The sequence below is a fragment of the Bufo gargarizans genome, chromosome 6 (assembly GCF_014858855.1).
Source record: "Bufo gargarizans isolate SCDJY-AF-19 chromosome 6, ASM1485885v1, whole genome shotgun sequence".
Taxonomy (NCBI): Eukaryota; Metazoa; Chordata; class Amphibia; order Anura; family Bufonidae; genus Bufo; species Bufo gargarizans.
In genome coordinates, this window is record NC_058085.1 from 31,731,050 (window position 1) to 31,803,138 (window position 72,089).

The following is a 72,089-nucleotide window of genomic DNA, read 5'->3' on the forward strand; positions in this document are numbered from 1 at the left end:
TCGTGTGCTCGACTGACCACTTCTTTTGCTTCATAATTACCTGTGCGTTGTCTCGTATTTTGAGGAGACACATTGTTGTGGAGGCACGCACCTGAAAGCCAATGGAAGGGCTTCCGTGTTTTTTTTTTGTGAGCTTCTGATTCGTGCCTCCGTTCTTCACACTGTAGGACATGTCCTATCTTTGGACGTATCTTGAAGATTGCGGACCCATTCAGGTGAATGGGTCCGCACTGCAATACTGAGTTCACACAGCCAGTGCCTGCTGTTTGTGGTCTGCTACACGGGCACGGTGACCCTATGGTCGTGTAAATGGACCCTTAATAGATTCACTTGACTGAGAGGAGAGGCAGTAATTACTCTGAACCGATTATATTAGCGAAAAGACATGCAGGTGATTCTCACACGAGCACCACTACTTCTTCAAAGAGGTGATAGCCAGAGGGCTGGGAGTGAGACCTCCTCCAGTCTGATATTAGTGAGCAATTCTGAGGACAGGTCATGAGTATACCAGCTCCGCACATCCCTTTAATGTAATGGTTCCTTAAAAAAATACAAATCATCCTGCAAAAGAGCAATCCCTGATGTCATCAGTGACTGTACACATACCTCCAGCTGCCCCGCTGTACACTACCTGTTTGGGGGAGGGGGGAGAATAGTGGGCTAAAGGACCTTTCATGATGTCATGACCATGTGATCATGTGTGGGAGGAGTCAGGTTCTGGTCTGTACTGCTGGAGGAGGTAAAGGACCTGAGATGAAGTCATGACCATGTGATCATGGGTGGGTGGAGTCAAGTGTCACATGACCAGGTGGTGCTCAGTGTGTTCTCTGCTCTGCTGGTTGTGATCGGTACTGGATGACCTGAAGTTTATGTGTTGCATCAGGATGGAATTACAGTGTGTATGTAGCAGAGCTGTGTCTGTGTGGTGTGTATGTAGCAGAGCTGTCTCTGTGTGATGTCTATGTAGCAGCGCTGTGTGGAAAATGCCACATAGCCCAGCCCTGTTACGTGCATGCAGCAGAGCTGTGTTATACATGATATAAGCAGGGGCGAAGCTAATGGGCTCTGGTCCAAGAGTTCCGTTTGGGGCCCCCCTTCCCTCAGTGCTTTGTTGCCAGGGGCAGGAAGCACAAGGCCTTCGTGCTGCCCGAGGCAAAAATTGAAACGGCACCCCCTTGAGCTAGAGGTGTAACTTGACCAGCATGCACTTTCGATAATACTGGTGTGTTCTTATGCGGCACAAGGGTCTTTGGGCCCCCTTGGGCTCCTGGGTCCGGTAGCGACTGCTACCTCTGCACCCCCCATAGCTACGCCCCTGGATATAAGCTATATCTTATCTGGTACTGATTTATCAGTTTGGGTTATTTTGGTTCTTAAGGAACCGACACCATTTTTTGCACATGTGGGTTTAACCCCTTAATGTAGTGTGACATAGCTATACATGATAAGCTTTAACGGGGTTAAGCTGCAGCGGGTTCACACACTGATCTCTTTTATACATGGCAGGTGCCAAATGTATACTACAGATGACAATTGCGGGCAATAACTGGGAATGGAGATGATTTTGATCCCAGTCATTTAACCCATCAGATACCACTGTTAATAGAAACCACAGCATCTGTGGTGGTTAGACAGAGGGAAGGGATTCCTTTGATTGGTTCCCAGTGGCAATATCGTGGGGCTCATATCTGTTGCTATGACAGCCTGGTGCCTTGTAAAGACTACCTAGCCTGTCATAGCAAACTGCTTGCAAAGCTGAGCCTGAGGCAGCCTGTGAAATCCCATAGACTGCAATAGTATTCTACTGTAGTCTATGGGACAAGCGATCACATGATCAAGTCCCCTAGAAAATTGAAAGCGAAACTGTACTTTGAACAAACGATTGATATGTTGTAGGGACAAGTTTAGATTGGTAGGGGTCTGAACGCTGAGACCCCCACCAATCCCTAGACCAAGGGGAGAGAAGAGCACGCATACGTTGCTCTCTCTCCTCACCTGAGAGGAAGTAAGAAGAACTTAATAGAAAGTCTATGGGCCCGTCTCTCCCCTCATTCTAGGAATTGGTAGGGGTCCCAGTGCTCAGACCTCCACTTATCTAAAATTTTGATATGTCCCTTTAAAGTTAATTTTTTTAAAATCAAAAAATATAAAAATTTTAAATCATCTGCATTTCCCAATTTTATGTCTACAAATAAACAATAACCTATAACATCGTTGCGTCCAACAATGTCTGAACTATTAAAATATAACATTTTATGCGGTGAATGCTGTAACAGGAAAAAAAAGCCAATTTCTTGTTCTTTGTCATTTTTCACCCACAAAAAATTTAAATGATATGCCAAAAATATGTACCCCAAGATGGTACCAATAAAAACTACAGCTTGCCCTGCAAAGGGCTGTAGAGTGAAAAATGAAAAAAGTTATGGCTATCAGAATATGACAATGCAAAGAAAAAGTATTTTTTTTGAAAGGTTTTTCTTTTCTATTAAGGAGACTTTCACATTAGCGGCAGGCTGTTCTGGCGGGTGAACAGCCTGTCGGATCTGTCCTGCAGCTAGTTCACGTGTGTCCCCGGACTGCCGCTCCGTCCCCACTAGCCTAAATCATAATACATATTTTTCACCCTATAAGACGCACCTGCCCATAAGACACACCTTTGTGAAGATGAAAATTATAAAAAATAAAAAACTAACCAAACCCCCAATGTTAATCAGACCTCAGATCAGAGCCCTAATCAGACTCCCATTGTTAATGAGATCCCCAACCAGACCTCAGATCAGATGTGATTGACCCCCTATCAGACCTCCAACCAAACCCCCAATGTTAATTAGACCTCAGCTCAGAGCCCCAATCAGACTCCCAATGTTATTAAGACCTCCAATCAGACCTTATCTGAGACCCCCAATGTGAATAAGAGTCCCCATTCATACCTCAGATCAGACCCCCAATGTGAATGACCCAAATTCTAACCTCAAAATAAACTCCCATGCCCAGAGGAGACAAAACAAAAAAATCAACTTACCTCTCCAGCTCTGGATGCCATCGCCATTCCTGAGATCCATCGATCTTCCTGCTGCGCTGTGACCCGACGTCGCACAGCGTGAAGTTACAGAGCATGCTTACATCCTCATGCTGTGTGCAGGTCACAGCACATCTTGCGGCCGAGAAAGACCAGGAAGCGCTGATTACAAAGCACAGGGAGCGCTACATTCACCAGTACATTCCTCCCGTACTAATAAGCGCATTCATAAAGGAAGCACTCGTTAGTATTCCCCCCACACACACCTATGTGCTTTATTTTTTTACATAACTTCTCTGCTACTAAAAGAGTTGGCAAAACGTCTGAATCCCAGACAGGTCAGGATGAAATTTCAGGACGAACCTAAAATGCACTTTAACCTTTACAGGTGAACTGAATGCACACATCCAACTGTTCAATGTTTCAGTACTTTTTGCACAATATGCTGTTCTCTAACTAGGAGCTGGACAGCAAAATTCACAACAGGTGTTTTGATCCATTAATCACCCAATACATTTCCTGGTTCAATTAGAATTGGTATTTGAACAGTCCTCCTCATCATGCTGTTCACAATTTGACATCATGAGACCAAGACAACACCTAACAATCGATCAACAGTACCTCACCATCGCAAGGCTTAAAGCAATATGTTCTCACAAGGAAGTGGCCACTGAGCTTACAGGTGTCAGAGTGTCATCATCAGGTTGCAACGGAGATACAGAGAGACTAGAAGAGACACAGAAAGACAGGTGTTCTTTGGCCACATCCCACACTGATGACCGCTTCATTGCGAACAATATCCTGTGGAACCGGATCTCATGTATGAGTGGAAAGGCACGCGTAGTGCGCGTGGGCCATCTCCCTTCTATCTTCCTGCTCGCCATAGACATAGCAGGGTGGTACCTATCCACAAGGAGCCTCCCACTGCTTTCTTCATATACAGCTCATGGGACAGAGTCTACACACTACAACCACACTAGTATTTGCAGTGGGAACACAATTGTAGCAATGAGATGGATAAGAAACTTCTTAGCCTGGCTCAGTGGTGTAATTGGTTAATATTATAGTTTTCAAACAAAAGAAAGTGTTCAAACAAATTCCATAGTCTATCAGCTCTCCTGCAACTCCATAATTTATAAAGCAACAGCTAAAGGGCTCATGCACATTCCACATTTAGCTGAACAGCACAGCTGGCCACTAATAGAACAGTCCTATCCTAGTCCTTATTGCGGACAATAATAGGACATGTTCTATTTTTTGGCGGAACAGCCATACGGACATATATGAAAATGGAATGCACACAGAACGGACATAGAAATAAATAAGTTTGTGTGCATGACACCAAGGATGAAGAAAGATAGACCCAAACACAAGGATAGAAGATGTAAAAGAAATGTTTATTCATAAGGGATAATAAGTTTGTTCATGTAAAATATGTGATGCACATGATGGCTCTATAGGTATGTTATCTGGATTCTGTTAGCTTTTTGGATGACATTTATTGGTAATCATATACATTTCTTAATCATTATTTTGTGCTCCTTATTGCTTTACCATTCTCTTGACTTTACTTTGCCTGTAACTGAAAGATAGGATAACGTCTATGTATGAGTTCAAAGATGTTTAGAAAGATGTAATCTGAAAATAAAAGATAAATTTGACAATCTAGACATAAAAATTGCCTATCCCCTGTGTATTTCTGATAGGAAAGAACATTTCATTTGTATTAAAACATAACTTTTTTTTAACACGAAAATGGGTTCTCCCCTATATGAATTCTCTGATGTGTAACAAGAGGTGATTTCTGAGCAAAACACTTTCCACATTCTGAGCATGAAAATGGCTTCTCCCCTGTGTGAAGTCTCTGATGTGTAACAAGAGTTGATTTCTGATTAAAACGTCTCCCACAGTCTAAACATGAAAAAGGCTTCTCCCCTGTGTGAGTTCTTTGATGGGTAACAAGGTAGTTTTCAGAAGCAAAATATTTCCCACATTCTGAACATGAAAATGGCTTCTCCCCTGTGTGAATTCTCTGATGTGTAACAAGAGTTGATTTATGAGTAAAACATTTCCCACATTCTGAACATGAAAACCTCTTCTCCCCAGTGTGAGTTCTCTGATGGGCAATTAAAGATGATCTAAAAGCAAAACATTTCCCACATTCTGAACATGAAAATGGCTTCTCCCCTGTGTGAATTCTCTGATGTGTAATAAGATCCGATTTCTGGAGAAAACATTTGCCACATTCTGAACACGAAAATGGCTTCTCCCCTTTGTGAATTTTCTGATGTTTAACAAGATCTGGTTTGTGTATAAAACACTTCCCACATTCTATACACAAAAAAGGCTGTTCATCAACATAAAATCTCAGATAATTTATAAGATCGTCTTTCTGTATAGAACATTTCCCAAAATCTGAACATGAAAATGATTTTAAATCTGTGCAACTTCTCGGATGTTTATAGAGATCAGATTTCAGCATAAAACATTTCCCATATTCCGAACATGAATATGGCTTCTCCCCTGTATGAGCTTGTTGATGTTCACGTCCTCGTTGATCTTTGTTTTGCTTAACTCTCTCTGATGAATCAAAAGATTGAATCCATTGAAAAAGATCAGAGGATAGATTGTTGCTATGTTCAGCTGAAGGTGTATATCGGACAATGGCATGCTCATTAAATGTGTCCTCTGTGATACCACAATCATTTGCTGTAAGAGTTGAAGATATAAGGTCTTCCTCTGAGCTTGTGGTACAGTCATCTGCCAAGAATGAAAAATAATTCATTGCATTATTTTTTAATAAAATAACCTTCAAAATCTAATTCCATTCTTGACTAACTAGAACAGTGGTGGCAAAACAGATCACTATCTGACAGTAGACCTCGAGTCAAGACCATCAGAAACCATCATATCATGAGGATGTTCTCTTGTAGGTTTTCACTTTTGTGCGGAAACCAGAATTTTCATAAGTTCATGTTTTGGTGTGTCTATTGTCTCTCTTTTCTAGTGAAATGCTTAGTGGAGAATCATAAAGGGACCTGTAAGTCAGTGCTAATAGATGGTGTCTGTCTCACCTACTCCCTTACAGCTGCATACACCAGCACAGAGCAGGACACAGGAGAAGAGTAGTATGTCATGTATGAAGAATTCATGGGTATGAGCTAGTGCTAATTAGCATTTTTATTTATGACAGTTTCTGATGTAATTGATAGTAAATATTTTGGGCCAGGATATCTTCATTGACCAGTAGGTAATATCTAGTGTTCAGTGGTGGACTTTTAAACCGTTTACTCTGCCCTGATATTGGCTCTGCTATTACAACCCTCTGAGTACTGTTGAATCAGAGTTCATAGAAGTTTGAACACTGTGGGTTGTCATATAGTGTTAGCAATTTTTTCGAATATTTTCTAAATGTGTGATTTTATTAAACTTGTGGATACTCTAAGCTGTAATTTGTTGGTGTGAGTTAAACTGTTATGTGGAGTCTAAGAAATCCCCTAATTTTCACTTTACTTTGACAAAAAGGGAAGGACTTTGCTGCAGGAAGATCTCCAGCTTGTGGCCACTAGAATAATCATGAATTGGCAGTAGTAATGCACATTGGTAGCCAAGTCTGCATTGGGCCAAGGGCCATCATCAGTGGATGCAACAGGCCAGAAGAAAAAAACAGGAACAAAATCAGAAACGTAGACAAGGGTCCAAGCCAGAAGAAATACAATGGGTAACAGGAAGACAATCAGAAGGAAAAGGCAGGAGTGTGGTCATGAACAACGCCATGGGACAACGCCTGGTGTCATTTTTCGGCCAAGGTTGCCTTGGCAACTTGATGCCGCTGAGAATTAGATAAATGGAAATGGGATTAGAGAAGCAGCGAGATAACCATCCAATTGCCTAGGAAATGGACAATGCTGCCTGTCAGTACACAGTGCTGTAACTGAAAAAGCAGAACAGGCTACAAAAGACTTTAGTCAATTGTATAGATCTACCTGAAGCAACAGACGGGAAGTCTATGAGTTAGCCAAAGAAGCGGGTAGATTATCCTCTTTTATCCTGATGGTCCTTGAGTAAACAGAGAGAAGACTTGATTTCTGTATTCTCCCTTTCGAACAGATATTGTAAGCTTACCTTCAAAGAACGGAGGATTTCACAAAATCAGAAGGCATTTTTTGTCCAATTTCAGGGCTAAAACCAAATAGCCAATAAAGCTTCTCTAGTCAAGATGATTAGAAAAGTAGTGAAAGAATACAACAATTTTGAAGAGTTACTATGTAAGGTAAGGGCTGGTACACTACATAGTCTAAGCTTACAAAAAAAATCTTGCAGTCTACCATACAAGTCATAAGACATAAAACTATACTAATAAAAATGTATCGCCTTATTTGGGATGACCCATAGAATAAGGTCATAATGTTTTAAGAACACTCTACATAAGGTGCACTCAGGAAGCGATAAACTCAACTTCCTATGGCCTCTCATAGACCATCAGAGGTTAATTGTAGGCCCGAGGTGGGACTGTTCTGGCAGTGACAGCAGCACACACTGATTGGATGAAGTAAATATTTCACAGGCGCGATTGGTTATGAGATAAATAAATGTCCAATCAGCACTCACATCAGATGGTTTACTTCAACCAATCAGCATGTATAATACAGCAGTGTACAGGGTTGCGTTAGTGGCAGGCCTGTCACAGTCATAATAAAGTTCCACCTAGTGTCACCTAAAATGTCTGCTAACAGTGCCAGTCAACCCTACATCTATCAGCCATAAAGCCCCTAAGAGTGCCAGGCAATGCAGATGCTTCTTCTCACTTCTACAAATAAAAACCTGGTTTATCTGTATGCTTTTTGCTTTAATCCTTTTTTTATCTTATTTCGGGCTGACATTTTGGGTCCTCGGACCCAAATACTTTGTTTCGAGTCCGACACTATAAAAATTGGACTAAAAATTAGATTTCAAAGATTAGAATCAAAACTGGCCCAATTGGCCTGCAAATTGGCATACAACATTGGAGTTTTCCAAGACTCATATTTTTACTTTCTCTCATTTATTTTAAAAATGTTCCCATGAAATATATATTCAAACCAACACGTGGGTCTGAATACTTTTGTAATTGCATGTAATTAAAAATGTAGCATATTCACTGAGTTATTCAATAAAATGTATCTGTATAGCGCCACCTGCTGTTTGTTTTTTCTTAGTTCTTTCACCCCTGAGCTGCAGCAGAAAAGACACTCCCCCTTGAGCTGTCAGCTTGATATAAATCTAGCAGAGCAATGGATGGGGAGATCTCTGGAGCCATGTGAGGTGCAGTGCTGGTTCTAGCTTTGTTAGAAAGAGGTTGTCATGTACTATATGATGGGATTTAAAGGGGTTCTCCAGGAATTAATAAAATGAAAATACTTCAATATTACTTTATTATGAACATATTCCCAAATACATTTCATTCGTTACAATGACTCTTTTTGTCTAGGCATCAATCATTAGGAGAAATAAAATGACCGCCATCTTATTAGCGCACACACAACCTGTCCTAATCACACATCAGGACAAGTGACTCCAGAACACTAAGCTAAAGAGCTGCTTCATCCTCCTCTCTGCTCGTCGGGGATTATGAACCTGAATACAGCTGATAAGATCTTCAGCTGAATCTCTGTAGGAATGGAGTTCACGAGGAGACATGAAGTACAGAGTGGATTGACAGGACTGACTGTGGTAATGTGGGGCTGTGGTAATGAAGACTGCACACAAGAGCTTCTGCTCATCAGCAATATCAACACCTCCTCTCTGTACTTCATGTCTTCTCATGAACTCCAGTCCTACAGAGATTCAGCTAAAGTTCTTATCAACTGTATTTAGGATCATAATCCCTGACAAGTAGAGCAGATAGGAGGATGAGGCAGCTCTTTAGCTCATTGCTGTGAAGTAACTTGTCCTTCTGTGTGATTAGGACGGGTTTTGTGTGAACTAATAGGACAGCAGCCACTTTATTTCCCCTGATGATTGTTCCCCGACAAAACGATCCATTATAACTAATGAAAGGTATTTAAGGATATATTTATAATAAAGTAATATTTTTTTATTGGGAGCATTTTTTTCCTTACATTGTACTAATTTTGAGCTACAATTCATTTTTTTAATTGGTCTTTATTACAAATATGGAACCCTTTTTACTGTACAGACCTGAGATGCTCCAATAGAGGGATCTGAATTTTCTCTCTGCTCCATCAGCTGACGAGATCCTTAACTCTGACCTTATAAAACACTCATTATAGCTCAGTTCTTATCTCACTGATAAGAATGTGGCTTAAATATGTATTTATGACCTCTTAGTAAATTAGTGATATGGGTTATTAGATGACCGGCACAAAGTGAAAGTAAAAAGTATGATTCACACAATTTCTTTTTTCTCTAGCCCAGAATGAGTAAAATGCAACCATAAAAAAAAAATGTGCCTCCAAATGTGTACATAGTCTTGAAGTATTTTCAGTAATTTAATTTTTTTTAATTTCTGGAGAACCTCTTTAAGCTTTTTAAGACAATGACAGCAATATAAAATACTGTCAGAGTGGCAGTAACATATAGCTGACGGTGTTAACAAACAGCCTGTTTAAAAACACTCTGTGTCATTGCATTTGCTATGCTTTTTAAAATTAAAAAGTTCTAAAAACTGTCTCTTATTGGGGGCAGATGCTTGCCATTGTTTGTACGCACGCAGTGTATGGGAAAAAGCAGTGGTGCCCAAAGATTCTCCTCTTTTTTGTAGCAGCAACTGTAGTACCGTGCAGAACGTCATAGACAAGGCAGAATATGTGCAGTCATTTAGTTGCAGTAGTTGCGGCAGCATTAATTTTCAGTACAGTATGGAACATGATGAACAGGCAGACAGCGGCAGTTGCCTCCTTGCGCCACCAAAAAACAACCACTGTGAAAATGGCAGAACTATTCATTATCATTGGCCAGATTTCTATGTATGGACATCCCCATGGATCCATGTGCCTGATTCATTTTGACAAAGATAATGTTTTGGACGTTTGCACAGTATAATTTTGCTCAAATCTGGAAAACGATGAGTCAGCTGGCAAATAGTATGAATGCCATAGAGAAGAATACAATTCAGGTGAACTGCTCCACATTTGGAGAATGACAAGACACATTTTATGAACAGCTGACCAGAAGTACTTCTGCTTGATGAATAAAATTTGGGTGAAGGCACGGAACTGCGCAACACTTGGAGAATGGACGGCTGGCCAGAGGGAGTAATGCCTGCTGAATTAGATTTTTAGTGAAGGTGTGGCAGCACGCCACATTTACAGAAAGACAAGGCAATTTTTATAGACAGCTTGCCAGAGGGACTAATGCTCGACTGCTGAATTACAATTTTGCGAAGAAATGCATGACATTTGCCACAGCTTAGTGGTACATTAGCAATTGCACCTCCAACAATTTGGAAAGGGGGGAGTTCAGCTTGCACACACGTTAACTGCTGGTCATGAGTAGTTTTCTCACAGCAAGTTCTCTGCAGATCTGACCATTATGGATGTCTCATGATGGAGCGGAGGACAAGGAACAGAAGGTGTCTGAGCAGGAGAAGCTAATGATGACAAGAACACTGTACTGCTTGGGGATGCACTTTGGCTGCCACCAAGAAGACCGGGAGAAGACTTCTTCTGGGAATGCTGGCCTTTTCTATTTTCCCACAGGATTCGGTAATGCCCCCTCATGTGCTGTAGTAGAGCCATGGTACCTGTGTTTGTGTTGGAATGTCTACGACTTATTTTCATCCAGCAGATCTTGCACAGAGCAGTGACTTTCGGTTTCGGCCTTGGAGAAAAAAAAAAAAAAACGCCATATGGGAGATACTGGCACACAGCTTACAGCAGCCGAGCTTGGCCTAGATCTTGGCCTACGTTTTGAGCTTGTCCCATAGTATAAGCGACAACACCAGTTCCCATGCTGACCACAATAAAACAGATCTGTCCTGGCTGTTTTTTTTTTTTTTGAGGTTTTGGCCGTACATGCCCAAAACCTGCTTCTTATTTCTATCATAACCACATCCCTCTTCCTCAAATGTAACCTTCTCCTCAGGACTCCGATCCGGCTAACTTTTCAGACTGTGATGTCATCCTGGCCTCTTTGGCCCCCTCACTATTCCCTTCTCTGTATATGCCTCGAGAGCCACTTTTACCATGGCTGCACTGCATTCTCTTCATACAGCCGAGGATAGGTCATCATTACAGGATAAGATTACAGCCCCTTTAACGCAACAGTAAAACTGATTTATTAATGCAACAGTATAATGCTGTTAATTTAACTGGTAAATTAATGCAACTGCATAGGGCTAGGGCTGCATTGCAAAATGCAGGTGTCATGCAACTATTTTAGAGCTGTGATTTGGTTGCAGGTATGTCGCAGGTGAGCCATGCCTCATGCACAACTTATATCGAAGTCAATGGGGCGAATTTCGCATGCATGTCTGGATTTTCTGTTACTGTCACATCACTAGGGCTGCAACGATTAATCAACGTTGTCAACGAATCTACTTATCGAATAATCAGCCGATTCGTTGCTATGCGGGCGGGAGCGGGCGGTCAGGCGCTATGCCTGCGGGTCCTTGAACTTTAGATCACTGCATCTTTATTACCTTACAATGAAGCTCCAGTAACAGTCAGAGCGGGCGGTGGCGTAAAGTCACTTATGTGACGCGCAAGCTCTGCCTGCTTTATTCATAAAGTAGGCGGAGCAGGCGCATCACGTGAGTGAGTTACATTACGCCGCCGCCCGCTCTGCCTGTTACTGGAGCTTCATTGTAAGGTAAAAGAAGATGCGCTGATTTAAAGTAAAAGTTACTGCCGGTTAAGGAATACTGCTGTGAGCGGAGGGGCCAGGGCTGTTATGGGGAGGGGGATCTGTGGATGACACTGTTATGGGGAGGGGGATCTGTGGATGACACTGTTATGGGGAGGGGGATCTGTGGATGACACTGTTATGGGGAGGGGGATCTGTGTATGGCACTGTTATGGAGGGGATCTGTATATGGCACTGTTATGGGGAGGGGGATCTGTGGATGACACTGCTATGGGGGAGATCTGTGGATGACACATATAGCATAAGATGCTATATAGTGTCATCTATAGATCCCCCCCATAGCATAGTCATCCACAGGTATCCCCCATAAGTGCCATCCACAGATCCCCTCCATAAGTGCCATCCACAGATCTGCTCCATAAGTGCCATCCACAGATCCCCTCCATAAGTGCCATCCACAGATCCCCTCCATAAGTGCCATCCACAGATCCCCCCCATAATAGTGCCATCCACAGATCCCTCCATAACAGTGCCATCCACAGATCCCCTCCATAACAGTGCCATCCACAGATCCCCCCCATAACAGTGCCATCCACAGATCCCCCATAATAGTGCCATCCACAGATCCCCCATAATAGTGCCATCCACAGATCCCCCATAATAGTGCCATCCACAGATCCCCCATAATAGTGCCATCCACAGATCCCCCATAATAGTGCCATCCACAGATCTCCCATAACAGTGCCATCCACAGATCCCCCATAACAGTGCCATTCACACAGAAATGAGGCCTATAACTTAAACATATGGCGATGTCCCTAGTAATACACTGAATCCTAAAGTGACTTTATCAAATGCGCCTGTGGCTTTATAATCATAAAAAACAGGTTTATATCACCTGTCACTCAAAATGTGTCCAAGGGGACGTCTCATGGTGAAGGGTGCCCGGCTGCAGCCATCTTGTTTGGGTGCCCAGCGCCGCCTTCTGAAGTGAAATCGCCACCCTCCCATTTATTAGATCCGCCTACCTCCGTTCATCGCCGCCTCTCTAACGTCCGTTCGCTTCAGCCAGATCCCCATACCTAGTGCGCACGCGCGGGATCTGGCTGAAGCGAGCGGACGTTAGAGAGGCGGCGATGAACTGAGGTAGGCGGATCTAATGAAAGGGAGGGCGGCGATTTCACTTCAGAAGGTGGCGCTGGGCACCTAAACCAGATGGCTGCAGCCGGGCACCCTTCACCATGAGATGTCCCCTTGGACACATTTTGAGTGACAGGTGATATAAACCAGTTTTTTATGATTATAGAGCCACAGGCGCATTTGATAAAGTCACTTTAGGATTCAGTGTATTACTAGGGACATCGCCATATGTTTAGGTTATAGGCCTCATTTCTGATGACAGAATCCCTTTAACTGGTATAATAACACAACAGTGTAATGCATTGAATTAAATTTCTATAGTAAAACAAAAATGGTATAATGCGTTGAATTTAACTAGTATATTAATGGAACAATATAATGTGTTGAACTTAACTGGTATATCAAAGCAGAGGTAAAATGTATATTCAATTTAACTAGTACGTTGAATTTACGTTGTGCATTAATGCAACAGTATAATGCATTGAATTAAACCAGTATAGTAACGCAAGAGTACAATGTCTTAAATTTAACTGGTATATTGATGCAACAGTATAATGCATTGAACTGGGATATTAATGCAGTAGTAGAATGCTTTGAATTGAACTAGTATATTAGCTGTCATGTCAGGTAGGGATCAGTGCAGCCTATAGTCCCAAAACATGCCACTGCCCCTACCTACTTAGACGATCTGCCCTAAATGGCGGCCCCCAACTGGATGACGGTCCCTACTCTGCTAAGTGCAGGACTCTAAACCAAAAAGAGGTAAAAAGACAGACTGACAAAGACAGAACCAGAAAATAAACATCACAACCGAAACATGTCAGAGCTGCTGCATAAAGTGAGGGACGTCTGTGCGCGCTTTCGGCGTTCTCACCCTGCTGCTGCTCGCCTGTCTGAGCTGAAGTGTAACTTCAGCCTTCCCGCTCATCGCCTCATATGAGACGTACCCACAAGATGGAACTCCACCTTGCACATGCTGGAGAGACTATGCAAGCAGCAGCATGCGATAGTGGAGTTTCAGCTGCAGCACAGGCGAGTTGCTCTGTGGAACAGCACCATTTTACCACCAACGAGTGGGCCTCCATGCGGGACTTGTGTGCCATGTTGCGCTGCTTTGAGTACTGCACCAACATGGCCAACGGTGATGATGCCATCATTACTATCCCACTTCTATGTCTTCTTGAAAAAACGCTTCAGGCGCTGATGGATTTTGAGGAAGAGGAGGAGCAACAGGGATCATTCTCATGGTTATCAGGCCAGTCGTCCAACATTGGTTAGATACCCAACTGTCCAGCTAGGGCACAGTTTTGGAGGAGGATCCCCGTTCACAGCAGAGTGGCACCCAAACCAGCTCATGGGAATCACTGGAGCGTGGCTGGGAGGATACAGAGGACACAGATGATACACCTCCCACCGAGGACAGCTTGTCATTGCCTCTGGGCAGCCTGGCACACATGAGCGAATACATGCTGCAGTGCCTGAGCAACGACCGCCAAGTTGCCCTCATTTTTACAAGTGCTGATTACTTGGTGGCCACCCTGCTGGATCCCCACTACAAGGACAACGTGCCATCCTTACTTCCATCACTGGAGCGTGAAGGAAGATGCGCAAGTTCAAGCGAACCCTGGTAGAGGCGCTACTGATGGCATTCCTACCTGACAGCACAGGCTGAGTGGAAGCATGAGACGGAGGAAGTAGCCAACGCAGCAGGGGCACAGTCAGCACCTCAGAAGGTAGGGATAGCATAGCCAAAATGTGGAAAAGCTGCACGCCACAATATCCAACACCACCATTTTTCATACGGACCATCATAGCAGGAGGCAGCGTTACAGCGACATGGTGGAACAGTATGTGTCCACACGTCTGCAGGTACTGACTGATGGGTCTGCCCCATTTAATTTATGGGTCTCTTTATGGGCACATGGCCTGAGCTTCCCCTTTAAGCCTTGGAGGTGCTGGCCTGCCCTGTGACAAGTGTATTGTCCGAACGTTTGTTTAGCACGGCATGGGGGGGGGAGGGGTGATCACGGACAGGCGCATCCGTCTGTCTACAGCCAACGTGGACAAGCTCACATTCATTAAAATGAACCAGGCATGGATCCCACAGGACTTGTCCATACCTTGGCCAGTGTAGAGGTATACTGGCCACACCCAGACATTGTTATACTCCAGCCCAGTTTGTGTGTTCTCTTTGCTATTTCCCAATGTTTTGGGGCCTCCTTAAAAAAATAAAAATAATATATATATATAACCCAACAAGCTGGTGACCTACTCTGCTCCCTCCACCAGCGCCGCCATGTCTGCCTCCTCCTCCACCTCCTGGCTCAAGATTATTATGTATTATATATTGGCAGAGAAGAGATATATACCTGACACCCCCCCAAAAAATTGCTAAAAAACTGAAAGAGTGTTGGCTTCTTCCTCCTCCTCCTCCTACATCGCCACGTCTACAGCCTCCTCAACTTCCTACTCCACTTGGACCTCCACCTCTTGGTTCAAGATTGTTATTTTTTATTTTTATGTATTTTATGTTATTGTAAGTCATTTCCCTATCCACATTTGTTTGCAGGGCAATTGTACGGCTCTTACATCCACTATGGAGCCTTTTGCAGCCCATTCTATGACTTTTTTTTAGCCAATTTAGTGCCCCAAAGTTCAGGTCCCTATTGACTTCAATGGGGTTCGTTTGAAATGAAGTTCGTCCGTACCCCTCGGACCCGGTCATCCACCGGTCTGCTCATTCCGTTTCAACATACAATAGTCGCCTGCCCTAGCACCAATTCAGATTGTATGTTGAGGGATCTTTCTGCTTTATTTAGTGGTTACTACTCACCTGGGAGGCTACCTGTAGGAATGTCCTCTATACTCTGCTCATCGCCCCTCACATATATCTCTGTAGCCTTAGTAATATTCAAATCTTCACCCTTTATCTTCTGTGAAAGAAATATCGTAAAAGTCATCAGACGGTTGGAGAAGTCGTGTGGAATGTTTTATGTGACCAGGAAAAATCTGTAATTAAATGGATTGTCTGGGTTCAGAGCTGAAACCGGACACAACACAATCTGCAATCATTCACCATGAATGAGTGGAGCAATGCTCCCCCTTGCCCTGTGCTTAATTCACGGAGGGCAAGGGAATTTTCTTGAGATCCGGTGACGTACTGAGCTCTCCATTGGCGGTCTTTAGCGCAGCTCTAGCCTGTAAAGAGTGCCCATTAGTGCCGGTGACGTCACTGGGCTCAATACTACGCAGAAGCCTCTGCCTAGCTGTGTCGAAATGTAAACAAACAGCCCCTGGCGTGCGCTATTCAGTGCAAGGCAAGGTGGAGCATTGGAGCGTACAAAGTTCCAATGCTTCATTCATTTATAGTGAATGAGTGCAGATTGGGTTATGTCCAGGTTCAGCTCTGAGCCCAGACAACCCCTTTAACATGACAACCAAAAATAACTGGACAAGAGTTATCTTGTATCTCCTGTATAAATTCAACCTGTTAGTTCCTTATTCCAACCTGCAGTCTCCATAACTAGAAAATTATGAGAAGATCCAGGCTACATGTAATGTCTATGGTCAGCTGTAATCCTGCCATCTCCACCTTTCTCATTATACAAGGATAAAACATATAATACTGAGATAAAACAAGATCTTCACAGCCTTCTACAGATCATAGGGGACATTTCATGAGACCTTATTTCCATCTACCTGATCATCCTGTGGGACATTGTGATGTTCTTCTGTACCATCCTTTGGAAGAAGAGGACTGGGACATCTCTCCGGTGTTCTTCTCTCTTCCTTAACTGTAGGAAAAGCATCCAGTGACTGAATTCATTCCTTACATACAGATAATGAGAGGACAGGTGTATTTAGTCATGTCTATTACCTGGTGGTGTGAGGGGCCAGTGATCCTCAATCTTGATCCCCTTATCTCCATCTACCTGATCATCCTGTAGAACATTGTGATGTTCTTCTGAACCATCCTGTGGAAGAAGAGGACTCGGACATCTCTCCGGTATTGTTCTCTCTTCCTTAACTGTAAGAAACACATCCAGTGACTGAATTCATTCCTTAGATACAGATAATGAGAGGACGTGTGTATTTAGTCTTGTCTATTACCTGGCGATGTGAGGGGCCGGTGATCCTCCATCATGACGTCCTTGTACTGATCTTTGTGTCCTTCTAAATACTCCCACTCCTCCATGGAGAAATAGATGGTGACATCCTGACACCTTATAGGAACCTGACAACACAATGATACAGTCATCACCCAGATCCCTTCATAGTGTTCCTGTATAATGTCCCAGCAATGTCACCTCTCCAGTCAGCAGCTCAATCATCTTGTTGGTGAGCTCTAGGATCTCCTCTCTATTGATTTCCTCATGTATCAGGGGGTGAGGTGGAGGCCCCATGATTGGGCTCAGGGTTCTTCTCCATCCTTCAGACACAGGGGCCTGACAGCGCTCACTAAAGGTCTTCTTCACTATTGTGTAGTCCTGGTTATGGAGAGACACAGTAATAAATATCACTCCATACATCTCCAGAGTCCCTCACCTCTCCAGTCATGTCCATCTGTTCGTAACCTAGATAAGATGAAGTAATGTGACATCATCAGAATCTCTCACCTCTCCAGTAAGCCGGAAGAGGATCTCTAGGGTGAGAGTTATTATACTCTCTGCCATCTTGTCTCTGTCCCTATCCATCGTTGACAGGTCAATCAGGAGAAGGATCTTATATAGAAGATCTCCACTGAGCGGATCCTATACTGTAGGAACCTGAATGGAAAGAAGATGAGATGATGTCAAATCCTACAAAATCCCATGTCAGAGGCCCTCAGGTACCAGTACAGTGGATTCCCTTCTATTTGTGTCTAATCTAATTTCTTCACTTTCTTAGAAAATGTAAGTTTAGGATAAAATAAAGAAGTTGGAGTTAAGTAATATGTCCTTTAAAGGATGTTGTACCTTTTCTGATTGTCTCGGAAGGATCTACCACACAAGTTCTTTTTCTCTCCTGGACTTCTTATTCTAAGGGTTCATGCACACGACAGTGGTTCAGGTCCACATCCGAGCCATATTTTTTGCGTGTCAGATGCGAACCCATTCACTTCAATGAATAGAACATGTCCTATTCTTCTAACAAATAATTAAGAAAGGCAAACAGTCTTTGTGTCATCATATCAGCATATATAAACATATATAGACATGTAAATTACATAAGTATGTGCGGAGCTCACGCACAGACTTAAATAACTGGAGTACTCCTAAGTATAGGACCATAATGGCTATATTGGGGCTGCAAGAAATGGTTACTTATACCGCTTGAATGTCCAGGACGTGATAAACGATAAAGAATATAATTTCATTTTAGGCACACAGAAAAGATTACCCATCTTTTATTGTATCCCCAAGATACATAAGGACTTGGCCAACCCTCCGGGACGGCCTATAGTCTCTGGCATAGGATCATTAACATCTAACCTGTCCCAATATCTGGACAGGTTTCTACAACCCTATGTCAGAGACACTCCCTCGTATCTTGGGGATACCTCTACAGTAGTGACACTGTTGGAAAATATGTACTGTCACCCAGATTGGATGCTTGCTACATTGGACGTAAGCTCTCTGTATACAAGCATCAATCACAATCAGGGTATACAGGCAGTGTCTAAAATCCTGAGTTATAAGGGGAACCTTGCAACTGAACAACTTCAATTTATACTGGACGGGATCAATTTTGTGCTAAACCACAATTATTTCCAATTTGGATCCAATTATTATCTACAGACTACAGGCACCGCCATGGGTACCAGGTTCGCTCCGAGTTATGCCAATTTATTCATGCCATCTTGGGAAAAAGACATCATTACCCCAAAGCTTGGAGCGGACCTGGTCCTATGGCGGCGCTACATTGATGATATTCTGTTAGTCTGGAAGGGATCCCATGCATCATTGTTGGAGTTCATTGAAAATATAAATACCAACAAGTTAAATTTGAGATTTATAGCTAACGTTGATCCAAACACAGTGGATTTTTTGGATTTGCACATTGAAAAGAAGAATGAAACTTTTGTCTGCAGCACGTACCAAAAAGATGTGGCCAAAAATAGCTTTATTCTAAATACAAGCTGTCACCTCCCCAGGTGGCTCTTGAATGTCCCTTTTAGCCAATTTAGGCGTTTGAGAAGGAATTGTACGGCAGAGGAACAATTTGAGGCAGAGGCACAGAATATGAAAGTACAATTTCTGGCAAAAGAGTATCCCATTAATTTGTTGGAGAACTCAATTCAAAGAGTAAGGCAACTAGACAGAGCCCTATTTTTTAAACCCAAAGAAGCATCTATTACCACACAAGAGAAAGATAGCACGGCCAAAATAATATTACCGTACAATAAAGATTATAAAATGGTGAGCAATATAGTCCACAATCATTGGCATCTATTAAAAGACGATAAAGTTTTAGGCCCCATACTTCCGGCACATCCGCCAATAGTCTACACTTGGGCCCCCAATTTGGGATTACAAGTTGCTCCCACCATAAGAAAATATCAAGTTAAATCAATGATAACTCCTTGGGATAACTTAAAAGGCTTCTATAGGTGTGGCTGCTGTCAGAATTGTAGACAGACACACTTTGACAAAAATACAAAACAAATAGTGTCAACATCCAATAACTTTAAATGGGAAATAAAAGATATTCTGTCATGTAACAGTAAGTCAGTAATTTATATCATTCAGTGCCCATGCCCAAAACAGTATATTGGTCGTACAAAAAGGATATTCAAGACCAGAATATCTGAACATATTAATAATATCAAAAAGCAATCTGAAACGCATCCTTTATCCAAACATTTTAAACTATTCCATGCAGGTGATCCAAGCAAAATGAGATATATGGCCATCCAATCTGTAAAACAAGACTGGAGAGGAGGAGATTTTGTGGCTAAAATGTCCAGATTGGAATCCAAGAAAATATTCGAGTTTGGGTCCTTGATGCCACAGGGTCTAAACTCGGAGATTGAAATCTTTGGATTCCTCTAGGAGAGATGGGTTGGCTTACATGGGGAGTCGGTGCTGGGCTGTTTTCCAGCGCACCGACCCCTCCTGCATCCCTTCCCTTCTCTCCTTCAAGCCACACATAACTGTCCCAGCATGAGATTATTTTATGTTTTTTATCTATATGTCTTTTATCTATATGTTTTCATTCATAGGTCTATATTTAATAAATTTTTTAAGTATATTTATTATTTCTCATATATGTATTTTATTTTTAATTTTATTGTATTTTTATATGTAGTTTTATTTTTTCTGAATAATGTAAACATGTACCGAAGTGTATGGATCAATGTAATACATGAAGAAAGCTATATACATAAGAACAGCTCCATGCACAGTTTGATTCATGTCTTCCATTGAACCTATAATATTACAATACGGATTATTATGATATAATTTAGTATGTGTCATAATTATCCTGTATATCCTATAAGGATTTTACACAGTGATATACAAATATGCTAGTGAGATTTATACCGTATTTAATCTGTGGAAATCCATTGTATATATTGTGAAGATGTGTAATGAGGCCGTATAATCAGCCCAGTCCACAATCCGGTCCAGCTTTTATGTTAACCCCAAAAGGGTATTTAAGTCAAGTCTTGTGTCTACATGCAGCATTCTATGATTGTCTACTGAGGAAGGAACTTGTTTCCGAAACGCGTCTAGTGTGTATAGAGACCAAGGCTATAGGTGCGGTTTTTTCATTTAATATGCAAGAAAAGGACTTTCTTTAATCTTCAACCTTTGCAACATCTACAAGGATTTGAAGACGCCACAAACCATCTGAAAGATTTTTGTATCCATCAACCATCTACCAAATGGACTAAAACTTATGCTGCTATATCCAATTATCATCACAAGTTTAAGGTCAAACTGTGCTGTATCCACGACTGCCGGCCAGACAGGCCCAGCTAACCACCAGCTCAGCTCAGCCTAACCACCTTCCGTGTGCTCGACGGCCACGGGCACCTACGTCATCTTCCAGCGATCAACTACCTGGCTGGACACGTGGGACGCTGAGTGAACGAACGGGTCTGAGGTCTTGTGCTGCAAGCTGACAGCCAAAAGTAAGTTGAATATTGCTTACAACAAAAGCGGTCCAGATTTATTACAGGATACCCGAACAGAGAAACCTTTCTTGTAAGAATTACAGCAAGGACGTATTGCAATCGCTGTAGCTACTGTGTTACAACTTTGTCCCAATTACCTGACAATTGAGACTCACGTCCTGGACATTCAAGCGGTCTAAGTAACCATTCCTTGCAGCCCCAATATAGCCATTCTGGTCCTATACTTAGGAGTACTCCAGCTATTTAAGTCTGTGCGTGAGCTCCGCACATACTTATGTAATTTACATGTCTATATATGTTTATATATGCTGATATGATGACACAAAGACTGTTTGTTAGTTATTAATAAAATTTCATGCGAAAATACTGTGAGCCAGCCCATATTTCTATTTCATCATGTCCTATTCTTGTCCGTATCACTGACAAGGATAGGACTGCTCTATTGAGGGCTGGATAATCCATTCCGCAAAAGGCGGAGAGCACACAACTGGTATCTGCATTTTGTGCAGACCACAAAACGGACACAGTCGTGTGCATGTGCCCTAATGCAACGTTTCAGTGTGTTCTACAAAGACCCTTGTTCTCCTTTGTTGCTGTAAACTACGAGGGCAGAGTTCAGTATGGCTTTTATTGATATGTGATTAAAAACACAGATGAAGAATATAAGTGGATATTACTCACTCCCAAAATAGTGGACGGAGCGCAGTCAGGTACAAAAACATAGAAATGCAGGGGAGACAATAATTTGCAATGAACACAATTCTCTATAACTGAATAGTTGGTTAGAGGGGTTCTCTGACTCTTCGTAACTGATGGGCTATTGTCTGGAAAGTTCATTATCATCTGACTGGTGGGGTCCAACACCTGGGACCCCCACTATCAGCTGTTTGAGAAGGCTCCAGCGCTCCTGTGTGCTTCGCAGCCTTCTTGTGATTACCCTAGGCCAGCGATGCTGCAACCATCTGTCATGTGGTCTGGGCGCAAATCAGGCCCATTCACTTGAATGGGACGAGCGGCTGTAATTACCCCGAATGACCTTTAGGCCCCTTTCACATGGGCGAGTATTCTGCGCAGATGTGATGCGTGAGTTGAACGCATTGCACTCGCACTGAACCCCGACCCATTCATTTCTATGGGGCTGTTCACATGAGCGGTGATTTTCACGCATCACTTATGCGTTGCGTGAAAATCGCAGCATGCTCTATTTTGTGCGTTTTTCACGTAACGCAGGCCCCATAGAAATGAATGGGGTTGCGTGAAAATCGCAAGCATCCACAAGCAAGTGCGGATGCGGTGCGATTTTCACGCACGGTTGCTAGGAGACGATCGGGATGGAGACCCGATCATTATTATTTTCCCTTATAACATGGTTATAAGGTAAAATAATAGCATTCTGAATACAGAATGCATAGTAAAATAGCGCTGGAGGGGTTAAAAAAAAAGTTTAAAATAATTTAACTCACCTTAGTCCACTTGATTGTGAAGCCGGCATCTCCTTCTGTCTTCATCTTAGCTGTGTGGAGGAACAGGACCTGTGGTGACGTCACTTCTGTCATCACATGATCCATCACCATGGTAAAAGATCATGTCATGGATCATGTGATGACTGGAGTGACGTCACCACAGGTCCTGTTCCTCCACACAGCTAAGATGAAGACAGAAGGAGATGCCGGCTTCGCGATCAAGTGGACTAGGATGAGTTAAACATTTTTTAAATGTTTTTTTAACCCCTCCAGCGCAAATTTACTGTGCATTCTGTATTCAGAATGCTATTATTTTCCCTTATAACCATGTTATAAGGGAAAATAATACAATCTACAGAACACCGATCCCAAGCCCGAACTTCTGTGAAGAAGTTCGGGTTTGGGTACCAAACATGCGCGATTATTCTCACGCGAGTGCAAAACGCATTACAATGTTTTGCACTCGCGTGGAAAAATCGCGCGTGTTCCCGCAACGCACCCGCACATTTTCCCACAACACCCGAGTGAAAGAGGCCTTAGAAGGAGAACAACGCACAGTTAATTCAGAAGCAGGAGCGAAAACACGAGCACCAGCACATATTCCAATAGATGATCAGCGAGGATCAACTAGGGTTACCACCTTTCCCAACAAAAAATATTTGCCAAGTTAAACTACACCCAAAGGGGGTGTGGTGGTGTGCGTGGCTTAACGTGGGTGTTAAGTCACTATGTGATAAGGTGGCTCCCAGTATTAATAGTGCCCCCAGTAATAGTCATGCCTCCATTAGTGCCCCGCAGAATTAATAATGCCCCCATTAGTGCCCCCAGTAATAGTAATGCCTCCATTAGTGCCCCCCAGAATTAATAATGCCCCATTAGCGCCCCCAAGAGTTAATAGTGCCAGCAGTAATATTAATGCCCCCATTAGTGCCCCCAGTAATAGTAATGCCCCTACTAGTGCCCCTCAATAATATTAATACCCCCATTAGGGCCCCCAGCAATAGTAATGGCCCCATTAGTACCCCCCAATAATATTAATGCCCATTAGAGCCCCCCAGTAATATTAATGCCCCATTAGTGCCCCCCTGAACTACTAATGCCATTAGCTCCCCCCAGAATTACTAATGCCCCTTTTTCTTCTCTGTACCAACCCCCCCCCCCCCCATAAAATAAAAACTTCATCCATTTGATCGCACCGTAGTGAACATTCGCTGATTACTGGAATCTTAGGGCAGGTCTGAGCTGCAGTGTGATGACGTTTCACAGGTCCTGTCCTCCAGTCCGTACAGTATTAGAATGTATTGGCTCAGATGAGCCGAAGTTATTGCTTTGCGAAGTATCGCGAGACTTCGGGCAATAACTTCATAAATTAATTTGTACTTTAAAAAACCATTTCCCGAACTTGAGTTCGGTTTCAAGTGGTACCTTGGAACTGAACCCGAGTTCGGGAAATGGTTTTACACAGTACAAATTATTACCTTCGGCTCATCGGAGCAGTACAAATTATTACCTTCGGCTCATCGGAGCAGTACAAATTATTACCTTCGGCTCATCGGAGCCAATACATTCTAATACTGTACGGAGCTCCTGCTCTGTACAGTATTAGAACAAAGTTTTATGCGAATTGACTTCGGATGTTTCATCCGATGTCGATTTGCTCAACCCTACTAATGAGCGCTCCACAATGGAAGCCTTACTAGTAACAGTCCTTATAGGACAATACCAGCAAGAGACCCCCAGTGAGGGCGAGGTATGGCGTGAAGCTATACAAAATTTGTGAGAGTACCTCAGGGTACACTTACAAATTTCATGTGTACGAGGGGCGAGATTCCCGTATTCAACCCCCAGAATGTCCCCCCACTCTGGGTGTTAGCGGGAAGCTCGTGTGGGACCTTATGTACCCACTGCTGGATAACGGTTACCACTTGTACGTGGATAACTTTTATACCAGTATCCCCTTGTTCAGGTCCCTTGCCGCCAGATCCACGTTCGCTTGTGGGACCGTGCGGAAAAATCAACGCGGACTCCCTGCCCACCCCCTCCAGGTACCTATCCCCAGGGGTGAGACCCGTGCCCTTACCACTGGAAACCTGTTGCTGGTCAGGTATAAGGACAAGAGGGATGTCCGTATGCTGTCCACAATCCACGATAATGACACCACCCCCGTCTCTGTGCAAGGTACCGCGGCAACGGTCCTCAAGCCTGATTGTATCGTTGACTACAATCGGTATATGGGAGGAGTTGATCTCTCTGATCAAGTCCTCAAACCATATAACGCCATGCGCAAAACCCGGGCATGGTACAAAAAAGTTGCGGTCTACTTGGTACAGGTTGCCATGTACAACACTTTTGTACTATCCCGAAGCACTGGCAGCACAGGGACATTCCTCCAATTCTATGAGGTAGTCCTCAAGGACCTGATCTTTTCGGACCAGGAAAGAGCAGGCCGTAGTACCTCGGGAACTGGAGGCGCTCGGATCGTCCGTGGCCAACACTTTCCAGGTGTGGTCCCCCATACTGGAAAGAAGGAACAAACCCCAAAAAAGATGCAGAGTGTGTCACAGGGGATACGGAAGGACACCACAACGCAATGTGACACGTGCCCCGATCATCCGGGCCTCTGCGTTATTGATTGCTTCAGGGAGTATCACACTTCCATGGAGTACTACATTTTTTATAATCCCCAACAGTCCACTAGAGAACATAAAAAAATATGTCTCTCAGACTTTGGAGACACGGAAACAATTTTTTTCCCCAAAAAATATTAGTTTTAGTACAGGCATCCTCAAACTGCGGCCCTCCAGATGTTGTAAAACTATAACTCCCAGCATGCCCAGACAACCTACAGCCATCAGCAGGGCATGGTGGGAATTGTAGTTTTACAACATCTGGAGGGCCGCAGTTTTAGGATGCCTGCTTAGTGTCTCCAAAGTCTGAGAGCCATACATATTGGGCATCGTTGCGTGCATAAAAGTCGTCGCTATAAAAATAACATTTGACCAAACCCCTCAGATGAACAGCATTAAAAATATAAAATGAAAACGGTGCCAAAACACCCATTTTTGGGCAAAATTTCCATTTGAATCCTTTTTTTCCGGTAATAAAGCAAGGATTAACAGCCAAACAAGACTCAATATTTATGGCCCTGATTCTGTAGTTTGCAGAAACACCCCATATGTGGTCGTAAATGGCTATATAGCCGCACGGCAAGGGCATAGAACGAAGGGAACTCCATACGGTTTCTGGAAGGCAGATTTTGATGGACAGTTTTTATTTTACTCCATGTCCCATTAGAAGCCCCCCCTGATGTAGCCTAGACTAGAAACTCCAAAAAAGTGACCCCATCTAAGAAACTACACGGTATTCAAAAGTTACTTTACAAACTTTGTTAACCCTTTAGGTGTTCCACAAAACTAAATAGCGAATGTAGAAACAATTTTAGAATTCAAATTTTTTCTTACCTTGCCTCAAAAAAGTGTAATATAGAGCAACCAAAAATCATATTTACCCCTAAAATAGTCCCTAAATAACAACCACCTTATCCCGTAGTTTTCTAGATGGGGTCACTTTTATGGAGTTTCTACTCTAGGGGTGCATCAGGGGGCTTGAAAGGGTACATGGTGCAAATAAACCAGTCCAGAAAAATCTGCCTTCCAAAACCCATATGGCGTTCCCATTCTTCTATGTGCTCCTGTTTGGCTAAATAGTAGTTTACGACCACATATGGGGTGTTTTTGCAAACTACAGAATCAGGGCAACCCATATTGAGTTTTGTTTGGCTGTTAACCCATTTTTTCCAGTAATAAAGTAAGGGTTAAAATGGAAAATGTTCCAAAAAATTGAAATTCAAAAAATGTTTCTCCATCTGCCATTAACTCTTGTGGAACACCTAAAGGGTTAACAAGTTTGTAAACCCAGTTTTGAATACCTTGAGGGGTGCACTATCTTAGATGGAGTCACTTTTTTTGAATTTCTATTCTAGGGGTGCAAGGGGGGGGGCTTGAAATGGGACATGGTATAAACAAAACCAGTCCTGCAAAATCTGCCTTCCAAAACCCAGATGGTGTTCCCCTCCTCCTATATGCTCCCGTTTGGCCAAACAGTAGTTTACGACCACATATGGGGTGTTTTTGCAAACTACAGAATCAGGGCAACCCATATTGAGTTTTGTTTGGCAGTTAACCCTTACTTTATTACTGGAAAAAATGGGTTAAAATGGAAAGTTAAAAAAAATAAAATAGAAATTTCTAAATTGTTTCTCCATCTGCCACTAACTCTTGTGAAACACCTAAATGGTTAACAAAGTTTGTAAACCCAGTTTTGAATACCTTGAGGGGTGTACTTTCTTAGATGGAGTCACTTTTTTGAAATTTCTATTCTAGGGGTGCAGGGGGGGGGGGGGGCTTGAAATGGGACATGGTATAAACAAAACCAGTCCTGCAAAATCTGCCTTGCAAAAACCATATGGTGTTCCCCTCCTTCTATGTCCTCCCGTTTGGCCAAACAGTAGTTTACGACCACATATGGGGTGTTTTTGCAAACTACAGAATCAGGGCAACCCATTTTGAGTTTTGTTTGGCAATTAACCCTTGTTTTTTTCCAGGAAAAAATTAATTATATTGGAAAAAATTTTCCAAAAATCAAAATTCTTTAAATTTATGTCCATTTAGCCATGAAGTCTTGTGGAAGATCTAAAGGGTTAACAAAGTTTGCAAAAACTGTTTTGAATACCTCGAGGGGTGTAGTTTCTAGGATGGGGTCATTTTTGGGAGGTTTCTATTATCTAAGCCTCACAAAGTGACTTCAGACCTGAACTGGTCCATAAAAAGGAGATTTCTGAAAAATTTCAAAATTTCGCTTCTAAACTTCTAAGCCTTGTAACATCCCCAAAAAATAAAATATCATTCCCAAAATGCTACACACATGAAGTAGACATATGGGGAATGTAAATTCATCACAATTTTGGGGGTTATTATTATGTATTACAGAAGTAGAGAAATTGAAACTTTGACATTTGCTAATTTTTCAAAATTTTTGGTGAATATGGTATTTTTTTAATGCAAAAAAAATAACTTTTTTGACCCAATTTTACCAGTGTCTTGAAGTACAATATGTGACGAAAAAACTATCTCAGAACTGGCCTGGATAAGTCAAAGCGTTTTAAAGTTATCACCACATAAAGTGACACTGGTCAGATTTGCAAAAAATGGGCTGGTCCTTAAGGTGAAATAGGGCTGTGTCCTTAAGGGGTTAAGTTGCATTACTGAAATAAATGAACTTTGCACAATATTCTAATTTTTTGAGTTTCACCGGTATTATTGTAGGGACCCTAAATTACTGCCTCGGCCGAGAGCTACTGGCCAGGTGGCAACCCTAAATCTCACAGATCTAAGGGTTTGTTCACACAGCTGTTGTGTGCCCGTGGCCGTATTGCGGCCCGCATACGGCGGACTCGCACTACATGGGCACCGGCCCGTGGGGCACTCCGCATCACAGATGCGGACGCATTCACTTGAATGGGTCCGCAATCAAGGAGATGCGGAACGGAAGCACAGATCGGAACTAGTGTTAAGCGAACTCGTGTTTTAAGTTCGGCGTCTAAAGTTCGGGTTATCGAAGAATCGCGTTATGGATTTCGCTACCACGGACCATAACGGAATTTAGAATCCATAACGCGATTATTCGATAACCCGAACTTTAGACACCGAACTTAAAACACAAGTTTGCTCAACACTAATCGGAACCCCACAAAAGTGGCGTTTCTGGCCGTGCCTCCGCACCGCAAAAAAAGAATAGAACATGTTCTATTTTTTTGCAGTACGGACAGATCACGGACCTATTCAAGTTGAATGGGTCTGCATCCGTCCCAGCCGCCGCACGGATGCTGCCCATGCATTGGAGACCTCAAATTGCGCTCCCCAATACACGGAACGGCCGCGTGAACAAGCCCTAATACAGATGAGTGATCCTGAGGACAGGTCATCAGTATACAAGCTCCGCACATCCCTCTGATATAACGGTTGCATAAAAATATTCAAGTCATCCTGCAAAAGAACAATCCCTGATGTCATCAGTGACAGTACACCTACCTCCATCTGCACCGATGTACACTACATGTATGGGGGAGGGGAGAGACCAGGGGGCTAAAGGACCTTTCATGATGTCATGACCATGTGTGGGAGGGGTCAGGCTCCAGGCTGTTCTGCTGCAGGAGGTAAAGGACCTGTGATGATGTCATGACCATGTGACCAAATGTGGGAAGGGCTTGTGGTCACATGACCAGGTGGTCTAATGTGTGTTTAGGACTGTGGTGGTTGGGATCCTTGCTGGACTTGAAGCTTGTTGAATCAGGATTGAATGACAGTGTGTAAGTAGCAGAGCTGTCTGTGTGATTTGTGAGTAGCGGAGCTGTCTCTGTGTGATGTGTATGTAGCGGAGCTGTCTCTGTGTGATGTGTATGTAGCAGGGCTGTCTCTGTGTGATGTGTATGTATCAGAGCTGTCTCTGTGTGACGTGTATGTAGCGGAGCTGTCTCTGTGTGATGTGTATGTAGCGGAGCTGTCTCTGTGTGATGTGTATGTAGCGGAGCTGTCTCTGTGTGATGTGTATGTAGCAGGGCTGTCTCTGTGTGATGTGTATGTATCAGAGCTGTCTCTGTGTGACGTGTATGTAGCGGAGCTGTGTGTGATGTGTATGTAGCGGAGCTGTCTCTGTGTGACGTGTATGTAGAGGAGCTGTCGCTGTGTGATGTGTATGTAGCGGAGCTGTCTCTGTGTGACGTGTATGTAGCAGAGCTGTCTCTGTGTGATGTGTATGTAGCAGAGCTGTCTCTGTGTGATGTGTATGTATCAGAGCTGTCTCTGTGTGACGTGTATGTAGCGGAGCTGTCTCTGTGTGATGTGTATGTAGCAGAGCTGTCTCTGTGTGATGTGTATGTAGCGGAGCTGTCTGTGTGATGTGTATGTAGCGGAGCTGTCTCTGTGTGATGTGTATGTAGCGGAGCTGTCTCTGTGTGATGTGTATGTAGCGGAGCTGTCTCAGTGTGATGTGTATGTAGCGGAGCTGTCTCTGTGTGACGTGTATGTAGCGGAGCTGTCTCTGTGTGATGTGTATGTAGCAGAGCTGTCTCCGTGTGATGTGTATGTAGCAGAGCTGTCTCTGTGGGACGTGTATGTAGCAGAGCTGTCTCTGTGTGATGATGTGTATGTAGCGGAGCTGTCTCCGTGTGATGTGTATGTAGTGGAGCTGTCTCTGTGTGACGTGTATGTAGCGGAGCTGTCTCTGTGTGATGTGTATGTAGCGGAGCTGTCTCTGTGTGATGTGTATGTAGCGGAGCTGCCTCTGTGTGACGTGTATGTAGCGGAGCTGTCTCTGTGTGACGTGTATGTAGCGGAGCTGTCTCTGTGTGACGTGTATGTAGCAGAGTTGTCTCTATATGATGTGTATGTAGAAGAGCTATCTCTGTGCGATGTGTATGTAGCGGAGCTGTCTCCGTGTGATGTGTATGTAGCAGAGCTGTCTCTGTGTGACATGTATGTAGCGGAGCTGTCTCTGTGTGATGTGTATGTAGCAGAGCTGTCTCTGTGTGATGTGTATGTAGCGGAGCTGTCTCTGTGTGATGTGTATGTAGCGGAGTTGTCTCTGTGTGATGTGTATGTAGCGGAGCTGTCTCTGTGTGTGATGTGTATGTAGCGGAGCTGTCTCTGTGTGACGTGTATGTAGCGGAGCTGTCTCTGTGTGATGTGTATGTAGCAGAGCTGTCTCTGTGTGATGTGTATGTAGCAGAGCTGTCTCTGTGTGATGTGTATGTAGAGGAGCTATCTCTGTGCGATGTGTATGTAGCGGAGCTGTCTCTGTGTGATGTGTATGTAGCAGAGCTGTCTCTGTGATGTGCATGTAGCGGAGCTGCCTCTGTGTGATGTGTATGTAGCGGAGCTATCTCTGTGTGATGTGTATGTAGCAGAGCTGTCTCTGTGTGACGTGTATGTAGCGGAGCTGTCTCTGTGTGATGTGTATGTAACGGAGCTGTCTCTGTGTGATGTGTATGTAGCGGAGCTGTCTCTGTGTGATGTGTATGTAGCGGAGCTGTCTCTGTGTGATGTGTATGTAGCGGAGCTGTCTCTGTGTGATGTGTATGTAGCAGAGCTGTCTCTGTGTGATGTGTATGTAGCGGAGCTGTCTCTGTATGATGTGTATGTAGCAGAGCTGTCTCTGTGTGATGTGTATGTAGCACTGCTGTCTCTGTGTGATGTGTATGTAGCAGACCTGTCTCTGTGTGATGTGTATGTAGCGGAGCTGTCTCTGTGTGAAGTGTATGTAGCAGAGCTGTCTCTGTGTGATGTGTATGTACCGGAGCTGTCTCTGTGTGACGTGTGTGTAGCGGAGCTGTCTCTGTGTGATGTGTATGTAGCAGAGCTGTCTCTGTGTGATGTGTATGTAGCGGAGCTGTCTCTGTGTGATGTGTATGTAGCGGAGCTGTCTCTGTGTGACGTGTATGTAGAGGAGCTGTCTCTGTGTGACGTGTATGTAGAGGAGCTGTCTCTGTGTGATGTGTATGTAGCGGAGCTGTCTCTGTGTGATGTGTGTGTAGAGGAGCTGTCTCTGTGTGATGTGTATGTAGCGGAGCTGTCTCTGTGTGACGTGTATGTAGAGGAGCTGTCTCTGTGTGATGTGTATGTAGCAGAGCTGTCTCTGTGTGATTGTGTATGTAGCAGAGCTGTCTCTGTGTGAAGTGTATGTAGCAGAGCTGTCTCTGTGTGATGTGTATGTAGGCTGTCTCTGTGTGATGTGTATATAGCAGAGCTGTCATCTGTGTGATGTGTATAGTAGCGGAGCTGTCTCAGTGTGATGTGTATGTAGCGGAGCTGTCTCTGTGTGACGTGTATGTAGCAGAGCTGTCTCTGTGTGATGTGTATGTAGCAGAGCTGTCTCCGTGTGATGTGTATGTAGCAGAGCTGTCTCTGTGGGACGTGTATGTAGCAGAGCTGTCTCTGTGTGATGATGTGTATGTAGCGAGCTGTCTCCGTGTGATGTGTATGTAGTGGAGCTGTCTCTGTGTGACGTGTATGTAGCGGAGCTGTCTCTTTGTGACGTCTATGTAGCGGAGCTGTCTCTGTGTGATGTGTATGTAACGGAGCTGTCTCTGTGTGATGTGTATGTAGCGGAGCTGCCTCTGTGTGACGTGTATGTAGCGGAGCTGTCTCTGTGTGACGTGTATGTAGCGGAGCTGTCTCTGTGTGACGTGTATGTAGCAGAGTTGTCTCTATATGATGTGTATGTAGAAGAGCTATCTCTGTGCGATGTGTATGTAGCGGAGCTGTCTCTGTGTGATGTGTATGTAGCAGAGCTGTCTCTGTGTGATGTGTATGTAGCGGAGCTGTCTCTGTGTGATGTGTATGTAGCAGAGCTGTCTCTGTGATGTGCATGTAGCGGAGCTGCCTCTGTGTGATGTGTATGTAGCGGAGCTGTCTCTGTGTGATGTGTATGTAGCAGAGCTGTCTCTGTGTGACGTGTATGTAGCGGAGCTGTCTCTGTGTGATGTGTATGTAACGGAGCTGTCTCTGTGTGATGTGTATGTAGCGGAGCTGTCTCTGTGTGATGTGTATGTAGCGGAGCTGTCTCTGTGTGATGTGTATGTAGCGGAGCTGTCTCTGTGTGATGTGTATGTAGCAGAGCTGTCTCTGTGTGATGTGTATGTAGCGGAGCTGTCTCTGTATGATGTGTATGTAGCAGAGCTGTCTCTGTGTGATGTGTATGTAGCACTGCTGTCTCTGTGTGATGTGTATGTAGCAGAGCTGTCTCTGTGTGATGTGTATGTAGCGGAGCTGTCTCTGTGTGGCGTGTATGTAGCGGAGCTGTCTCTGTGTGATGTGTATGTAGCGGAGCTGTCTCTGTGTGATGTGTATGTAGCGGAGCTGTCTCTGTGTGACGTGTATGTAGAGGAGCTGTCTCTGTGTGATGTGTGTGTAGCGGAGCTGTCTCTGTGTGATGTGTATGTAGCGGAGCTGTCTCTGTGTGATGTGTATGTAGCGGAGCTGTCTCTGTGTGACGTGTATGTAGCGGAGCTGTCTCTGTGTGACGTGTATGTAGCGGAGCTGTCTCTGTGTGACGTGTATGTAGCGGAGCTGTCTCTGTGTGACGTGTATGTAGCGGAGCTGCCTCTGTGTGACGTGTATGTAGCGGAGCTGTCTCTGTGTGATGTGTATGTAGCAGAGCTGTCTCTGTGTGATGTGTATGTAGCGGAGCTGTCTCTGTGTGATGTGTATGTAGCGGAGCTGTCTCTGTGTGACGTGTATGTAGCGGAGCTGTCTCTGTGTGATGTGTATGTAGCGGAGCTGTCTCTGTGTGACGTGTATGTAGCGGAGCTGTCTCTGTGTGACGTGTATGTAGAGGAGCTGTCTCTGTGTGATGTGTATGTAGCGGAGCTGTCTCTGTGTGATGTGTGTGTAGAGGAGCTGTCTCTGTGTGATGTGTATGTAGCGGAGCTGTCTCTGTGTGACGTGTATGTAGAGGAGCTGTCTCTGTGTGATGTGTATGTAGCAGAGCTGTCTCTGTGTGATGTGTATGTAGCAGAGCTGTCTCTGTGTGAAGTGTATGTAGCAGAGCTGTCTCTGTGTGATGTGTATGTAGCAGAGCTGTCTCTGTGTGACGTGTATGTAGCGGAGCTGTCTCTGTGTGACGTGTATGTAGCGGAGCTGTCTCTGTGTGATGTGTATGTAGCAGAGCTGTCTCTGTGTGATGTGTATGTAGCGGAGCTGTGTCTGTGTGATGTGTATGTAGCGGAGCTGTCTCTGTGTGACGTGTATGTAGCGGAGCTGTCTCTGTGTGATGTGTATGTAGCGGAGCTGTCTCTGTGTGACGTGTATGTAGCGGAGCTGTCTCTGTGTGACGTGTATGTAGAGGAGCTGTCTCTGTGTGAAGTGTATGTAGCGGAGCTGTCTCTGTGTGACGTGCATGTAGCGGAGCTGTCTCTGTGTGATGTGTATGTAGCGGAGCTGTCTCTGTGTGATGTATATGTAGCGGAGCTGTCTCTGTGTGATGTGTATGTAGCAGAGCTGTCTCTGTGTGATGTGTATGTAGCAGAGCTGTCTCTGTGTGAAGTGTATGTAGCAGAGCTGTCTCTGTGTGATGTGTATGTAGCAGAGCTGTCTCTGTGTATGTGTATGTTCAGTTCCATGGAGCAGGGGTACTGTGAGGTCTGGACATTTGCCCCTGTTTCCCCTATACAAAGTTATAAACTTTTTACTTTATTTCACTTGAAAGGTGAAACTTAAACTTGCATTGACGTGCACTGTTTAATACTGAGTACCTGCATTTTCTATGTATGTCGTGATATATATCCTCTTCATTTGCACTGTATTTTGGGACTTTGAATGAGAAGCTGGTGATTTTCCACTGCTGCCATAGGGTTTAATGAAAACTATGTTTTGGAGGGAAAAAGACAGACTTGTTTACCACCAAAACCAGACTGACTGTTCTGTCTTCATACACGTCCACACAGTGTGCAGTCTGACATTCCTGTCTTCCACATAAGAGGACAGCTCTGTACTGTGTCCTGGAGACTTCTCTTTCCCAAAATGCTTTTTACTCCCACAATCCCCTGCTCCACCCACAGTGCAGCAGTCTTTGTAACAAGAAAAACAAAGTGTAATACAATTTAACACCGTTGATGGTGCTATAACCACATTAATCACTACAGAAATACCAAACTCTGGCAGATGTGATCTGTAATGATTCTCCCTAACCCTGCTGGGCAGAACACTGACCCTGTGACTGTCTGGTTTAGCTTTGTTGTTATGTCTGGAAACACTGCTGCGTCATTGCCACTGGGTATCATTAAAGCTCTAATGTAAGTCTATGCCAGACGGGAATGGTAACTTTGTAAATGTTTCTGCTGAGCTTCTCCACTCCACCCTCCTATTAGAAGGTTGCAGTCTAGCTAGAAACTATACACTGCCTGTCCCAAAAAAAAGTTGCCACAAAAAAAGTCACACACGCCTTTAGCTTTGATTACGGCCCACATTCCCTAAGGCATTGTTTCGATAAGCTTCTGCAATATCACAAGATTTATTTCCATCCAGCGTTGCATTCATTTTTCACCAAGATCTTGCATTGATGAAGGTAGAGTCTGACCGCTGTGCAAAGTCTTCTCCAGCACATCCCAAAGATTGTCAATGGGGTTAAGGTCTGGACTCTGTGGTGGCCAATCCATGTGTGAAAATTATGTCTTATTCTCCCTGAACCACTCTATCACAATTTGAGCCCGATTAATCCTGGCATTGTCATCTTGGAATATGCCCGTGCCATCAGGGAAGAAAAAAATCCATTGATGGAATAACCTGGTCATTCAGTATGTTCAGGTAGTCAGCTGGCCTCATTCTTGGAGCACATACTGTTGCTGAACCTAGACCTGACCAACTGCAGCAACCCCAGATCATAGCACTGCCCCCACAGGCTTGTACAGTAGGCACTAGGCATGATAGGGGCATCACTTCATCTGCCTCTCTTCTTACCCTGATGCGCCCATCACTCTGGAACCGGGTAAATCTGGACTCATCAGGTCACATGACCTTCTTCCATTGCTCCAGAGTCCAATCTTTATGCTCTCAAGCAAATTGAAGCCTTTTTTTGTGGTTTTCCTCACTGATTAGTGGTTTTCTTACAGCTACACAGCTGTTCAGTCCTAATCCCTTGCGTTCCCTTCTCATTGTGCATGTGGAAATGCTCTTACTTTCACTAATAAACATAGCCCTGAGTTCTACTGTGGTTTTTCTTTGATTTGATTTCAACAAACGTTGAAGTCATCATCAACGATCACGATCATTCAGGATTTTTTTGCCGCCACATTTCTTCCCCGAATACAATGGGTCCCCACTATCCTTCCAGTTTTTAATAATGCGTTTTGGACAGTTCTTAACCCAATTTTAGTCGTTTCTGCAATCTCCTTAGATGTTTTTTCTGCTTGATGCATGCCAATGATTCGACCCTTCTCAAACAGACTAACATCTTTTCCACGACCACGAGATGTGTCTTTTGACATGGTTGTTTAAGTAATGAGAAGCAACTCATTGCACCAGTTTGGGTGAAATAACTTATTGCCAGCTGAAAGAAAATCGCCCATGCAGTAATTCTCCAATAGGAGGCTCATAACTATTTGCTTAGTTAAATCCAGGTGGCAACTTTTATTTTGGACAGGCAGTGTATATAAGGAGAGCAGTCAGTACCCCTAGTGTTCTGCAGTTAGGGAAGAGTGCTTGGGGAATCTTCCAGACTACTGAGGGACCAGAGGAAGACACTGAAAGGGGCATGCTGAGCCACAGACCATGGATCACCATTGTTGTGACCAAGAAGCTACCAGGACTACTGAGCTACAGCCTTTGACCAAGGTACGAGCCTTCTGAGGAGAGAGAGGGACAGTTAACTCAGGCCTTTCCTCAGCATCAAACCCTTCTTCTGCCCTGGAAAGGCCAGCCCTATGCCTCACCTGTATGGTTTTGTACCTGAATTCCTCCAGTAAAGAAGCACACTGGTTTACTGCAGACACTGACTCTCTGGACCTATTTCCCATTGGGGTGCACCATGCCTTACCATCCCCTCCAGAGAGCAGCAACACATGGTGACACCTCGACAGTGTCCGGGCGAGTCGACCCAGTGTAGTGTTGGAGCCACCCCAAACCCAGTCACTGTATATGCACATCCAGGACACGAAGCTCCCGTTCCACCACATCCCAAAGATGCTCTATTGGGTTGAGATCTGGTGACTGTGGGGGCCATTTTAGTACAGTGAACTCATTGTCATGTTCAAGGAACCAATTTGAAATGATTCGAGCTTTGTGACATGGTACATTATCCTGCTGGAAGTAGCCATCAGAGGATAGGTACATGGTGGTCATGAAGGGCTGGGCATGGTCAGAAACAATGCTCAGGTAGCCAGCGGCATTTAAACGATGGCCAATTGGCACTAAGGGGCCTAAAGTGTGCCCAGAAAACATCCCCCACACCATTACACCACCACCACCAGCCTGCACAGTGGTAACAAGGCATGATGGATACATGTTCTCATTCTGTTTACGCCAAATTCGGACTCTACCATTTGAATGTCTCAACAGAAATCGAGACTCATCAGACCAGGCAACATTTTTACAGTCTTCAACAGTCCAATTTTGGTTGAGCTCGTGCAAATTGTAGCCTCTTTTTCCTATTTGTAGTGGAGATAAGTGGTACCCGGTGGGGTCTTCCGCTGTTGTAGCCCATCCGCCTCAAGGTTGTGCGTGTTGTGGCTTCACAAATGCTTTGCTGCATACCTCGGTTGTAACGAGTGGTTATTTCAGTCAACGTTGCTCTTTTATCAGCTTTAATTAGTCGGCCCATTCTCCTCTGACCTCTAGCTTCAACAAGGCATTTTCGCCCACAGGACTGCCGCATACTGGATGTTTTTCCCTTTTCACACCATTCTTTGTAAACCCTAGAAATGGTTGTGCGTGAAAATCCCAGTAACTGAGCAGATTGTGAAATACTCAGACCGGCCCGTCTGGCACCAACAACCATGCCACGCTCAAAATTGCTTAAATCACCTTTCTTTCTCAGTTTGGAGTTCAGGAGATTGTCTTGACCAGGACCACAACCCTACATGCATTGAAGCAACTGCCATGTGATTGGTTGACTAGATAATCACATTTATGAGAAATAGAACAGGTGTTCCTAATAATTCTTTAGGTGAGTGTATTTCAAAGGGGAGGCCATCACACCCTGGTGTTTTTGCAGGTTTCACTTTACCCAAAACCTCATTTATTTCTAAAATCGATATTTCTTTTTACAGATATTCCTTTTGAGCCTGGGATATCTCTCTCAAAGCATTCTGGTTTAAATATAGGTCCAAATCTATTTTCGATTATTGTACCCTATACTTATAAAGTTCCTGGAAATAGTATACAAAAACTTTTTTAACTCCTTCAGGTGAACTAATTATTTAATCCGTATTGTCTCTGATCGCCCTTATCCAGGATTTCCATCTTTGATTTTTTACAATACCTGCTAAAATACCTGCTAAAATTTTACCAACCTTTTCTCCTTTCTTCTAATTTTTTTTCCAGTACATTACCTTTTTCTTTAGTAATTTTCTTCCAGTAATTCACCTTTTTAAACAGTCCTCTTAAGTATGCCTTGGCGGTATCCCAAACTATCAATCTGCTAGCGGAGTTATTATTCTCCTGGAAAAAAAAAAATATTCCACCATTATACTCTCTTTATCTGAAATCAATGATAACCAATGAGAGTTAAACTTAAACATTGGCAAGTTATTCTTTCTGTTCAGATCCAGTTCCATTGCCACAGCACTATGATCGGATAAAGCCATAAGGAAATACTTTTTCTTAATCCTATTTTGGGACATTAGATTTTTATTTCCCAAGACCATATCTATTCTTGACCAGGTTTGATGTGATTTAGAATAACAGGAATACATGATTTCTTCCGTGTTCTGATAGCGCCAAACATCAATCCAGTTAAATTCCAAGGCCAGTTTAAACAATCTACATTTTGTGTTCTTCCCCCTCTGCTAGACATTCTATCCCTGAGTGGATCCATTACAGCACTGTAGTCTCCTATCACAATCATTATGCATTCTTGTCTATACAAATATACAACATGAATCTATGCAATTTATACAAGACATCTGGCTTATATGGTGGTGGAATATATATATTTGCGATTACCATTTTAACCCCTTCTATATTACATTGTAAGAAGAGGTACCTACCACAGTCGTCGGCCTCGTATGCAACACACTCAAATTTAATCTTATTGTGTATCAGAATTGAGACCCCTCTTGAATAAGTAGTATATACCAAATGGTACACTTCCACTATCCTTTTCTTATCTAACGACCTTAAATATTCTTTATCTAGGTGTGTCTCTTGGAGGCAAACGATGGCTGGCAAGAACCTCTTCATCCACTCAAGGATAGCATATCTCTTTACTCTCTCTCGTAAACCCCTCACGTTCAATGAAAGAATCCTAACCATCTAGCAGAGAGAAAAAAAAACAAAAAACACAACCACGTCCCCTCTCCCTCTTCTCCAAAATGCCTCCCACCCTGAATAGCCCCCCCCCCCCCGTCTGCTAATCTGCAGTCGGGGTGGCTCCATTACTTAGCATAATGGCTCCTTATCCCCATTCCCCCCCCTCTCAAAGCCCATCCCGTCCACCCATTCGCTGACCTCTAGTGGTGTCTGAAACAAATCAATCCTTCCTTTGTATCCCACCCTTAATTTTGCCGGAAAAAGTTAACTATACTTCAAACCTTCCTCCCTTAGTCTCTTTTTAACGGTTATGAACTCTTTTCTACGTGCATTAGTGTCACCTGAGTAATCTGGGAAGCGTCTTATCTTTTCACCATGTATCTGGTATTTTTCAGAGGTTCTAGCATCAGCCAATAATATATCTCAATCCTTAGCAAGTAAGCATTTCACCAACATATGTCTGGGATAATCCCCTGGAACCCTCTTTTTTGTGGGAACCCTATGTGCTCTTTCGATAGCGAACAAGGGGGAGAGAATACCCTCTTTACAATTCTCCTTTATCCATCTCTCCATAAATTCGATACAGTTGTCCCCTTCTGCCCGTTCTGGCATCCCTACGCATCTTATATTTGTTCTTCTCGATCTATCTTCTTGATTTATTAATTTTTGTTCCATCTTGCCATTCATCTGTTTTAAAAATACAACCTCCTTCTCTAGATTCTGAACAGAGTGCTCCAGAGCAGGAATCCTTTTTTCCATCTCATGTAGTCGCTGCCTTATTTTCTCCAGCTCATCCCGTATTACACTAACATCAGTTTGCACTGCCCCAATCTGTGTCACTATATTACCCATTACATTTTCCATCCTCCTCATGCAAAATATGTCGTTAATCATTTTTACATCTATCTCTGTGGGTACCGCAGAGGATCCCCGCTCTCCCACTCCACCCGTAGTCCCGTTCTCCTGCATAAAAACGTGGGACTCTGTATCTATAATTTTTTATTTCTGTAGAGAACTGGAACCTGGGGAGTTAGGGACCAGAAATTTATTTAAACCCTGTTGTTTGGACCCACTCTCTAACCCTGTTACTGATCTCCTAGTAGGGCCACGCTGTTCCTCCTTTTTCTTGGGGGGCATTTTTAAACTTACTCTTCTCTCTTTTTCCCTTTTCCACTTCCCCCCTTCCCCTTCCCACTTCCCCTTTCCTTGCTAACTCCTCCTCTACCTTTTTTCTCCCTCCTTTCCTCCTCTCTCTTCACCCACCACTGTCACAACCCTTCCCAACAGTTATCTCCAAAATACAGATGTATAGTTGTCTTAATCAGAAACATTAAATCTGTTAACATATAACAACGCTAAAGTTTGCAATATAATGAAATATTGTAACAAGCAATCCAATTAGACAAAACCATACATTTCAGCTTAGTCCAAAAAAGAATGATTATTTGAGACAAAAGATATTAATAAGAGGGAAACACAGAGAGACACACAAAAAAAAAAAATGTCCAGCAGTCGGAATATGAGGTATCGCATAAAATAACTCCACCATAAAAAATCTATGTCCACTAATCCGCACACGTTTGGTCAAAGAGGGGGAGATGGAAAAGTCACAAGTGTACCTTTAATGAGAGGGTTAACCTACGTTAAAGTGAATTAGTCCCTGGTTAGTCCGGGAGAGTTTGGAGGTGTTAGAAGGTGTTAGTCCTATGAAAGAGCTTCTTCAGAGGGTTAGAATCAATGGTCAAGATCAAAATTGCAATAGGTGTATAAATGTAAATACCACGGTCGCTGTACGCTGTAGTCCACAACCATCTAGGTATCTTCACCCCCTTTTTTTATTTTTCCTTCTTTCTTTCCCTCTTCTCTCACTTGTTCCTTTCTTCCTTCCACAAAGGACGCTCAACCCCCACATACAAATGCTACAAAGTTTGGCAAAACAACCTCCAATTTCCACTCTCCACACAGAAGCTTCCAACCCCTCTCTTTTTCTCTTTCTTTTTTCTTTTCTCCCTTTCTTCCTTTACCCCTTTAACAATATCGCTGGTTCTGTCTATTATAGGGTGAGGGACATCAAAACGGACATCAAAACGGTGGGACTCCACTCTGAACGGCCGCTCGGCTCCAACAGCGCCCCTCAATGGCATTTAACCCACTCACACTTCAGGCCGCTGCTCCAGCTCCAACTCACAACCAACCTCCTCTGGTCCTCCGTTCCTCCACACCGGCGACTCACCACCCAAACAACGGCCACGGCATCCCCAACAAGCCCATCAACGCAGCGGCAGGCAGAAATCAGCACCCAGGTGTCGGCGTTCCCAGCAAACACATCGGGATGGTAGCGAGCAGGCAAACAGGACAGCCGGCGAGCAGGGGTGAACGGGTGGTGGAGCCTAGCATCAAACGTCAGACGCTCCCATGCTCCTCCTCCGGCCTATGTTTCCCGTCTACTGCCCCAAGACAGTTAGGCAACTGGCACACCTCCCAACATTTTTCAGAAATTTCTATCCACTGTTGCCTACTAGGATGTGGTATAAATTCTGCATGCAACTGCTCCCACAAAGCACAGCACGTATCCTTAACAATCAAGGAAACTGTGGATATTCCTAGACGAAACTGATAATGGAGGGACGTCAAACTTTCTCCTGTTGCCAGAAATTTATCAGAAGAAAATAAAAAAAAGAGTGTAAATAAAAATGAGCAAATATGTAAAAACAAAATCACAAAAAAAAAAAAATACAGGCTATATCATTTGGATGGCCTTGTTTGTGACCTTAAACTGGACATACCACCGTTAAATGCTCAAATGCTTTCCTTTGTTCTGTGGTCATTCACAGGGCAAAGGACATTTTTGGGAAATCCAGTGATAGAACGGGCTCTCCATGGAGAACGATAGGCGTATGCTTCTGGCTAGCATTGCTCACAGTGCAGTCAACGTCTCTAATGGTCGTGATAGGGGTAAATCCTGACCATAGGAGCCGGTGAAGTCACAGTGAACAATACTAATGCCGAGCCTCCAAAGCCCTTGGCCTGCGCAATCAAGAGCTGCGCTAAGTAGAGTACAGTATCAAATAAAGAAAATTTTTGTACCATGGGGTAGGGAAGTATGTCTGGTTTCAGCTTTGAACCCGTAAAAGCGATGTTAAAAAATTATACAAAAATAACAGTTAATAGCAAAATATTAAAATAAAATAAAAATATATTATTACTTTATGGTAAGCAATAAGCGTTCTGCAGGTGAAACACTTTGACGGAAAGTGGTGTCCTGTCTTTCGATGCGATGAGACACCCTTTGTAGCAGATCGTCAAAACTGTCGATGGTCATCTGTAAGTAGTTATGAAACTTGTCCGGATAAATCCGCAGTTCGAGAAACAGAACTTCAAATGCTCCCCTTCTTATTCTGGCAGAAGTAATCGGATGCACCCAATAGCGATGGCACTGTCTGGCTCGAAGACGTCTTCTCCAGCAGGAAACAAGGATTAGAGCCTGAAATCCAAACCGAATGTGGTCCGGCATCATCTTTGCTATCTTCCGAGGCAGCATCTGATGGGTATGCGACCTTCGGTTGTCTTTTATAGCCACTGTACAATTTGCATGTGAAATTCGTTCTTTTGATCTTTGAAAATTTAAAAACTGGATCCGTTATTCCGCCTGAAACCAGACGATAACGGATGAGACTGATCCGTTATTTTACCGGATATCGTCAAAGATATCCGTTTGTATATGGTTTGCTGGATCCGGCAGGTATTTCCGGCAATGGACTAACGGATCCGGGGGAAAAAAGATAACCGTTTGCATGTGGTTTGACGGACCCGGCAGGCATTTCCAGCAGCGGAACTGCCTGCTGGAATCCAACAACACTAGTGTGAAAGTAGCCTAAATAGTGTAAAAATAAATTTTAACTGAAAAAAATTAAATAAAATGTACATCACCATATTCTGATCTCCACAATTTTTTTTATATAGTTATATCTACTGAGCTGTGTGGGGCTCATATTTTTCAAGGACAATCTGTAGTTTTTATTGATATAATTTTGAAGTGTGTGTGACTTTTTGATTACATTTTATGGGTTAGAGAAGCAGTGAAAAAAATGGCAAATTAGCCATTTTGACCATTTTCTCAATTATGCCATTTGCCGTATTGGAAAAAATATTTGTATATTTTAATAATACGGGCGTTTTCCGACGCAGTGATATCCATGTTGTTTATATTTTTTGTTATTTATGTATCTATTTTGTATTATACAGAAAGATTTTAAAAAGTGATTTAAACTTTTAGATTTTTTAAAAGATATTTTTATCTTTTTAATGATTTTGAAGCTCAAATTTCAGCCTACAAAATACAATTGTTTGTTTTTAATTCTGAACATTCATGGATTTTTAAAATCCATTTATTACTCAATTTCTCATTTCATATGTTGGCCTGCCACTTGCTGTCCAAAATGAGAATTGCAGCTTGAAAACCCTGGGTGTCACTTAATCACGGCATCTAAAAGGTTTTAACGACCGTGATCTGCATTATTGCCGGTCGCGGTCATTAACCGTGGGTCTCTGCTATTTGAAACAGAGGAGACCCGCTGGCCATGACACCTGCTGCACGCACAAGCGGGCTCCTTGTTTGCCTATTGCTCCAGCACTGTAGGTTAAACAAATCCCACAAAGTCCATTGGACACAATGCAATTCCTGACTACCAGCTCTCCTGCAACTTCATAGTTTCTGAGGCAACAGTTAAGGATGAAGAAGACACAAGGATAGAAGATGTAAAAGTAAATGTTTATTAACAATTGATAACAAGTTTGTCTTTGTGAAATATTCTATGCATATGGTGGATCAATAGGTGCGTTAACTGGATTCTGTTCGTTTTTTGGATAAAAGACACATACATATTTATATCTTAATCATTATTTTGTGCTCAATATTGCTTTCCTGTTTTCTTGACTTGTAACCAAAAGATATGACGACTTCTGTGTAGGAGTTCAAAGATGTTTAATAATATGAAATATTGAGAACATGAAAATTATAGGAAACAAAAAATGACTCTCTTAATGTGAAAATGGCTTCTCTGCTTTGTGAAGTCTCTGATGTGCAACAAGAGGTGATTTCTGAGCAAAACATTTCCCACAATCTGAACATGAAAATGGCTTCTCTCCTGTGTGAATTCTCTGATGTACAACAAGAGCTGATTTCTGAGTAAAACATTTGCCACATTCTGAACAGGAAAACCGCTTCTCCCCTGTGTGCATTATTTGATGGGCAATTAAAGATGATCTGTGAGTAAAACATTTCCCACATTGCGAACATGAAAATGGTTTCTCTCCTGTGTGAATTCTCTGATGTGCAACAAGGTCTGCTTTCTGGATAAAACATTTCCCACATTCTGAACATAAAAATGGTTTCTCCCCTGTGTGACTTCTCTGATGTATAACAAGAGCTGATTTCAGCGTAAAACATTTCCCACATTCCAAGCACAAAAATGACTTTTTATCCATGTGAAATCTCAGATATTTAATGACATCGGATTTCTGTATAAAACATTTTCCACAATCTGAACATGTAAATGATTTTATATCCGTGTGAATTCTCTGATGTTTAATGAGATCTGATTTCTGTATAAAACATTTCCCACAATGTGAACACAAAAATGGCTTTTCATCCTTGTGAATTCTATGGTGTTTAATGAGATCTAATTTCTGCATAAAACAGTCTCCACATTCTGAACATGAATACGGCTTCTCCCCTGTGAGAGTTCTTGGAGTTTCAGCCCATCCTTGTTCTTTGTTTTGCTTAACAGTCTGTGATGAATCCAAAGATCGGACCCATTGAAAAAGATCAGTTGATTGATTAACGCTATCAAATGTGTCCTCTTTGATACCACAAACATTTTCTGTAAAATCTAACGATATCAGGTGTTTCTTTGAGCTTGTGGTACAGTCATCTGCCAAGAATAAAAGTAATTGTATTATTTTTTAATACAATAACCATCATAACCTAATTACATTCTTGAATAATGAGGACAGTGGTGGCAAAACAGATCACAATCTAACAGTAGACCTCAGAGTCAAGAGCAGCAGATCATGATGTTAGATCACAAGGGTGTCACAAAGAAGAATAGGAGGAGGACAAACTTGTTCTTATTCAGAATGCAGGTCCACAGGGTCTGGCTGATGCCGCCTCATGTGCTGTGCAGCAACTGAGCTTGGCCTAGGTCTGGCATGTTTTGAGCCTGCACCCATAGTATCAGTGGCATCACCAGTTCCCAACCTGACCACAATAAAACAGATCTGGCCTGGCTGTTTTTTTTTTTTTTTTTTTTTAAGGTTTTGGCCATACGTTGCCTCTGCTTCTTATTGCCACCACAGCGACCACACTTTTCCTCAGATGTAACTGCCTCCTCAGCACCCTGATCCTGCTCACAAGTACTGTCCAACACACATTCATCATTATTGTCCTCACTACCCCCCCTTCCCCCCCCACACACACCAATTTGATCAGACTGTGCTATGCCACCATGTCTACCACTGCTCCACTGCGCCACCACTGTGACTACAAGTGCCATTACTACTACTATCACCACCAACACAGTGATACATTGGATCCCCCACCTCCGCCTGAATCTCCTCCTCATGAATGTCCAAAGGCTTCTCACACAAGTCATCAACAAGAAGACTATCTTGAGTATCTTTCACAGCACTTAGGGTGTTGTTGCCTCTTCTTAGAACACAAAAGGCCCCCCAGCAAGAGGTTGGTGAAGACAAAAGTGACGTAAGTGAAAGGCTTATCTGGGACCGCAAGGTAGAGGAGAAGGGTGAATGTGATGACACTTGGCTTAAAGACACTGTGTCAGACTCAGGGACGATATTGACCAGTCCACCAGTCCACCATGTCATCTCCTATGTCTTTAATAATAATCTTGCACCTACCAGAAACAAGGGAGAACTGTGGCCTACTACTACTACTGGCCAAAAGGGTGGTGCCTACGGTGCTGTTATTGTTGTTTGCACTAGTACAGCCACCCACATTCTCACTTGCGGATAATGAAACACGAGTCTTTTGTTTTCCACTCTGACATTTTAATATGGGGCCTATTTCAAGAATGTCAAGTCAAAGATTTGGTATGGTAGCAAAAATGGTAAGTGCAGAGAAAAGGGTTTCAAGGAATCCAGCTCCACTTTCCTTTATCAAAGTGGAGCTGGATTCCTTGAAACCCTTTTCTCTGCATATTGCCGGCCGATACCTGACTCGGGTAATCCGTGCTCACAGCTGAAGGATGGGGCAGGTGAGAGCTGCTGAACTTTCCTTTTCTTCAAAAATGGTAAGTGTTTTTTCTCTAAGTAAAAGACAGATGTGCAATTAAACAATCCTCCTCTTCTACGAATATACTGCACACTGGTATTGACAATTTACAATGATATAGTAGATCACCCAACACCCTGAAACTCAATGAGCTGTCTCTGAGCCAATAAGGGGAGGTCCATCTCCCTCCATGTTCATCCTCCCTGTCCATTTTCCATCCGATTTGTATAGTAAAATGACAAAGATAATCGGCAAAACTTGTGATTCATTTGGCAGCAGAATTTTTGTGAAACTCGTAACAGAATTGATTTGCTCATCTCTACATTATCTATTGTATGATTTCAACAAGTTGGTAAGGCTGATTAGTCAGCCTGCATTTGTGGGAGGGGCGGAGGCTCTTCTTATACGAGCCACAGCCTCATTCACAGGGGCGTGGGTTCCCAGGTGCACAGCTGCCGCTGGGTGTCATTAGCAAACTAGCGTCTCTGGTGGTAGGAGTCTTTCTTTGCAGCATGGAGCTTGTTATTTTGCTCTTTGCTACCATAGCATGCACGCGCCATACTACGTAAGTAGGTTGGGCCGGGGCCGTCTCTCCTGGCCGGTCGGAACCGACTTTGCTATCGAACGGGAGGCTTCGCCTCAGAATTTGCTACCTCAGGTTTGCTTGTTGGGGCTAAATACTTCTATTTCTTTTCAACTTTGTTGGTAATAGGAGTTAGTTCCTATAAATCTTACAAGTTTTACTTCGCTTTGTTCATCTCGTATGAAAAGTTACTTCAGCCGGTTGCTGTAAAGGAAGAGTTACCCGGGCTGCACGTGACGTCATGTTTGGAGATCGGACGCAGCTGTTATTGTTTAGGCCTCTTGCTGTAGCTGTTCCTTGCCATGTGTCTCCCCCCTCCCCCGCTACCACCATCTTTAGGCTTCATGTATTTCACTGCTCCATGTGCTTAAAACCCTGCCGCACTTTCATGCTCTGCTGTTATCCTGAGCGGCATTTACACTTTCGGCTTTTATTTCATGTCTTATGCTGCATCCGCACATCCTTACTGTACTGCACTTTTCTACTCTTGGTTCGTATTCACTCAGATTGGTCTCACATTCAAGCTGCGGTCACCTGTTGGCTGTTACATCTCATTCCCTCACCAGCAGACAGCCGGATCCGTATTACACGCCTGTTATTACATGTTGTATACTCTGCTTACAGCCATAGCTGCTACTGTTACTCCATTTTTATTCTCTGAACGCACCACCCTGGTGTTCACACCTTGCTCCACTCACAACCAGAGCTGCGTTTATGCGTTGACTGGTATACCATGTTTGCTCTGCTCACTGTGAGAGCTGTGTTTACACGTCCGCTGTCACATGTTCATACTAGGCTTGTTTCAGAGCTGCATTCACGTTCACCGTTACATCATGTTTATGCTCCACTCACATTTAGAGCTGGTATTCTACCAATTTCATTCTCTGCCACACCCAGAGGTGCATTCACACTACGCTGTAAAATAATTTTTTTGCACTCCACCCACGACCAGAGTTGCATTCATACGTCTATCGGTATATCATGTTTGCTCTACTCGCACCCAGAGCTGTGTTCACACGTCCTATGCTACTACAGGTTCTTATCAGGCTCATTTCAAGAACTGCATTCACGTCGCTATTACATCTGTTATGCTCCGTTCACAACCAGAGCTGCTGTTATACCAATTTTAATGCTCTGCTTATACCCAGAGTTGTGTTCACACTTCTACTGCTACACCAGGTCGTATACCCCACTCGCCAAAGCCGCTTTCCATGTCTGCTGTCACTTCAAGTTAATATTCCGTTCACATCCAAAGCTGCGTCCGCATGTCTGCTTTTACATCTTGTCCTATACTCCATTCACTACTAGAGCTGCGTTCACGTGTCTGCCTTCGCATCATGTCAATACTCTGATTGCATTTATACGTCTGCTTTATACCATGCTTTTCATGCACTACCCATACTCAGAGCTGCGCCCATACCATGTTTTTTAGGTTCCACTCACATCCAAAGCTGCATTCACCCATTTGTTGTTACATCATGTGTTGTACTCTGCTCCCACTCAAAGCTGCATTCTCTTGTTCATTGCTACGTCATGGTTTTGCTCAATAATCTCACCGGGGCAGTCTGCACCCACCGCTCTGGTACCTCTCTCCCGACAAACATAACTGCGTTCTTTTCAGGCTTACGTTCCCTTCCTCGGTGGTCTGTTACATTCCATAGGCCTACTTTCTGTTTAATCCTGGTTCATAATCACTCAGACTGGTCTCCTTTTACTTCTGGTTCATATTCACTCAGATTGGTCTCCTGCCCCAGTTCACCAAACAGCTCCTCAGCGGAGGTCAGTGGGCCAGTAAGTTTCCTGCTATGTTTTCACAAGCTGTTCGTTTGTTTGTCACAATAAGAGACTTCTCTTAGCGAACTTGCAATGCCTCAGGCTCTTGGTTTTTCTCCCATCTCTGTGTTAATTTCATGTTTACGTTTAATGGTTCGCCGTGGTTAGTGTTATGTATGCACGTGCTTCGGATTACTAATGTCTATATTTTCAACGCCTGTTGGCAGTTATGTTCCTTAGACCACCTTCTGGCCATTCCAATCATTCAAGTCGCTTCATATGCCATCAGATCCGGCTTACAATTTAATTGCTTATCGTCACCGCAACGTCGGTCAGGTCTCGTTTCTAACGATATTTCGCCTTGCATGTTATTCAGGCCACGTAGTTTATCTTGGGTATCGCCTGCCACATCGGTCATGCTCATGGTTTAATTTCACCTGCACCTTATCCAGGTCACTTATTATAGTCATAATTTCTTTTTTTTTAAACAAACAAAAAAATAAAAATAAAAAAATCGGCCCCATGGCTTCGGGGGCTCGATGACAGCTTCGGCCCCATGGCTTCGGGGGCCCGATGACAGCTTCGGCCCCATGATTTCGGGGGCCCGATGACAGCTTCGGCCCCATGGCTTCAGGGGCCCGATGACAGCTTCGGCCCCATGGCTTCGGGGGCCCGATGACTGTTTTCGGCCCCATGGCTTAGGGGGCCCGATGACTGTTTTCAGTCCTGCTGGGCTGATTGCCTGGTTTGGTTGTCCATCTGTGCATCTGGGTTGATTTGGCCCATATGTATCACATACATGCCTACCGGCTTCCCTAAATTCCTAGTAATCGATGTTGATCGCTCACTTTATGTTTTGACCGCAAACTGGTCCGGTTCGCCCTACAGCATCATTGTCATGTCGTACGCAGATATTTTGTCTTGCTTTAATTGTACATGTTTCGTTCAGGTCCTGCCAGAGGAGGAACAAGCAGGTCAATTCCCTCTAGCATTTCAGTCTCTGACCGTAGTCGATCATATCTTGTCAACCAGGTCCCCGCGCAAAGTCATTGCCTTTTTACCACGACCAGGAATTCATTTTCGCAGGTAGCTTCATTGCAATTGCATTGCCTCACTCATGGGAGGGCATAGACAGAATCTTGTATATTATGGCTTCGTAGCTTCTTGCCGCACTAACCTCAGACTCCCTACAACCACGTTGAATAGGGTTTTGGACAAGGTCCAGCATTTCCTCACGGTGGAAGATTCGGATAGTAGGTCAGTCTTCACGCCTCAGGTGTTAAAACAATTCCCAGGGGCACACAGTAGAACAATGCGCGGACCACGGCTAGCAGATAGCTGTTGTCTGGGGAAATATTCAAGAATTCTCTTCCTATCTACATAGTTATTTTTGGCCCTCATTCCTGCCTAGTGTAGGCAGTTAGGTTTCGGTCCCACGATCTCCTGAGGCTAGGGCATTGCCAGTACTCGCACTAGAACCAAAACTTTACAAGGTTCAGTTGGTTTTCATGATCCATTTCACAACGTATTCCCGGTCCTCCATTCCGCGTCGGGGCAGTATACGCAATATTGAGCATTATGTCTCTGGCCTTATCATCCACAAGGTGGGTTGTAGGTCTCCTTCTGGTCTTGCCTCATACACCCTGAATTTTCGCTCTAGATCCCTGACGCCTAGCAGTTGGCTTGGGGATTAGTTTGCACATGCCATTCGAGTTCCTTTTCTACCCTACTTGGCTTGGTTTTTGCCCACTTATAGACCTACCCACGATCATGGCTTAGGGCACACAACAAGCCATTTAGTCAAGTTAGCTAAGACACGCCTAGCTGGGTTAGGTTGTTCCCGTGGTTTCTCTCCCTAGGGTTCTTCGGATATCTCTTGGCCGTAGCCATGACCACAAGTTGGTAAGGCTGATTAGTCAGTCTGCATTTGTGGGAGGGGCAGAGGCTCTTCTTATGCGAGCCACAGCCTCATTCACAGGGGCGTGTTCTCAGGTGCCCCACCCTCCCTCCCTTATCTTCTCATTTCCACAGGGTATGCCCACTTATAGGCCTACCCACGATCATGGTTTAGGGCACACAACAAGCCATTTAGTCAAGTTAGCTAAGACACGCCTAGCTGGGTTAGGTTGTTCCCGTGGTTTCTCTCCCTAGGGTTCTTCGGATATCTCTTGGCCGTAGGCATGACCACAAGCACCAATTAATATTGTATGTTGAGGGATCTTCTCTGCTTTATTTAGTGGTTGCTACTCACCTAGGGAGTTAGCAGTAGGAATGTCTTCAGTACTTTGCTCATCACTCTTCACATATGTTTCTGTAGTCTTAATAATGTTCAAATCTTCACTCTTTATCTTCTGTGAAAGAAATATTGTAAAAGTCAGACATTTGGAGAAGTCAAGTGTAATGTTTTATACGACCATAAAAAAAGAAATCAGTAACTAATATGACAACCAAAATTACTGGACAAATATCTGCAGGTCTCCTGTATAAATTCAACCTCTTGGTTCCTCATTCCAACCATCAGTCTCCATAACCAGAAAACTGAGAAGAACCAGACAGCATGTAATGTCTATGGTCAGCTGTAATCCTGCCATCCTTACCTTTCTCATTATACAATGAGAAAACATATAATGCTGGTGTATAAAAAAAAGACTGAACACAAGGTCTTAATAGCCTTCTACGGATCATAGGGTACATTTCATGAAACCTTATCTACCTGATAATATTGATCAACATTGTGATGTTCTTCTGAGCCATCCAGTGGAAGAAGAGGACTGGGACATCTCTCTGGTGTTCTTATCTCTTCCTTAACTGTAGGAAACACATCCGGTGACTGAATTCATTCCTTACATACAGATAATGAGAAGACACGTGTATTTAGTCATGTCTATTACCTGGTGATGTGAGGGGCCAGTGATCCTCCATCATGACGTCCTTGTACAGATGTTTGTGTCCTTCTAAATACTCCCACTCCTCCATGGAGAAATATACGGTGACATCCTGACACCTTATAGGAACCTGACAACACAATGATACAGTCATCACCCAGATCCCTTCATATCGTTTCTGTATAATGTCCCAGCATTCCCACCTCTCCAGTCAGCAGCTCAATCATCTTGTTGGTGAGTTCTAGGATCTTCTCTCTATTGATTTCCTCATGAATCAGGGGGTGAGGTGGAGGCCACATGATTGGGCTCAGGGTTCTTCCCCATCCTTCAGACACAGGATCCTGACAGTGCTCACTAGAGGTCTTCTTCACTACTGTGTAGTCCTGGTTATGGAGAGACACAGTAATAAATATCACTCCATACATCTCGAGTCCCTCACCTCTCCAGTCATGTCCATCTGTTAGTAACATAGATAAGATGATGTAATGTGACATCATCAGAATCTCTCACCTCTCCAGTAAACTGGAAGAGGATCTCTAGGGTGAGATTTATTATACTCTCCGCCATCTTGTCCCTGTCCCTATTCATCCTTGACGGGTCAATCGAGAGAAGAATCTTATATAGAAGATCTCCACTGAGCAGATCCTATATTGTAGGAACCTGAATGGAGAGAAGATGTAAAATAAAATTACTGTTGTTACTGTAGAGCCCCTCAAGTACCAATACAGTGAATTCCCCTATTTGAATCAAAGTCTGATCTAATTTTTCCACTTCCTCAAAAAATGTAACTTTCAGATAAATTAAATAAATTTGCAGTTACGTAATGTGCCCTTTAAAGAATGTTGCACTTCTTCACATTGCAGCATATTTGTCTCGTAAGGATTTACCACACAAGTTAGTTTCCTCTCCTAGTGCATTTGAGTGCATTTGAGTCTATGAGTCTATGAGAATAACAATCTAATGCTTGCTTCTTATAGTTCCCTATGGGAACTATAAAAAAGTGTGAAAGATTTTTTTTTTAAGTTTTTTATAAATAACAAAAATAAAAATATAAAAATTCTATTTACTCCCCTTTTCCTAAAATGAGAATAAAAAAGTAAAAAAATATATAATACACACGATGGGCATCGCCGCATGTGAAAACGCCAGTACTATCAAAATGCTATAGCATTAATCCGGAAAATGGCAAAATGAAAAAAAATTTAAAATTTCCGATTTGCCATTTTTTGGTCGCTACTCCTCCCACAAAAAAGTTTATAAAAAAGTGATCAAAAAGTTGTACACACTCCAGAATGGTATCAATGAATGAAAAGAACAGATCACCCCGCAAAAAATGAGCCCACATACAGCTCTGTACACATAATTACAAAAAAAGTTATAGGGGTCAGAATATGACAGCATTCTTTTCAGTATCAAAATGCAAGAAAAACCATGCATATGTTAGGTATCGCCGGATTCGTACTGACCTGGAGAATGAAGATCACAAGTAAATTTTACTGCATAGTGAACACCGTAAAAAAAAAAAATGGTAAAACTGGCAAAATTCAAAAGTTCATTTTTTTTTTCCAATTCCACCACCTTTTCCCACTTCCCACTACATTCTATGCAATATTAAATGGTGGCGTTGGAAAGTGAAATTTGTCCCGCCACAAAATAAAGCGAACGTAAAAATAAAAAAGTTATGGCTCAAAAAAAAACGCAAAGTCAAAAAAACCTCCGGGGTAGAAGGGGTTATCGGACTCTGTAACTGAGAAAGGAAAGGTCATTATCATCAGATTGTTGGGGTTTCAGACACCCAGGACCCCCGCAGATCAGCTGTTTGAGAAGGCACCGGCGCTCCTTTGTGCGTCGTAGCCTTCTCGCTGATTACCCTAGGCCAGTGATGTCACAATATTCTATCATATGGTCTCACCTCAGCTGATCCCCGTTCACTTGAATGGTACAAGCTGCGGTAATAACACTGAGCCGCTGCTACACGCATAATATTGACGTAGAAGAATAGTTTGCAGGAGCACCGCTGCCTCTTCAAACAGATGATCGATGGCGGGCAGGAGTCGGACCTCCACTAATATGATACTGATGACTAGTATTGAGCGAAGCGATCATAGATCCGAAGTTGCTTTGGTCAAAACTTTGTTTGAATGCTGTATGGAGATCCATCTCCGTATAGCATTCAAATGTATGGGATGCACGGAGGTTAAATTCGTTTTCTCGCAATACTTTGGTGAATAACTTCGGACCTCAATGACTCAACTTGAAAACCATTTTAAAACTTGGATCCAAAGTCGTCTTAGGTACCCAGGTACCAGTAAATACCAAAGCCGCCTTCAGATCCCAGTTTCAAAATTGTTTTCAAGTTGAGACATCGAAGTCTGAAGTTATTCACCGAAGTCTTGTGAGACTTTAGATATTTTCACCTCCGTGCAACCCACACATTTGAATGCTGTACGGAGATGTATCGCCATAGAGATGGATCGCCATACAGCATTCAAACGAAGTTTTGACCGAAACGACTTCAGAGCAAACTTCTTTCAGCACTACTGATGACCGATCCTGAGGACAGATCATCAGTATACAGACACAACCCTTTAATATAATGGTTCCATTACAAAATACAAGTCATCTCACAAATAAACAATCCCTGATGTAAGCAGTGACTATACTGGACACATACCTCCACCTGCACCGCTGGACACTACATTTATAGGGGAGGGGGAGACTAGTGGGCTAAAGGACCTTTCATGATGTCATGACCATGTGACCATATGTGGGAGGGGTCAGGCTCCAGGCTGTGCTGCTGGAGGAGGTAAAGGACCTGTGATGATGTCATGAGCATGTGAATATATGTGGGAGGAGTCAGGGATCACATGACCAGGTTCTGTAAATTTTAGAGCTAATTTGATGGCGAGAAGCTTGTCATCTCCAGTAGAATAGTTCCTATCAACAGTCCTGCCCCTGGAGCTCTTTTGTGTCAGTGCTGCTCAGCTCCTACAGAAGACACATCCTCCTCCAAGAAGAACTGCCTTGTGATATCAGGACAATGAAAGAGGAGGCTTGCTTTCGGGGTTTAGAATGCAGCTTCTGCTTGAGGTGTCCAATCCTTGGGTTTCATCTTTATTGTGGTAAGAGAAGAGATCACGGGAGAAAAATGTAAAAGTAGACCGCGCAATAAGATATCAATCACTACAAAATACAAATAATAAACTTTATTAAAGATACTTATTAAAGATGTGGAGCACTGTCCAATACCAGGCAGACAATCCCCACCACCCTGGGAGTCTACACCAAAAAGCGTGGTACGCTGACACAAGGCGCCCCAAGTATGCAAGGGTAAGCCATGTCTCCTCTGTGATAATACACTAGGGCAGTGATGGCTAACCTCCGACACTCCAGCTGTGGTGAAACTACGACTCCCAGCATGCTCAATTCATTTCTATGTAGTTCTAAGTACAGCCAAGCAAGTGTGCTTCTTGGGAGTTGTAGTTCTACCACAGCTGGAGTGCCGGAGGTTAACCATCACAGCACTAGGGGATCCAAAGGTGTAGCAGGACTAAACCACATATCAGGGGCATAGCTAAAAGCTCATGGGCCCTGGTGCAAGAGTTCAGCTTGGGCCCCAGTCCCTCAGTGCTTGTTGGCAAGGGGCAGGGGAGCATGTAGCCTTCCTGCTGCCTGAGGCAAACATTGAAAGGGCACCCCTTCATGCCAAATTCTTAACCTAACCCCTTCCCTCCAGCCAGAGTTGTAAATTGACCAGTATGCACTTTCTATAATGCCAGTGTCTTATGTGGCACAAGGGTCTTTGGGCCCCCTCAGGCTCCTGGGCCCGGTAGCAACTGCTACCTCTGCACCCCCTATAGCTACGCTCCTGTCACATATATACGTAGTCCTGTATTAATACCCCTTAAAAATGGGGATGAACTAAATGCATACCTCCTAACTTTAGTAAGTCAGAAAGAGGGACAATATCAGTTGCTCGCATAGCGTACCATGGCAAATTTTTATATACTAAGCCACGCCTCTGACTCCGCCCAATGCATAACGACACTCAGTCCCCTTAGGGTTATGGGTACGGATGAGCAAATCAACTTTGGATGAAACATCCGAAGTCGATTTGCATAAAACTTTGCTTCAATACTGTTCACGAGTGAGCGCTCCGTACAGTATTAGAATGTATTGGCTCAGATGAGCCGAAGTTATTACATCGTGAAGTCTCGCGAGACTTCGCATAATAACTTCATAAATTGATTTTTACTGTAAAAAAACATTTTCCGAACTCGGGTTCGGTTTCAAGTGGTACCTTGGAACTGAACCCGAGTTCAGGAAATGTTTTTTTACAGTACAAATCAATTTATGAAAATATTACGCATAGTCTTGCGAGAGTTCGAGAATTAATAACTTCAGCTCATCTGAGCCAATACATTCTAATACTGCATGGAGAGCTTGCTCCGTACAATAATGAAACAAAGTTTTATGCAAATCAACTTCAGATGTTTTATCCGAAGTCGATTTGCTCATCCCTAGTTATGGGTGAAATGCTTAAAACGTAATAATATCCTTACAAATATTTTTAGCCTAAAAGTCGCAAGCTCACTTTTTGCAAATATTTAGAAGTGGCGACTGCGAGGCGGGGGCCGGTACTCCAGCCCTGACACATTTACTATCTTTTACGCCTGTAAATAGGTGTAAAAGAGGAGTAGTAGGCCCGAGTAGTTTTTACTCCATGCGCATGGACTGCCAGAGGTGCACCTAATTCATAAATTCTGCTAATCCTCCAGCAGTGCCGAGGTAGAAAAAAGATCGGCATAAAAAGCCAGCCTTTGTAAATGATCCCCAATATGTACACCTGATAAAACCTATCATAGGGTACTATACCTCCTAACATTTTGAACATTCAAAGAGGGACACTAATGGTTAATTGCGTGAAAGATGCATTTTTCCTGCATTTTTATACATTTCAATAGTTTTCTCCTATGAAATAGCTCAAAAAATATCTGAATATAGATCTTTCTAAAATTCCAATTGCATCAAATAATGAAATAATATACAAGATGGGCTCTAATATATAGAGAGGAATCAGACAAACACTTTCTGGGTCAATATTGTACATGCAGTAATGAAAATCTATACCTCAGATCGAAAAGAGGGACATTTATGGAGCAAAGAGGGACATAGGGACTTGGGTCAAAAAAAGGGACACTAGGGAGGTCTGTAAATGGTGTTATAGGCTTGTACGAGACCTGAATGGAATTATCACGGTCCCTCCTGTGACAGAGGTGTGAAGATCGGATAGACTTGCTGCACGTGAGGCTATCTGACAGGTCTTTCTGTTTTCCTCTTAGTAGGTTGTTGTTTGACAGGATCTCACCTCTCCTCAGGTTCTGCTCGTTATCAGTGATGAGGCTCTATTTAGGTCCGCCTCACACTGCTAACCATGCGGTTGATATTTCCTCTTGGAGTTGTTAGAGCTTTTTTGTTTTCGGATCTCCTGCTTCTCCAGACATCCCAAAGCTAAGTGCTTGTTACCTTTTCTGTTGTTGTTTTTTGGTGTGTTTTGTTCCACGCCTCAGGGAGACGCGGGTTCCTTCATCTGGGAATGAACCCTCTGTCTCGCCTCCTGCTTCTTATTCTAGGGCTCGTCAGTTTCAGTAGGGCCTAGGTATATGGCGTATGAGCATTTCCACCATCAGGATCTGCTCATACTGGCAGGAAGTTAGGTAAAGGCCAAGGAACTACTAGGAGTCACCATCCCTCTTCCTTAGCTTTTAAAGCCTAGACTGTTGTCTCTTCCTTTGTGTGTCTCTGGTGTTTCCCTCTTCCCCGTGACAGAAATAAGGTAACATCTTGCAGGGTGAATAAATTCTGTGCAGTATATAATGCTGTGCTAGGTTAAAGGATAACTGTCATATTTTCATTTAAAAAAAACTATTTTAGCACATGTTACTGCAGCAGCATTATGCATAAAGCAATCTTTAGTTTCTTCACTTACCACTGTTTTCCTTGAGTTTCCCCCTTAGTTACGGCTGTTTTGAATTCTACATTATGAGGATCTTCTCAAGATGGCTCCTCTGCCAGTTCTCTGAGGCCAAAACTGCTTTCCCTCAGGTCACATACACACTCGCTGTAGCCAGCAGCTTCCTGCCAGCCAATCAGATTGGATTACTGAGAGACATGCCCCCTCACTCTGAAGCCTAATGCAGGCATGCAGTGTGAAGGACCGCCCCTCTATCTTCCTAGCTGGAGACAGATGAGCCATAGCGACGTTTTTTTAAGGGAGCAGTGGAAAGGGACAGGGAACATTAATGAAAGCTGTTATTATAACTTACTTACAGATCTTTTGGCAATCATTGACAGACTAACTCAGGTATACATGCCTAGCTCTAATAAACTAGCAAATTAAAAAAATATGACAGTTATCCTTTAAGTGTTTATTTGTACAGACAGCCCATTTCCCAGCCTAACACCAGCCCTGTTCATGTGGTCTCATCGTAAAAAAAGATAACCGCTCACTACATGCTGCCACTTCAATTGCTCTACGCATTTCGATAAAGTTTCATCAGGCGTGAAGGTTAGAGCAGTACTATGAGCAGATCAGCGGCCACATCTTATACTGTGTGGCACAGTGTATGGCACTAGTATGGCCGTGATGCTCCATGACCCAGAGTAAACTCAGTGAAGGCCAATTGTGTGGCGGGAGTGGGACAAGCCCACTGGTGACCCCTTCTCCTCCTCATGGCAGCTTTGCTGCAATGTGGGAACCTTTGGCAAAGACTAGAAATACGTCACAGGTAAAGAACGGGAAGCCAGAGACGTTGAATGCAAATCAAGAAAGGGGCTATGGAGATATATAAGAGGGTGTCACGGCACCACCAAGAGTGTGGCCACAATCTGAAGTCAGAGTAAAATTCCCCAGGGAGATGATAATATGGATATGCAGTAAGAGTGGATTGCCTGGCTTAAAAAGAAAGTGCTATGCTGATGGCACATAAAGTCAGGGATAAGGTCCATAATTGCAACATTCCCAGGACCTATGGGTAATAGGTAAGAAGTCACATATTCCACAGTTCATGTAACGCTACATCCAGGCAGTACACCCGACAGCAGCATCAATAACCGTGTGACCCACATAATCCACGAGGGCTGAACACTAGGCACATCAGATAGGGGGAGCATGGCTAAACCGATGCACTGTACGCATCCCATCAAGAATATAGATAAAACAAGTATGGCAAATCTGATCATTGATGCCTTGTGGATGGGTTGTGTGCAGGCAGAAGATCCATTGTGCTCCTTTTTGAAGCACCAACTTGTCAAAGTCTCCACCGTGCGGTGGTTGTCTGACTTTTTCAATTCCCTGAAATCTGAGAAATGTAGGGTCCTTAATATGGCTCGATTTTACATGGCAAACAATGGGGGGCATCCTTTTCATTCTGGAAATCCCCCGAGTGCTTCCGAATGAGTTGCTGGAGTTCCCAAACTGCTTTGCCTACATATTTTGCCCCACAGAAATAGGTAATGAGGTACACCACACCGGAACTTTTCCAGATGATAAATGACCATATGTAGGTAAGATTTTGCCTGTTTCGATAGTCACATGTGATGCAATCATCGCAACTGAGTGTGCCATCCAGGTTGTTTAATAACAGGGTCTGTGGACTTGGGGATTAAAGTTGTCCACTGGTGTACTATCACCTATAGGGGGATTTTTGTGGAGGGGGACCTGAGTGTGGTGAACAGTCTCGTCCCTCTATCTTTCTCTACTTCATTCAATAGCTCAGCCAGAGAGCTCAGATTAGGTATATCACACACGTCAATATCAAACGTCTGTCATGTAATGCAAAAACATTTTTCATTTCAGTTTTCTCCCAAACAATTGTAAGTCCTTTATGCATTCGAATAGGTTAAACATTTTTAATAGTATTATTTTGATTTTAACTTTTTAAATTACTGATAATAATTAGCAAATCGCTGGTTGGCTCTCAAGCCTTGAGGAGAAGGCCAGTCACAAACCACAGACAGCTTTTCAGGGTCCATATATAGACCATGGTCTGCGAGCAAATAACACAGAAAAGGATAAGATGATCTTTCAAAGAGGCACTGTCACTGCCTGCCCTGTGAGAGATCTGAGAAGATCGAATAGAACGTGTGTCTATCTGACAGGTCTTTCTGTGTTTCCCTTCTGTTTGTTGTTCTGGGCAGAATCACTCCCTTTCCTCAGGTTCTGCTCGTTAGCTGTTTAAGAGGCTCTATTTAAGTCTGCCTCTTACTGCTGACTTTGCGGTTGATATTTTCCTTCTGGAGTTCTACACAGGTGGTTTGTGGATCCTCTACTTCCCGCTCATCTCAAGCTAAGTCCTCCTGTTCTCCCCTTTGTGCATGTGTTGCTTCTAGGTCTCAGGGAGATGCTGGTCCCTTCACGGTGGAAGGTACTGGCTGTCTCATTCCTCTCTCCCTAAGTTAAGGTTTGCTTCAGTGTCAGCAGGGCTTAGGTTCCAGCATATGAGTTCGTTCACCATCAGGACTTGCTCATACTGTCAGCAGTCAGGGAGAGGCTTATTTTTTAGGAGGTTACCATTCGCCCCTCCCTAGCTTTGGGGCCTAGTCTGTTTACCTGTAGCTGTTTGTTTGCTTGGTGTTTCTCTTATCCCCACTTGCCGTGACAGGCATTTCTCAAACTTGACATAGAGCCAGTATCCCACAAGCACTGTAGGACAGCACGAACATTCTTCTGATGCAATGTCAAGTCTGGTGAATAGATTGAAATATGCCACCACCCAGACATAGAGCAGATAAGAGAAGTTGTCATTGACAAACTCCTGGAACAGAGTTGGGGCATTGATGAGGGCAAAGAGCAAAACAAGGTTTTTGTAATGGCCATCACAGGAGTTAAAGGCTGTTTTACATTTGTCACCCTCACAAATGCAGATCAAGTTATAGGCACCTCGAAGATCCAATATTTTGAAGACCCTTGCCCCAAGGATCCTTTTTGTATTCTGACAGGGTATTTTGTCTTCGGAATGTACAGTGGATATATATGACCACATAGAGGCGTTGTCACAGGCTGTTGAGTCATGTGGCAGCAGAGGCAGAGTTTCACCCTTCTTGTCAAAAACATCTGCATAACTGGAATATATAGGAGGAAGTCCTTGAAGGTATTGAGGAATTTGCGACCTTAGGACTGGATAAACTGTAGCTAGACATTATCAGTGGCATTGAGACTTCCAATGTAGGACTTGCCCGGTATCCCAATCAATAACCGCAGTATGGAGTTGTAGCCAAGGTAACCCCGACAATAAAGGACTCATGGATTTGGGTAAACATAAAAGGAGATCTCAGTATGCAGAACCCCCACTTGGAGACACATGGGCACAGTAGTGCGCAGGGTAGGTTCAGGTAGAGGTACTCTATTGAGGCCTCAGCCAAGGACTCCTCCAAAAATACAGCAGGTATGTTATATCTGGAAACTAACACCTGATGCAGGAAGGTACCAGCAGATATTAACCTACAAAAAGGCCACCTGTCGACTAGACAGTTACAAATACCACTTGTATGACATCCAAGGTGAACCAAAACTAACAAGTGGAGAATGGTATAAAAAATATAAATTTATTGATAAAATACAAAAGATGGAGCTACTACAGAATTACAAGAATACGGAGAAGCACAGGGTCACAGACGCCACAGTTCACCTAAGTGTCTATAAATGATGACACATTAACAGGTACCAAATTAAAGTACTAGTATGCGTTTAAAGATGACCGAAATGGCCCAATATGAAAGTTCTATACAGTATCCACAAACACGTAATACAGTTAACCCTGTTGATGGCAGGGGAAAAACACAGCGAATCCACACATGGCATTGAAACCATGAAACAGCAGCCCATGGGAGTGAAATACTCTGATGGAGATCACAATATAAACAATAGTTACCATGGATGCATGGAGAGACTCACTATGGGTACGTGCAAGGGTCCCTAGCAGAAGTTAGGACAGGGAGATATCAGTGTAGAACGTACCTGAAGACATAGTGGTGAATGGGCGTAAGGACCCTGAGCGCACAACCTCGACGCGCGTTTCGCCCTACGGCTTCGTCAGGAGGTATGGAATGATATGTAGACAGGGTATATATAGGGAGAAGTGGGTGGGTAAGGGGAAATTACCTCCATATGGTACACCTGTGGTCCACATGTCTGGGCGCGGGATGCTCCATGATGCTCGACGCCATCTCTCGGCGCCTCCACGTCATCGCGCTAGCGCGAAATGATGACGTAATGGAGCGCGTCCAGATGGCGCCGAGCAGCGCATGCGCAGTCCGCGACCCTGTGGAACGCAGGTAACCCGCAACCGATAGGAGACAGGAAATGCTACAATCATGTAGCTGACTGTAACAGAATTCCAAAAGAGACACCGGACGTATCCATATTGAGTCTCACACAATTACAACTAAGCCTGAAAGCATCAAATCACATCATATGCCCGTGCTAAATAATCAAATAAATTAGTGCATAGAGACAGCCGTGTGTGAGTGGGGGCGGGGCGGAGCACATCCATAGACAAATAGTTGCTCTAGCCCGTCCCCACTGACCACGGCCGAAACAGAAAAAGTGCACCAAGGACCATATAATTATGGACCAAATATCATATACCTTAAAGTGACTGTGAAACAGAAAGGAATAAATAACATATTGTGTTGTACATTATATAAAAATATACACATATATATATATATAAAAAATGTGAAAAATATAGACAATATAAACAATAATTTAACAATAAAATTTCATATATATTTTTAATGATTATAATCGGATGTCGGCTATGTGTTCAGAATCGATGGTCAGGACGACGTAATTGAATACGCCTACCCGTTAATGAATACTCTTGATGGTTAGATTTAGAATTAGGGAGTCACCGGAGCATAAATAGATGTATGCCTTAATAGATAGAAAATCTATATATATTACCTAATTCGATATCGAACACACAGTCAACATCTAAAAATAAAGCAGCATGAAAAAAAGCATGATACAAAATTAATAATTGTAATTGAATAATCATGATGCATATAATAAAAAATTAAAAAATCACAAAAAATATATACAACTTAAATATAATATTTCATAGACAACAGACAGTGAACACCAGTGAAAGAATAATTGTGATTATCTGGTGAGTAAATAAATTACATAGGCTGAGGCAGTGATACATCAAATCACCCGCCCCTGCAGTTATTAAGAGTCGAGGTTTGGGTGGGGGACATAAGAGTCGACACCGCGGGCGGCAAAAAAGGCCGCCGGCGGGGTCGACCGAAAAAGTCACCCATCCAACAAGAGCCCAGACATCTGCAGTGAAAACAAGAAGGGAAAAGGAGTCGAAATCGACCCAACTGTGGAAAAAGAGGGGCTCAGAGATATCCACATAATCAAAAGGCAATATAGGACCTGCTAACAAAATAAAAGCTATGTTGCAACCCTAGATGTTAGGGCAATAAGATAGCTGTGCTGAGGAACACTGTCCTTCATATGTCCAATGATGCAGCATCCGGCATTATCCCGCATGACGACCGTATTCTCCTATGGTTGATAACGGCCTCACTTGCCACCAGAACCCACAAAAAACTGGGTATATGGAATCTCAAAAAGAAGGAAAAGAGACATATAATATTATAGTCATGAAACATATATTGGCATCCAAATATATATACCCTGTGATTAAAATTCGCGCGCTATTCATAGAAAAGAAGAAAAGCTACTAAACTCATTGAGGCCATGGGGTGTGACGGTATCTAGGGTGACAATCCACTTGGTTTCCCTACGCAGCAATGCCACTTTTATATTGCCGCCTTTGGATCCCAAGTGGATTCTGTCTATGCCCCTAACTGATAGTCCCCCTGGATCAGATCTATGGAATTTGTGAAAATGTCTTGGGACTGCTTGTAGCGAGTCCCAGTCCTTTTCAAGTGTGCCTGCCGCTGCCCGAATGCTGCGAATGTGTTCCAAGACACGAACCTTAAGTGCTCTTTTGGTCATACCAATATAAAATAAATTACAAGGGCAGGTGATCTGATATATCACTGCCTCAGTATTGCAATTTATATGGTGTACGATGGTGTAGTTCTTTAGACCAGAAGAATCGCAAAAGCCAGTAGACCGGATCATGTACTGACAAGCAGTACAGGATCCGCAGGAGAAAGAGCCCCAATTCGGGCCCCTACTCCCAAAAATTCCGCCGGTGGGTTTGGGCACATAGTGACTCTTGGTGAGAATGTCGCGTAAATTGCGCGACCTTCTCCAAGTGATCTGGGGGTACACCGGAAGGCTCGCAGCCAGATCACCATCGGTTTGCAGGACTGGCCAATGCTTGCGAAGGATGTATTGTATGAACTTCCACATACTATTAAAGGGGGTGATGAATCTCACGTTATTATCTTTTTTGATTTTTGGTTTCGACCTACTCACCAGCAGAGAGTCTCTAGATGTTTTTTTGGCTCTCTCATAACCCCGCTGGATAGTGTTGAACTGGTATCCTCTTTCGAGAAATCGTTGTGTCAGGGCTGAGGCCTGCTGGTCGAAGTACTCTTCGCTGGAGCAAATCCTGCGAGTTCTCAGGAATTGCCCTGTAGGAATTGCCTGAATCGTGTTTGGATGGTGAGCAGAGGAGGCGTGGAGAAGGGCATTGACAGCTGTGGATTTCCTGAATAGATCAGTAGACAGATATCCATCAGGGCCTTTGATGATCATAATGTCTAGAAATTCGACGTTTGTAAGGCTATATTTCCAGGTAAGTTTAATATTACGAGTGTTTGTATTAAGACGAGCCAGAAAATCTTCCAAGGCAGGAATGGTGTCATGCCATAGAAAAAATACATTGTCTATATACCTCGACCATAGGAGTGCGGCATCGTATCCAGGTGTTTCATGCACCAGCTCTCTCTCCCACAGTTGGGTCGATTTCGACTCCTTTTCCCTTCTTGTTTTCACTGCAGATGTCTGGGCTCTTGTTGGATGGGTGACTTTTTCGGTCGACCCCGCCGGCGGCCTTTTTTGCCGCCCGCGGTGTCGACTCTTATGTCCCCCACCCAAACCTCGACTCTTAATAACTGCAGGGGCGGGTGATTTGATGTATCACAGCCTCAGCCTATGTAATTTATTTACTCACCAGATAATCACAATTATTCTTTCACTGGTGTTCACTGTCTGTTGTCTATGAAATATTATATTTAAGTTGTATATATTTTTTGTGATTTTTTAATTTTTTATTATATGCATCATGATTATTCAATTACAATTATTAATTTTGTATCATGCTTTTTTTCATGCTGCTTTATTTTTAGATGTTGACTGTGTGTTCGATATCGAATTAGGTAATATATATAGATTTTTTATCTATTAAGGCATAGATCTATTTATGCTCCGGTGACTCCCTAATTCTAAATCTAACCATCAAGAGTATTTATTAACGGGTAGGCGTATTCAATTACGTCGTCCTGACCATCGATTCTGAACACATAGTCGACATCCGATTATAATCATTAAAAATATATATGAAATTTTATTGTTAAATTATTGTTTATATTGTCTATATTTTTCACATTTTTTATATATATATGTGTATATTTTTATATAATGTACAACACAATATGTTATTTATTCCTTTCTGTTTCACAGTCACTTTAAGGTATATGATATTTGGTCCATAATTATATGGTCCTTGGTGCACTTTTTCTGTTTCGGCCGTGGTCAGTGGGGACGGGCTAGAGCAACTATTTGTCTATGGATGTGCTCCGCCCCGCCCCCACTCACACACGGCTGTCTCTATGCACTAATTTATTTGATTATTTAGCACGGGCATATGATGTGATTTGATGCTTTCAGGCTTAGTTGTAATTGTGTGAGACTCAATATGGATACGTCCGGTGTCTCTTTTGGCATTCTGTTACAGTCAGCTACATGATTGTAGCATTTCCTGTCTCCTATCGGTTGCGGGTCACCTGCGTTCCACAGGGTCGCGGACTGCGCATGCGCTGCTTGGCGCCATCTGGACGCGCTCCATTACGTCATCATTTCGCGCTAGCGCGATGACGTGGAGGCGCCGAGAGATGGCGTCGAGCATCATGGAGCATCCCGCGCCCAGACATGTGGACCACAGGTGTACCATATGGAGGTAATTTCCCCTTACCCACCCACTTCTCCCTATATATACCCTGTCTACATATCATTCCATACCTCCTGACGAAGCCGTAGGGCGAAACGCGCGTCGAGGTTGTGCGCTCAGGGTCCTTACGCCCATTCACCACTATGTCTTCAGGTACGTTCTACACTGATATCTCCCTGTCCTAACTTCTGCTAGGGACCCTTGCACGTACCCATAGTGAGTCTCTCCATGCATCCATGGTAACTATTGTTTATATTGTGATCTCCATCAGAGTATTTCACTCCCATGGGCTGCTGTTTCAAGGTACCAGCAGAACCTGTGCCCAGAAAGGCCTGTTCAGAAAAAAATATGTCACTGTAGGAAAGAACCACTTGGATTGACAGTTTTTGAGAGAAGTCATCTTCATTTACTGTTGTCTCTCCTACCAACCCCAGGCTCTGGATATTCCTCACATAATGAGCCTTATCAGCGCAATAAAGGTACAAATTGTTGTTGCATCTGCTCTGTCGCTTTTGCTCAGACCGCTTTACTCGTTCTATCTGCATGGGTTCTTCCTTTGAGGCAGATGAGGAAGGGAGAAAGCACTTCTAGAATGAAGGAGGCAGACATTTAGTTTTTTTTCTCCCAAGTAGAATCTCTGAGGCATTCTCCGAAGCATATATCTAAGCAAGTAGTGATTAAAGGAGTTTTATCATCTCAGCCATTGGTGGCATATCGCTAGGATATGCCACCGATGTCACATAGGTGCGGGTCGGAGAGGTGGGACAAGCACCTATCTCCTGAATGAGCCCTCAAAAGTGAAGAAGAGAGCACAGTGAAGGAATGAATGGAGAGTGCACTGCTCTCTGTTCTGTCCAACCACTTTGCTCACCTACTGCTAGAAATAGCCAAGCCAGCATTTGGCTATTTTCATAACTCCCTTAAAATTGAAGGGTGCCTGCACATGCGTGGCTGCCCTTTGTTCACTCCAGGGGTCCTGTTCTGGACATAAGTGAGGGTCTCATTGGTGGGACCTGCATCTCTTTGACATATCCTAGTGATATGTCACCAATGTCTGAGGTGAGACAAGCCCCTTAACTCATCCAGAGTGGCTCGTAAATCTCAGCCTGAAAGTTCATCTTTGATTCCCCTAGTGGACTGTAGCAAGGATAATCCAGCTAAAGCCATCTGAGCAAAGACCCTACAGAAGGTAGTCAGGAATTCATGTTAGTTAGTAGTCAGGAAGCTGCTACGCTCCAGAAGAGAGGTGGCCCAAGTAAATGGTTTACCAGATAGAAGGGATGCAATAAGGGCAACTTTGGCATGATCTGTAGGGAACTAGTAGGCTTGTAGTTCAAAATGTATTGGACAATGGTTCAGGAAGCCATAGTGAATTTTGGGGTCTCCTTCACAATGCGGAGGCAGTGGTAAAAATTTTGCAGCGAGCTGCACGGGTACATGTGAGTGTATGGCCAGATGGAAGTATTCTGATGCTCTCTGGGTTACGCAGTGATGGGAAAGGGCGCATCTTTTCTTCCCTTTGGTGCACATCCTGATGGTGGGGTTCCTGGTGGTGTCATGTTTTTAGGTGTAAGGCAGGGTCCCCTGAAGTGTTGCAACAGGAGTGTGGGTGTTGGCACATACAATGGCGGGACCAGATTTAATGCAATAAGTCCACTGTACTTTACTACGGCAGTTGGTAGGTAGTCCACACAAACACTGTATACATTAAGTGTAGTCTTCCAATTAGCATATACAACTCTCAAAGCTGTGGGATGCACTTTCCCGGGTTCCTTACGAATTTCACAAACATTTGTCTGCCAAATTCAGACAAATCCAGTAAAATGGCATGCAGCACCGTTTTGCTGCACCTGTTGGCAAGCAAAACCACGAAGGAGGAAAAAGAAGGATGTTCACTTGACCCTGGGAGGAAGTGAGGGGGGTTTGCTCTGTTTGGCTCAGTGGCTGAAAAACAGCCTCATCAGCCAATCAGGGGTGTCAGCAGGCAGATAGATGCCTGTGCAGAATGAGCAGATAGTAGTCTGTGTTGAGCTATTGATGATGGGGATGGGTCTATGCAATGTCTGACAGAAAACAATTTTACACAGTATACAGAGGCACAAGCAAGTATCAATTCTAGTGTAACAGGGCAGTATCGTTTTACAGCAATAATGATTTTTTATTAAATGCAAATTACACCGTAGACAGAAATATTACTACCTTTCCTGCATTGTTGGTGGTGTGTGTGTGTGTGTGGGGGGGGGGGGGGAATAAAAGCAAATAACACAGTAGGCAGGAGTCAGTTACTGGCCTTCCCTGCATCATTATATTAGTGGAAGGGGAGAATAATCATTTTACAAGTTTTCAACATGTCTTAATAGTTAAGAAAGATATTTTTTGAACCTGCATTTTTAAATGCAATAACACAGTAGGCAGAAATCTTACTGGTGCTAATACTGCAATATTCCCAAAGTAATTTGTCAATAGCAGTTTTTAGTGTGTTTGTAGAATGGAGAGGACTTTTAATTGCGCCTTTATCTTTACATTACAGAAAACACACTTGTAACTTTGCTATAATTGTTCCATAATTTGTGTGACTGTGTACCAATCCCGAGACTTTTCATATAGTCTTATTTTCATTAGGACTCATAATAAAATGTCTGGAATATGGAAGAGTTCAAAATAAAAGACCGAGGCCTTATTCTCCGAAAGCCAGAATATGGGTAGTAGCAGCAGCAGTCATTAAAGCAGTAGTAGTAGGTCACACTCTCTGGCTTCCAAAAGGAGCAACATTATTATTTAGGACAAAGAGAAGGAGATTGTGGACTGGGTGGCTTACTTCTCCTCACAGTTACAGCAGGATGATGTGAAGTTCACCTTTGAGTCTGACACTGTACCTTAGAGCCAGGGGTCACAGCATTTTCCCTTTCAGCCTCAAATAAATCTTTTAGTTGCATCTTCTGTCTTTACTGCCAGGCTCCGCACTTCTTTTTTCTTAAGAGAAGGCAACAAAACTCCACCACACACTACAGCAGAAAGTCAAGAGAGTCTCCATGCTGATAAGGAGGAGGAGATTCAGGGGGAGGTGGGGAACCCCATGCATAGCTGTGTTGGTGGTAGTGGCATTTGTAGCTACAGTGGTGGCAGTAAGGGCAGTGGTAGAGACAGTGGCACAGTGGGCAAATACAGAGCAGGGAATTGGGAAGGCATGCAAGTTGCTCACAAATACATATCACTGTCTGAGAAAATATATGGTGAAGGTGAGGACTATAACAATGATTGTGTGTTGGACCAGACCTGGGTGCCAGATCATGGGGGTGATGTATGAGGAGAAGGGTGGTAGCTGTGCTGGCAATAAAGAGTGGAAGCAATGTAGGCCAAAACCTCCAAAAGATCTGGCAGGGCCAGATATGCTTATATTGTGGTCAGCTGATGATGCAGCTGATACTGTGGTGGCAGGCTCAAAACATTCCAGACCAAGACCAAGCACAGCTGTCTCTAGCTATGTGCGAGTAACTCCCATATAAAGGTTTTTCTTCACAGGGCTGGCACAGATCTGCAGGAATACAAAAAGCAGTGGGTGTTCAAACACAAACATAGGTACCCGGACTGTAATGCAGCACATGAGGTGGCATCACCAGATCCTGTGTGAAAATAGAACTGGACAGCATTCTAAATCAGAACAAGTCTGCCCTCCTACTCCTGTTCTTTGTAGAAGCAAGCCTGCATCTCCAAACAGTACAGCATCCTTCTCATCAATATCAGCTGCTTCTTGTCCTGCTCAAACTCCTCCTTTTTGTCCTCCACTCCTGCTTGGCCAGGTGGGAGTGTAAGCTGAATTCCCACCTGGCCAAGTTGTTGCCTGAAACCAACTAATCAGTTTGACTTTGAACTAAGCCTAAGAACGTTCTCTTGGCAGTTCCCTGGTATTCACCCTTTATCCCCTGTACAGGGATATGGACTTTGCCGCAGGGAACTAACCAGCCCGCTATCTTCTGACGTAGTCCTTGTGTAGTTGACAGCAGACCCACGGGTCAGAGACATTGATGCAAGGTAGCCAGGACTCAGGAAAAAGGTATAGGTTGAACACAGTCCAAGGTCAGGGCAGGCTGAGAACGTGCGTATTCCAGATAGCAAGTCCAATGTCGGAAAAAGCCGAGTATGTAAGTAGTCCAGATGGTAATTACAAGGTTGGGCAGGTGGCAAAAAGCAGAATCGACAGATAGGCGCGAGATCACAACTTTACTGGTTATTACAGACTAGAAAACTTCAGGAAACCAAGGAAGTTCACTGAGCACTTGTTCCAATACACACAGTGAGAGTGAAGCAACGCCTGCATCTTTCCAGGACAGCGGCAATTGTGGACAGCCAGCATGACAAAAGTTCACTGAGCTATAGTCCCAATACACACAGTGAGAGTAAAGCAATTCCCGTGTCTGCCTAGAACAATGGTGAGCATGAACAGTCAGCATGACAGTAACCCCCCTCCTTACTACCTCTCTTAGCGCTGGATCGTGCCAGGAAGTTGTTCAGGATGACTGGAGCGTTCATGTCCTCTGTAGGCACCCAAGATCTCTCCTCGGGATCAAAACCCTTCCACTCCACAAGATGAAAGATCTTGCTCCTGACCTTCTTGATATCCAAACCCAATAGCATTTCCAAGGTAGGAGCAGGCTGAGCACAAGAGTAGTCCAGGTAGATAGGCGAGAGATCACAACTTTGCTCATTACTACAGACTAGAAAACTTCAGGGAACCAAGCAAGTTCACTGAGCACTTGTTCCAATACACACAGTGAGAGTGAAGCAACACCTGCATCTTCCCAGGACAGTGGCAATTGTGAACAGCCAGCATGACATTAACCTCCCCCCTTACTCCCTCTCAAAGCTGGATTGTGCCAGGAAGTTCTTGAGGATGACTAAAACAAAACCCTTCCAATCCACAAGATAAATATCTTGCCCTTAACCTTGTGGATATCCAATATTTTATCTTAAGTGACAACAGGAACAGCAACGGAAGACCTGGAATAGTGGTTTAGTATCAGGAGTCTGAGAAGCAACATATGAAAGGAATTGGAAATGTGGAGAGACCGTGGCAGACGGAGCTTGTAAGGATTAACTTGATAAATAATTTGAAAGGGTCCCAAAAACCGAGGAGCAAATTTGAAAGATGGCCACTTTAGATGAATTTTTCATGAAGACAACCAGACCCTGTCACCGGGTGAAAACTGTAAAGAAATTCTTTGTCTCTTGTCCGTACCTCTCTTCATGGATATCGAGGCTTCAGAAAGAGAAGTTTTGGTCTCAGTGGTCAATTCATAAGGTACAGGAAGCCAAGAATGTTGGCCATAAACAAAGAAGGGAGACTTGTCAGTAGACTCACTGGAATGGTTATTGTGGCAGAAGTCAGCCCACGAAAGAGACACCCTGTCGTCTTGCTTCGCATAAACAAAGGGCAGATAATTTACTACAGTAAAATGTAATTTGTACTTTCCACCTGCCCATTAGACTATAGATAATATGCTGAGGAGAAATCAAAATTCACTTCTAACAATTGGCAGAGAGGCCTCCAGACCTTTGAAGTAAATTGCACTCCTCTATCTGAGACAATGGGGGTCATTTACTAACCAGAAATACTCCTATATTAGACATATTTCTGAGTCAGATTGCGGCATAAAAGACTTTTTCCCCACTCACACCAGGTCTAAAAAAGTGGGTGTGGTGTGGGCAGGGAACGGGATAGGCCATCAGGAAGCTGTCTTACATTTCAAAGGGGCGGTCTCTATTTAACTCTGGCGGATCCACCACCAGCTGTAGGGGATATTTAGACTGGCATCTAAAATGATAATAATTGACCACCAATGTGTTTAGGAAGACTGTACAGATGAAAAATATGCTTGATGAACAAATGAGCTAGTTGTACAGCAGAGGGTAATTCAACCAATGGAATGAAATGTGCCATTTTCAAAAAGCGGTCTACCACTCAGATCACAGTACATCCAGAGGAGGAAGGAAGACCAGTAAATAAAATCCATTCCAATATGTTGCCATAAGGCATCAGGTATAGGTGGAGGAAGAAAAGTTGGAAAGTGGACTCCACTTCAGCGGTGCATTCTCTCGGGTACATTCCTTTCTTAGTCATGGATGAAATTGGTGTAGTTAATGTAGAGAAGTGGGGAATAAATTGCATGTAGAAATTTGCGAACCCTAAGAAATGTTGAATAGCACTGCAGATAATTTTTCAGGGTCCATCTGTACACCAAGAAATAATATAACTCAGGAATGGGAGGGATATTCTTTTGAAGATACACTTCTCAAATTTGGTATACAGATTCTCTCAATCTCTGGAGTACCATGCAGATATGTTTGTGATGACTTACTAAATTGGGTGAGAATATCAAGATATCGTCCAGATAGAATATGACGCAAGAAGGCAGGAGATCCTGGAGAATGTCATTTTACGAATTCCTGGAAGACTGCTGGGGCATTGCTAAATACTCGTAAGTACTCGTAGTGGCCATGACGAGTATTAAAGGCAGTCTTCCATTCATCGCCTTTCCTGATCCATACAAGATTGAGGCACCGCGTATGTCCAGCTTGGTAAAGATCTTGACACAATGCAGGTGGTCAAAGAGTTCCAAGTTCTTTATTGTGATTTTATTTAATCCCTGGCAATCAATACAGGGCCTGAAGAATCTGTCCCTCATCACAAAGAAGAACCCTGCACTCGCAGGAGATGATGATTAATCCACTTTCTAAGTTCTCCTTAATATAATCTGACATGGCTTTAGTCTTCAGACCCAACTGCTGATGAGGTGGCAAAGTCTCTGCTTCATTTTATCAAAAACGTCCACGTAACT

General features: G+C 43.4%; 2 protein-coding genes and 2 long non-coding RNA genes across 4 annotated transcripts; all 4 read right to left on the minus strand.

Annotated features, from left to right (window-relative positions):
* Positions 1 to 4,397: 4,397 nt before the first annotated feature.
* Positions 4,398 to 17,130, minus strand: LOC122941670 (zinc finger protein OZF-like). The gene is made up of 5 exons (XM_044299090.1): positions 17,075 to 17,130; positions 16,842 to 16,991; positions 16,664 to 16,758; positions 15,798 to 15,897; positions 4,398 to 5,779 (listed from the first exon to the last, which is right to left on the minus strand). The coding sequence occupies exons 1-5, from the start codon at positions 17,106 to 17,108 to the stop codon at positions 4,764 to 4,766; spliced, it is 1,395 nt and encodes a 464-aa protein (XP_044155025.1). The 5' UTR covers positions 17,109 to 17,130; the 3' UTR covers positions 4,398 to 4,763.
* A 264-nt stretch (positions 17,131 to 17,394) lies between these two features.
* LOC122941706 lies at positions 17,395 to 28,698 on the minus strand. The gene is made up of 3 exons (XR_006390498.1): positions 28,636 to 28,698; positions 17,581 to 17,730; positions 17,395 to 17,451 (listed from the first exon to the last, which is right to left on the minus strand). It is a non-coding gene; the product is annotated as an uncharacterized LOC122941706 (long non-coding RNA).
* Positions 28,699 to 43,331: 14,633 nt separating this feature from the next.
* LOC122941688 (gastrula zinc finger protein XlCGF49.1-like) lies at positions 43,332 to 50,972 on the minus strand. The gene is made up of 3 exons (XM_044299113.1): positions 50,926 to 50,972; positions 50,464 to 50,563; positions 43,332 to 44,498 (listed from the first exon to the last, which is right to left on the minus strand). The coding sequence occupies exon 3, from the start codon at positions 44,257 to 44,259 to the stop codon at positions 43,606 to 43,608; it is 654 nt and encodes a 217-aa protein (XP_044155048.1). The 5' UTR covers positions 44,260 to 44,498; positions 50,464 to 50,563; positions 50,926 to 50,972; the 3' UTR covers positions 43,332 to 43,605.
* Positions 50,973 to 51,422: 450 nt separating this feature from the next.
* LOC122941713 lies at positions 51,423 to 53,830 on the minus strand. Its single transcript, XR_006390505.1, has 3 exons — positions 53,772 to 53,830; positions 51,608 to 51,757; positions 51,423 to 51,480 (listed from the first exon to the last, which is right to left on the minus strand). It is a non-coding gene; the product is annotated as an uncharacterized LOC122941713 (long non-coding RNA).
* Between the last annotated feature and the right edge of the window lie 18,259 nt (positions 53,831 to 72,089).

Bases quoted from the DNA above. Each gene is read 5' to 3' on its own strand.
- LOC122941670 (XM_044299090.1), bottom strand. From the start codon at position 17,108: ATGATGGAGGATCACCGGCCCCTCACATCGCCAG. The intron at 16,759-16,841 runs GTAATAGACATG...CTTTTCCTACAG, and splicing joins CTGGCCCCTCACACCACCAG to TTAAGGAAGAGAGAAGAACA. The intron at 15,898-16,663 runs GTAGATGGAAAT...TTTCTTTCACAG, and splicing joins ATGTCCCACAGGATGATCAG to AAGATAAAGGGTGAAGATTT.
- LOC122941688 (XM_044299113.1), bottom strand. From the start codon at position 44,259: ATGCAGAAATTAGATCTCATTAAACACCATAGAATTCACAAGGATGAA.